Here is a 72089-nt window from a genome sequence, read left to right as displayed (position 1 = left end):
GAGATCTGTTTGTGTGTGTGTGTGTATTATGTGTGTGAAATGTGTGTGACATGTAAGAGGATGCCGATGGAGACGAGAGGGCACTTCTAAGGGTTGAGATGATCTTTGAAGGTGGATCAAGATGGACATCTATTATCATGTAGACAATTCTTCTGTATTCTGTCTATATTAGCCTGCTTATGGATTAGTTAACTACATTGTGTTCCAATGACTGGATCAATACCATTCAATCAATAGAACCCTTTCTGAATTCACTGTGCTTTTTCTGAATATATTTTATAATTACCAAAACTTAGACTTTAAACCATCCTTAAGTGGGTCCAAACATTGCTCTAATATTGTGTCCATCAACCTCTCCAACACAAGGCTTACTCACATTTTTCTTGGACAATTAAGGTACATGAGAATTCTATGCTTTAATAACCAAGTGCAGTATAAACCAGGTATTGATAATGTGACTCAATTTGCAAAAGGCCTCATAGAAACAATGCTAGTCTAAGTAGACTGTTGTTTCTCTAGATTATCAGATATTAGAGAAGATGGAACTCCATGTAATGGGCATTTTTGCAGAATCTCACACTGGAAGAAGAAAAATAATGGCTTACCAAAGAGGGAATTTATTTCCCCAAAGAGAAAATTATTTCAGAAAGTTCTTAAAACTGTATAAAACTCCTTACAGAATGAGGCTGAATCTGAAGAAATGATTTGTCAGTGCAGGAGACTAGCACACACTGATTTCCAATATTTACATGCATATCTTTGACACTCTAAGTTTTAATCTTACTTCAGGATGATGAATACTGTCATAAAGAGAGGTGGGTCAACTGGAATATTGTTCCTTTTCCCAATGTGACCACATTGAATAAATCTCCTTTTTCTGCTTTCCAATATCAATATGATTTGTTAATAGACTTACTGAAGATTTGTTAGCTAAATCTGATGTAGGGAACAGATTGTTACACTCAAGATAAAGAAAACAGCACATTGTAAAATGCCATCCAATGCAATTGCAGTTTTCAACTTTATTATGAAGCAGATTAGGCTATCTTTTCCTTTTAATTCCATAATCTTTTCTGCAGATATTTATGTATTCTTCTCAGCCTTCTCAAAGAATTTCAATATCTTTTGAATCCCTCTAAAAGATGCAAGTAAAGACTGTTAAACTTATTTTAAGGCTTTGGAAAACATCAAAATTTTAATTGTGTCAACATTCTATTTGGCTTAATTCTCATAACTGTTCTTTTAAAAATCCCTGATCTTTCTCTACACAAGCACTCATTGTTTAACTTATTTTAAGACTTTCGAAAATATCAGAGTTTTGCTTTTATTGTCAAAATTCTATATGGTTTAAGACATAACCATTCTTGTAAAAATCCCTGGCCTTTCTCTACACAATCATTCATTGTGAAAATATTTAGTGTAATAAAAAATTCTGAAAATGCATGGAGTTTTGGTTGCTAATAGGAAAAATTTATGTAAACCAGGTAATGTAAAGCATCTTGCATCCAGAGAAAAGAGGGAGGCAGAATGGTTTTCTCTTCAATTCTTAGAATTGCTCATAAATCATTCCTGTTTCCTGAAGCAAAAAAATTCTTGAGCTGCTTTTCCACACAGATGTAGCTGCTCTGCATTCAAAGCCCCTGCTGAGCATCTGATCATACCTGATATTGCTGACTATGACACAAAAACGATGGTCTCAGCTCCTGCACTTTCCACCCACAGTTACACCAGATGTCATCTGTACCCTTGAGGCTGATAAATTGATGCCTTCAATTAAAAATATCAAACTAAGTGAGTCATTCTTATCTAAAACTGAGCACTGACATAATTAATTGAACTGATGTAGACATTAACAGACAAGAACATGATATCAAGTCGTATTGGAAGCAATGCTACTTTCTTTCTAATTAATGTACACTCTACTTGGGTATCCTACCATTTTTCTACATATCTACATAGTACTTATTCTACCCATCCTAGATCTTTCTATCACTTCATTTTTTTTAGCATGAGTATCCATATCATGACAGATAACTTTTGGTCAGGACTTTGCCCCTCTTTGCACTTCAACTCTTGTCAATGGTAATTATTAGAAGGGTCTCCAAATTTGGTGCACTCATATCATGGTACTGCATTCAACTTGTGACAGTTAGATAAAGCAACAAATACAAAAATATTTAATTTAATTGTACTTCCTGCCCTGGAAAGTTAAGTCCAGGTTATATGATGATATATGATAGAAGGAAAAAAAGGACAGAGGACCAAAAATTTAAACAGAAGCAAGTAGAGAGAAAATGGTAACAACATTTTGACTCTAACAATGAAATCAAAGGTTTTCTTTAAGATTTATTTTTCTTTCAATTTGTGTGTGTGTGTGTGTGTGTGTGTGTGTGTGTGTGTGTGTGTGTTCATGTGTGCCAGTGAGCACAGTGTTCTGGAAAGACTGATGTCTTCCTTGCTGTAGAGTTGGAGCTGAAGGCAATTGTGAGCTGACATGGTTCTTAGAATAAATATCCACTTTTTCTGGAAATGTAATAAGATCTAATAATTTCTAGGCTCTGGAAGTATTTTACCCTCCTTTTCCTCTGGGTTTCTGAGCTGTAAGGTAAGGGATTTGTTGGAGACATTCCACTTAGGGATGTGTCTCTAATGTCTCTCACTCTTTGTATTATATTTAGTTGTTTGGTCGTTATATATGTTCAATGTTGTTACAGGAAGGAATTTCTGCAACGGTGGCTAAACAAGGAACTAATATATGAGTGAAACAGAATATCATTAAGCGTCATTCTACAACTGCATTCCTTTCTTTTCTTTTTTTTGTTTTAGGTCATTTGGTTTTACTCTAGGTCCCTGTGGTATGTATTGTCGGGTTCTTGGTCACCTAAGCAGTACTGGGAATGGGTCCCATCTCAAGGATTAGACCATAAGTCAAATTAGCTATTGGTTGGTTACTATCACAAGCTTTGTGCTAACACAGTACCAATCTAACTTGCAGGTAGTATACCACTGCCAGCACCATTTGTTGAAGATGCTTTCTTTATTCCATTGTATATTTTTTGCTTCTTTGTCAAAAATCAGATGTTCGTATGTGTGTGGGTTAATATCCGGGTTTTCAATTCGATTCCATTGGTCTACCTGTCTATTTTTGTGCCAATACCAAGCTGTTTTCAGGACTATAGCTCTATAATAGAGCTTGAGGTCAGGGATGGTGATGCCTCTGGACATTGCCTTGTTGAACAGGGTTGTTTTGGCTATCCTGGGTCTTTTCTTGTTTTTCATACAAAATTGATTATTGTTCTTTCAAGGTTGGTGAAGAATTGTGCTGGGATTTTAATGGGGATTGCATTGAATCCGTAGATTGCTTTTGACAGGATTGCCATTTTTACTACATTGATCCTGCCTATCCAAGAGCATGGGAGATCTTTCCATTTTCTGAGGGCTTCTTTAATTTATTTCTTTAAAGATTCAAAGTTCTTGCGATACAGGTCTTTCACTTGTTTGGTTAGCGTTACCCCAAGGTATTTTATGTTGTTTGTGGCAATTGTAAAGGGTGCTGTTTCTCTGATTTCTTTTTCAGCCCTTTTATCTACTGTATATAGTAGGGCTACTGATTTTCTTGAGTTGATCTTCTAGCCTGCCACTTTGCTGAAGGTGTTAATCAGCTGTAAGAGTTCCCTGGTAGAGTTCTTTGGTCATTGATGTAAACTATCATATCATCTGTAAACAGTGAACGTTTGACCTCTTCCTTCCCAATTTGTATCTCCTTGATCCCCCTTTGTTGTTGTATGGCAATAGCTAGAACTTCAAGTACCATGTTGAACAGGTATGGGGAGAGTGGACATCCTTGTTTTGTTCCTGATTTTAGAGGAATTGCGTTGAGTTTCTGTCCATTTAGTTTGATGTTGGCTTTTGGTTTACTGTATATAACTTTTATTATGTTTAAGTATGTCCCTGTTATCCCAGATCTCTCCAAGACCTTTATCATGAAGGGGTTTTGGATTGTTCCTGGATAAATATTCTACCTACACTAAGAGACCATGGATGCCAGCCCAGACTACTATACCCGACAAAGATCTAAATCACTATAGACGGAGAAAACAAGATATTCCATGACAAAACTAGATTCAAGCAATACGTATCCACTAACCCAGCACTACAGAAAAATTTAGAAGGAAAACTCCAACCCAAGGAAGCTAACTACAACCAGAAAAACATAGGCATTAGAGAATCCCTCTCTACCAACAGCCAAAAGAACAAAGGGGTGAAATTCCAACAACAACAACCACTGCAAATCGTAGAAGGATGAGCAATCAATTGTCATTAATATCCCTCAATATTAATTGCCTTAACTCACCCATTAAAAGACACAGACTAGCAGAATGGATTCAAAGACAGAACCCTTCCCTCTGCTCCATACAAGAAACACACCTCACCCTCAAAGACAGACATTACCTGAGAGTTAAAGGTTGGGAAAAATTTTTCAATCAAATGGACCCAAGAAACAAGCAGGGATAGCAATCCTAATATCTAACAAACTAGACTTTAAAATAAAAATCAATCAAAAGAGATGAAGGAGGTCATTATATACTCATCACAGGTGAAACCCACCAAGATGAAGTGTCTATCCTGAACATTTATGCCCCAAATACAAAGGCATCCACATTCATAAAAGAAACATTATTAGAACTTAAATCTCATCTAAAGACCCACAGAGTTATAGTGGGAGATTTCAACACACCACTCTCACCACTAGACAGGAATACCAGACAGAAACTCAACAAAGAAGCAAAGGGTCTAATAGAAGTACTGACCCAACTGGGATTAACAGATATCTATAGAACATTTCATCCACATAAAGAATATACCTTCTTCTCAGCACCACATGAAACCTTCTCAAAAATCGACCACATACTTGGCAACATGTCAAACTTCAGCAGCTACAAACAAATTGGAATAACTCCATGCATCTTATCAGACCACTATGCTTAGAATTAGAATTTAACAACAACACAAATTGCAGAAAACGTACAAACTCATGGAAACTGAATAATGCTCAACTGCACCATCCCTGGGTCAAAGAGGAAATAAAAAAGAAATTAAAGACTTCCTCAAATTCAATGAGAATGAAGACACAACATACCCAAAACTATGGGACACTTTGAAAGCAGTGCTACGGGGAAGTTCATAGCACTAAGTGCCCACATGAAGAAACTGGAGAATATTTATACTAGAGAATTAACAGCACAGCTGAAAGCTCTAGAACACAAAGAAGCATGCTCCTCCAGGAGGAGTAGATGCCAGGAAATAATCAAATTGAGGGCTGAAATCAATAAAGTAGAAACTAGGAAAACAATACAGAGAATCAATGCAACGAAGAGTTGGTTCTTTGAGAAAATCAACAAGATAGACAAACCTTTGTCCAAACTTACCAAACAGCAGAGAGTGAATATGCAAATTGACAAAATCAGAAATGAAAAGGGGGACATAACAACAGACTCTGAGGAAATCCAGAGAATCATTAGGTCATACTTTGAAAACCTGTACTCCACAAAATTTGAAAATTTAAAGGAAATAGACAATTTCCTGGATAGCTATCACTTGCCAAAACTAAATCAAGAACAGATAAGCAATTTAAATAGACCTATAACCCCTATGGAAATAGAAGCAGTCATCAAAGGTCTCCCAACCAAAAAATGTCCAGGTCCAGATGGCCTCAGTGCAGAATTCTACCAGAAATTCAAAGAACAGCTTATACCAATTCTTCTCAAAGTGTTCCACACAATAGAAGCAGAAGGGTCTTTGCCAAACTCTTTCTATGGGGCTTCAATAACATTGATACCTAGGCCACACAAAGATACAACCAAGAAAGAGAACTTCAGACCAATATCCCTCATGAATATTGATGCAAAAATACTCAATAAAATACTGGCAAATCGGATCCAAGAACACATCAAAACAATCATTCACCACGATCAAGTATGTTTCGTCCCAGGAATGCAGGGATGGTCCAACATGCGAAAATCCATCAACGTAATCCACCATATAAACAAGCTGAAAAACAAAAATCACATGATCATCTCACTAGATGCTGAAAAAGCCTTTGACAAAATCCAACACCCCTTCATGATAAAGCAACTATAGTCTTATCAACAGACTGTGTTGCTTGGGGATTCCCAAGGGAATCATTTGACCAACAACTCAATTCAAATAACCCCATCCCCTATTGGAAGTTTCCTATGATATCAAGAAATGGCCAGCTGTGACTTTTCCCCAATACTTTGGTGATTTTATTTACATTATCTTCATGTATGTATATATTTTAGGATTTCTACTGCATTGTTTATAGAGTGCTCCTTAAATTTCTCTTAGTTTTAGCTCTTTCTGACTTTCTTCCAGTCCTGTACAAAATTACTCTGTGGTGGTTTGGTTGGAATGGGAAGATAAAGGTTTTCTGTTTGTTTGTTTGTTTGTTTTTAACAACACCTAGATCCTCTACTATTAGCAACAAATACAACATGTTTACAAATTCATTTAAACTGTAAAGACTTTCATTTCAGACTTTAAATAATATCATTGGTCTTAAGTTTCCTTGCGGAAAAATCATGGTAACTAGTTGTAATATTTATTTCTACAAATAGACTCTAGTATACAAATCCAGAAAAATAACATTGTTCTACATAGGCACACGTTGATGTAAATCCATATCTGGGAAGCTACATGCCATGTATATTTCCATAGCTCTCCCATACAGTATAAATATTGATTTACACAGCCTAATAATTATAAACAATTTATTCGAATCTATACATAAACATCTGAACATTTATTATTCATTTTTATTTTGTCTGGCTTATATTTGTACCTTCATTCACACAATATAAAACTGTACAGTCTATTCCCCACATCCTGTGAAAAGTCTCTTTCTCCCATTAATACCTAATTTGTTTTGATCTCCTGTTTTCCCCCTGGTCTATTACTGTGTTTTCACACAATTTTTGAAACCATGAGTGAATGCAATTACCTTTGAGTTTTAGTAAATTAAGATTATTCTCTATCAAAATGATTAACATATACTTATTTCCTAAAATTTAAGAGTGGGTTATCTTAACAATGTAATGTGTAATACTTTCATTATGAGAGAAATAATTCTTTTTCATATAGTTTTGAATTCCAACATTTTTAGGTAAAAAAATACCTGAAGTGTTCACAAAACAGAGAAAATATTTTTGCAAATGAATAATAAGATACAGTTTTTTATAAATGACCTTCAAACAGAAGGAATATAAGAAACTATCTAATGCATTCATACCATCCTACATCCTCTAAGAAACAAGAATTCTCTGTGCCCTAGTTTCTATGCTATATCCAAGAGACACAAAGGTGAAAAAAACATAGTCCTTGTCCTTGAGATGCTCAAGTGTAGGAGGCTGGCAATGAACTGAAAGGAAACTTCAGCACAATGTATTTAGGGTTATAAAATGTGAACCGTTTTCTCTTTATGAGACACAGTGACTTTATGATAAATATTTGATTGTGTAAATATTTTAAAGGGTGAATTTTCTTCGATAATATGAATAAAAAGCCTTTAGAACATTCTTTGCTAAAATATATTTGATCAATAATATTTTTATTGAAAACTTACACTAATAGCTTAAAAACAAGATTTAATATATTTCTTGTGATTTACTTAAAATATGTCATATTTTCACTTAAGTATAATGAAAGTTTTTAAATCTTTATATTTAGTGAAATAAAAACTACTCATTTATGTATACATTTACATTGGATCCCTCTTCTCTTACTCCCTTAAGTCTTTCCATATAGTCTTCCTTGTTCTCTTTCAAAATGGAGAACTCCTGTTTCATTAAATGTTCATTCTTAATGTCAAAGATATAAACATAAGTGTACAAAGCTTTTAAAACTCCTCTGCTATATACATAGCAAATAGAATTAATGATTATATGATATATTATCAACACTTTGTAACTAAAATCTATTTCCTAAAGAATGTGTCCTTGTAACTGAGACTGACTTCAGATCCATGACAGTCAGGTTTATTAGTCCTGAGATTATACTTATGAACCACCAGTCTCTAATTTCTTTTAAATATCTTAGTGTAAATGTATATCTAGTACAAACATGTTACTAAACTACCAATTACATTTCTTAGTTATTGCATTAGAAAATAGCTGACATTCAAAAGAAATTGTAGGTTCATAGAATCACAAACCCTTCCTGATTAGGAGTTCAGTTATAACATGATCAGTAAAACATGGTAATACCTCTGCTTTCAAAGGTATATAACTAATAGTCAAACCAGGGACAATATCCTGTAGATATCTATGGCTAGAGGCTGTCTTTCTTTTGATAGACTCTGTATGGTCAATAACAAAAAATCTTGTCTTTAATATTCAATATCTAATAGCTGCTAGAACCTTTAATTGAAAACAAGACAGTTATTTTTTATTGATGATCAACAAAAACAAACCTAGATGGTTAAGGATATTACAGGTCTGTAAATCTTACCTTTATCTGCCAATTTGAAATTATGAGCCTAAACATGATGTTTGCCTGTTTTAATGTATATATATATATATATGCATATATATATGTGTGTGTGTATTATTTAGTAATGCTATTGGGTATTAAAATTCTAATATGCTAAAAAAGATGGAGCTTATGATATTAATGAGAGACAGTGTCTCCAAGCAAATTTCCTGATTATGAATATTTCTCAAAAAGGAAAAGACAGACATGTTAAAATAAACTAGAAAAGTCTGAAAGACCAAAAACCATACATAAAGAATGAAAATCAACAAAAGGATACTGAGAGGGGAAGAAATATTAGATTATTTTTAGTAACTAGTACAATTGGTTATCTAATATTAAATTGTCATCCCTGAAAACATACCTACATGCAATGTTATATGTGTCTATATGTGTGTGTGAATGTATAAGTATAGATATATATGTGTATATCACAATTATTAATGAGAAAGAAAGCAGCAAGGGGTATGTGGGTGTTCCTGAAGGGTGGAATAGGAAAAAGAAGATATAGCGAAAGTATAATCTCAAAAAATAAGAAATCTACATAATTTTAAAAAGAACAAAAATGTATACAATATGCAAAGTAATGTGATACAATAGGAAGAAACTGGATTGAACTGTAATAATATATTAATTTACAGAAGAACATTACTAAACAATTTTAGCCTTAAGATGACATCAACTTCATTTTTCTTTTGAGGAGTTTTTTGCTGTTGTTTTCCACCATAAAAACAGACAGTGTATCTGTCAAGATTATTTACTGTGAACGTATACTGAAACACATTCTGAACCTGAAGCTCAAACAGGATTTCTGGGGTAATAAACAATCAGCATAAAGTTCTCTGTGAGAGATAGATTGTCATTAAGACAAATATGAATTGCCTTTAAGTTCAGTTTTTGTGTTTAGAATTTTCAGATACTCTGGAATATAACAGAAGTTTATATTTTCCAATAAATAGATAAAATTCAGTGCTTTATGAGCATTTCTGTTTTTTAGCAGATAACAGTATCTAATTTAAAGTGACATTAGTACTATAAAAAATGAAATACTCAGTATTTCACAGGTATGTACTGTGATTATTTAGTTATTAACAGTAACCATAAAAGAAAATAACTGTTATAGTGAGAAAAATCAATAATTTGTCTAGAAATTCAATTACAATCTTAAAACAACAGGTTATCTGACATAAGAATGGTCCACATATTAGTGAATATTCAAATATATAAAGAATTTACTTGATAATGGTGGATGAGTTTTCTGATGTGTTCTTGGATCCTATTTGCCATTATTTTATTGAGCATTTTTGCATCAATTTTCATGAGGGATATTGGTCTGAAGTTCTCTTTCTTAGTTGTGTATTTGTGTGGCTTGGGGATCAAGGTTATTGAAGCATTGTAGATAGAGTTTGGCAAAGACCCTTTTGCTTCTATTGCGTGAAATACTTTGAGAAGAACTGGTATAAGCTGTTCTTTGAATTTCTGGCAGAATTCTGCACTGAGGCCATCTGGACCTGGACTTTTTTTGGTTGGGAGACTTTTGATGACTGCTTCTATTTCCTTAGGGGTTATAGACCAATTTAAATTGCTTATGTTCTTGATTTAATTTTGGCAAGAGATATCTACCCAGAAAATTTCCATTTCTTTTAGATTTTCAAATTTTTTTATCATATTTTATTTTAATTTTAAATAGCTTGTTTTACATGTCAATCCCAGTTCCCTCTCCCTCCCCTCCTCCCACACTCCCCTTCCCCCCAGCCTCCCACCCTATTGCCAATTCCTTCCACATAGGTGATATCTAGAGTCTGTCATTTCACTCTGGGTAGGGTCCAGGCACACCCCTAAGAGTCCAGGCTGAGAGAGCATCCCTCTTTGTGCTATAGGCACACGATGACTGTTTGTATTCCAGGGATAGACACTGATCCACAGCTCAGGGCCCCATAGGTTGCCCAGGCCTTCTAGCTGACACTCACATTTGGGGGGTCCAGATCAGTCCCATGCTGGCCTCCCCGCTGTCAGTCTCGGGTCCAAGAGCTCTCTCCCCTGTTCAGATCAGCTGTCTCTGCTGGTTTTGCCAGCCCATTCTTTGCCAATTTGCTCATCACTCCTCTCTCTGTCACTGGATTCCTTGGGTTCAGTTCAGTGCTTAATTGTGTATTTGCCTCTGCTTCCATTAATCACTGGATGAAGGCTCCCGGACGGTTATAGACATCAACGGCAACCCACAGATTGGGAAAAGATATTCACTAACCCCACATTTGACAGAGGGCTAATCTCCAAAATTTACAAAGAACTTAGGAAGCAAGTCTCGAAAACACAAATGGATACAATCAAAAAGTGGGGTACAGAACTAAATAGACAATTCTCAGTAGAGGAGTCTAAAATCGCTGAGAGATGCTTGAGAAAGTGCTCACCATCCTTAGCCATCCAGGAAATGCAAATCAAAACAACTGTGAGATACCTTCTTACTCCTGTCAGAATGACTAAAATCAAAAACTCCAATGACAGCTTATGCTAGAGAGGATGTAGAGAAAGGGGAACACTCCTACACTGCTGGTGGTTAGTATCATTTTGTAATCCACTTTGAAAATCAGTATGGAGATTCCTCAGGAAAATGGTAATCAGTCTACCACAAGACCAAGTAATTCCACTCTTAGGCATATACCCAAGAATTACACATTCTTACATCAAGGATGTCTGTTCCACTATGTTCATAGCAGCATTAGTTGTAACAGCCATAACCTGGAAGCAACCTAGATGCGCCTCAAATGAAGAGTGGATAGAAAATGTGGTACATTTACACAATGCAGTGCTATTCTGCAGAAAAAAAAAACAACAATGGAATCTTGAAATTTGCAGGAAAATGGATGGCACTAGAATAAACCATCCTGAGTTAGGTAACCCAGTCACAAAAAGAGAAACATGGTATGTACTCATTAATATATGGATTTTAGAATGAATCAGGGGAATGCCAGCATAAAATCCCCCTGCCAGAAATTCTGAGAAGCAGAACCTTCATCCAGCAACTGATGGAAGCAGAGGCAAACACCAACAGCTGAACACTGAACTGGATTCCTGGAATCTAGTGTCAGCAAGAGAATTGATGGGCAAAGTAGTTAAGACTGGATGGTTTAACCCAAAGAAACAGTTGACCTTAACAAGGGGGAGCTCTTGGATCCCAGATTGATGGCTGTGTGGAAAGCATTGGACTGACCTAGACACCCTGAATGTGGGTGTCAGTGAGGAGGCCTAGGTAATCTGTGGGGCTTTGGGTAGTATTTATCCCTGGCATACAAATAGACTTTGAGTGCCCATCCCACAAGGAGGGATGCTCTCTCAGCCTGGACTCTGGTTGAAGGGCCTGTGCCCTGCCCTGGATGTGATAGACTCTGGAGATCCAGTATGGAGGGCCTCAATCTCCCTGTAGATCAGAGTGGAGATTGGGTGGGGGCCTGGTGGGGAGGGCAGGGGAGGAGGGAAGGGAAAGGGAGCTTGGATTGACCTATGAAACAAGTTGGTTTCTAACTTAAATTTAAAAAAATGGAAGAGAAATAAAAGATTTCAGTGTCCAGGCAAAGACAGACATCAGGATTATATGAGCATGGAGTGGGAGATATGAGGAAAACTGTCGTAGGGGAATCAAAGGAGAGGAGGTGTAATGGTGGTTTGAATGTAAAATGAATAAAAACATTTAAGAAGGGTTTTGACTCCATTACTGTAAATGTGTGATGCTAAAATTAGGTTCTTGCAGAAAACTTCTGTATGTAAGTTTTATAATTTTCATCATAAAATAAATTATTCAAAGAAAAATTTGAAATGATATTGTAAATTTATCTAGATGAGTTACATGCATGAAATAGGAATTTAGTACCCCTATGATTATAGACAATTCTCACAATAGTAAATCTAATTCTCCTTGAAAATCCTATTGTTTTGATAATCCTTTGACATGATTTAGATAATTTGCATATATCACCACTACATTCTTATTCTCGGGAGACAATAATAATATCATAATATATTGTCAATGCAACTCCAGACATCTTGAAAAGGTTTGCAGTTTTCAGACAACTTGGTAAGAATGGCACAACCAATGTAAAGAAATGTTCTCCTATATATTTTCTATTTGTATGTATTCTACAGAGAGAGAAAATGCATTTCTATAGCTTTACTTGTCAACAATGATAAATTCCACTGAGGGAAATAACTTAAGGCTAAAGAATGTTTCCAAATATAGAAACATTGACTTAATTTTATTTCCTATTCCTTATTCAACAAATACTGAACATGTAAAAGTAAACTGAAATAGCTGTGTAAAACAGGGAAGTGTCTTAATAATCTACATCCTTGTGTGAATATATATACACAATATTTCTGCAAAGGTGCATGGGTGGCCTCTTTTCATGTTGTATTTTGAAAAATGAATTTATATAAATGATACACTCAATGATCATATGATTGATAAGTTTTACTTAGGAGACTAAGAAATTTAGAATCTTGTTTCAAAACCAAATATTTTTATGAAAAAGCCATGGCAGTGGTAGATCTCCTAAGGAAGAAAAACAAGCAATAAAAGAACATGTAAGGTCTTCTATGCTTAAATGTTGCTATCATAGAAGATTAATAATTATTTTTATGTTTATGCTTAGATCAATGAGGCTAAATAATGGCAATTTTAATGAATTCAAGTAGAAATCATAATGACATATACTGTGAGTGATCACAAAGCTTATTTTTAGCATTGTTTTCTGTGTTAAAGTAACTGATAATCTTATTTTTATTATTATTGTTTGAAAAACTTAAAGTTATTAATGTTTTTAGTGTAATGAAGGGGGCTATATTGATGTCCCATTTAACATTGATCACTCAGCAATTGGTTATCCTCAGTATTTTGACAATGTAAGTCTTCAAGCAATAACCTTAACCCACTTCCAAAAGAAGAATTTTTTAGAAAGCTTGAGAACAGCATTAATACAATATTATGAATGGGTATATTTGGAAGGCAGTTTGATTCAAAGCATCACAGTTTAACAATGCTAAAACAAATAAATAAACAGTGGTGTGTTCACTTACAGGACCTATGACATGCCCAGCTATGGGCATTTGACCTGTTAACAGTATAAAATGCAACTACTGTAGTACTCAGTTTACTGCAACTCACTCAGAACATGGTTGGTTACCTCCATATGAATTATAGCACAATTGCACATGTGAGAATATCTTACCTTAGAGGTTATGATGGTAGCACAAAATGTTCATACTTATTTAAACCTATGGCAAATTTCCTCCTGCAGCACCCTAAACAGTACCTTCTAATATTAGGGGAAAATCTACTACTGTTGTTTGGCTAAATCGCTATCATATTAAACTTATTTCTAATGGTTTATTATATAAATTGATCAGTATATCCCTTATCCATCATCAGAGGAGCTTCTTGTCTTTCATAACACTTAATATGAATGGCCATCAGTCAATATGCAGGAAATAAGAGACTATAATGTCCACAGGCCTAAGCAGGAAATCTATCCCCTTGTCAGTCATGAGCTAGATGGTAGAAACACATAGTTAATATAACAGAAGCTATATTCTGTTATGGTGAGTGTTAGCACATAAGGTTCACACTCTAGGACCGGGCGTTGGTGGCGCACACCATTAATCCCAACACTCGGGAGGCAGAGGCAGGCGGATCTCTGTGAGTTCGAGGCCAGCCTGATCTACAGAGCAAGTTCCAGGACAGTCTCCAAAACAATACAGAGAAAACCTGTCTCGAAAAAAAAAAAAGGTTCACACCTACCCTACCTACAGTCCTATATCTGTCTCGCTAACTCTTGTCAACTGTGCATTGTATCTTGGGTGAAATTCAGGTCCAGTATCTCACAGAAATCTCTGATCTGAGGGTCAGGAAACTAAGGTAGAGTCTCTAACAGTGAGGCAGATCAGGGTGGAGTTTTCCAGATGTACATAGAAGAGCATTTCTTGTGGTCTCTGCTTAAACACTGCTCAGTGGGCACCATGGTGTCTAGGGTTATACCTGGGGATGTTGGGTGAGTGATGTCACTACTTTATATTTTTAAGGTGAAGCTCTGGGAGTAGTGGGGAATCCCAACTAAGACATTTTTAAATGTCTAAAAGTCTTTTTACATTGTGATCATTGCATTATCCTTTTCCCAAGTTTCAAGAATGATTGAGAAAAAGAGACAATGGGACGATGGGAACCAAAGAATATGAATTTCTACAAGGAAACAGAATTTTTCAGAAAATGCAGGTCATATACTCATATTAATTTGGAGAGAATATGACAGAACACACTGAACCTGCATGAATTGCATAAGAAAAGAATCACAGCATAGACAGGAAAGGTGAACACAAATTCCTACCCCTTGATAAGGAGCTATTAGCAATTGATAGATCTTGAAAGGTATTTGTTTTCATTAAGGATGCGTGAGACACCTTGCAGGTTGGCCATGTTCTTCACAAAACATCCAAGGGTATCAGAGAAGTATTTTTTGTACACAATTAAATTAAAAATGGAAACACAGGTGGTTAGTGAAGGAGTTGGGGACTGGGTAAACATAATCAAAAAGTTTAATGAAATTCTCAAAGAACTATTGTGTAAATGTACCACATTTTCTCTATCCACGCTTCAGTTGAGGGGCATCTAGGTTGCTTCAAGGTTATGGCTATTACAAATAAAGCTGCTACGAACATAGTGGAATAGACATCCTTGTTGTATGAATGTGTATCTTTTGGGTATATGTCTAAGACTGGAATTACTGGGTCTTGTAGCAGACTGATTGCCATTTTCCTGAGGAATCTCCATACTAATTTCCAGCAGTGTAGGAGTGTTCCACTTTCTCCAATAAAATAATTTTATGAAGAAAGATGAGAACATGAATTGGAAAGGTAAACTTTTAGCCAAGGTCAGAAGGGTTTTGAAGGAAGAGACAGTCACGTGAAATCAATCAAATGCATTGAACACATGTGGGGAATTCTTAAAGAATGCATGATATACATAAAAAATCATGTTCATTTAGGAACCATCTTTAAAGTCCTTGTTTGGATGTGATGCACTAAGAAGGAAAGTTTAAATGTAGGGATAGAGGAATGTCAACTAGTTGATATAAATTCACAAGACATAATTTTGACTTCCATATTAATTTTGAATTAGAGAAGGAGCTAGACTTATCTATAGATGTTGATGACTATCTGCGATATCTAAGTTAGGCTTAATCTGTATGAATTCAATCAGGATAAAATTCCCAGAATGTAAGAGAACTGGGGTTTTCTTCACTCTGTATAGAGCATCCTCCAGATTAAAAAAAAATGGCTATTTCTTAGTTGTTTTTTAAATTACCGATCTTCTCAGTATGAAAAAAATGCCTTTCAGAGACAACTTAGGAGATAAGAGGTTTATTTTGTTTCATTTTCAAGGCAAGTTGCAGTTTATCGCAGAGGTAAAAAGGTAACAGGAACATGTGACAGTGGGTCTTTGTCCTATTATGGCCAGAATGAACTACAAGAGAATCAGGAGCCACTGTGTTTATGAATTCTCAAATGTAATACCATTTAAGATGCACCTGTCAGGTTCTGTGTCCTAAATGGAAATCACTTCTAAAATAAATTTCATCACCTAAGTATCAATTGTCTACCACAAGAATGTATGACAGGCATTTTCTATTCATTTTTATTCAGTGAAAGTAGATTCTTTTCTTGTACAATACATCCAACCATAGTTTCCTTTCCTTCTGCTCTTCCCAGATATCTGTTATCTGCCCTCTCCCTCAGGTTCATTCCCCCTCCATTTACTCTTTAGAAAACAGCAGGCTTACAAGAGACAACAGTCAAACAGTACAAAACAATTAAAGTGAGATGAGGCAAAAGTCCTCAGATTGAAGTTGGAGAAGACAAGCCAGTAGAAGGAAAAGAAGTCCCCACAGCAGTCAAAAAAGTCAGAGATACATCTGCATACACTTATATACGTCCCCAGAAAACATCAAGCTAAGGAAAGATAGACAGAAGGTTGTTGGGTAAAGCCTTCCCGCCAGCCTGGTCCCACAGCTGCATCAGTCCCAAATGAACACACAGGACGCTATATTAATTATGAAGCTGTTGGCCTTGCTTGTTTCTTACTGGCTAGCTCTGACTTTAGTATTTACTCCATAATTGTTAATCTAAGTATTTCTCTTACCGGAGAATAGGGTCTGGACTTCTTACCCCTATGGCAGCTACATGATGACTCCCTGTGTTTCTCCCTCCCAGAATCCTGCTCGACTCCTAGTCTCACCTACCTTACTTCCCTATTAACCAACAGTGCTTAATTCAACAACCTGATTTGCAGAATGGCATCTCCCATCAGAAGGTCTTTCCCCCTGTAAATAGTCATAGCACAGTTAGGAGAGTAAGAATGAGATGGTGGCATAGGAAGCAACAAAGTGTGGTCAGTTCTCAGAAACACATTTGGGGAAGGTCACCTACAGCTCTTAGAATATAATGCACTAGGAGATCAGTGATGCATATGCACATATGAAAATGATACAATGACCACAAGTAGTTTCAAAAATAACTACATATTAATAACTATCATTACAAAGTTAAAAAACATAATTTATTGAACATTAGACTTGCATAAACACTTTGTCCAATAATACATTGTGCCAATAATTATATTCCTCAATATAATAGTTATTTTTTTTAATGAGGAAAGACTCCAGAGCTTTCCATAAGCTAAACATCACTCTAAGGCAGATATACATCATTCAGTTCATGTGTTATCTAAAATATACTTTGGAGGTCAACAAATGTATAGACAAGATATATTTTCATTTATATTTACATGTTCGTGTGGTAAGTAAATTTAAGAACCCACAGTTCACTTTCACTATTGAAAAAAATATATATTTATGTGAAAATGTCCACTCTACAGTATGGCCTATTGAATACAAAACTTAAGATAAAATTATTATAAAAATTCAGAACAAATGAAAATTATGTCTTCACCTGTTTATTAACAAGAGTATGTGAAAAATGTTTAAGCATTTTCCAAACCTTTCTTTCTTCTCAGAACCTAAGGCAGAAGCATGGCTTGATGATAGTTGTTTGAAATTAACTTTAAAGGGAATATAGAATTATGAACAAACCTCATATTTAGAAAGATCAGAAGAGACAAGATCAGTAGGAGTTGTAGGTGAGATTGTTCACTTGAGATTCAAGCATCTCATCAGTGAGACTTCAGAAAGCTAAGTGTCTTGAAAACATGAAGAGTTTTCAGTACTACAAGCTTTGTCAAACACAACTCTTGGAACTAAAGGATTCCTGCTGTAAAGGATTCTGCTTTGTAGTTTACAAGATGCTTTTCCATTTTCCATTAAAGGATAATTATATGCTCCCACAAAACTTTTCTTTTAATAGAAAAATAAAAATAAAAATAAGACTGAAAAAAGATTAAAATAAACACATCACTTTAAGATTTTGTACATGTTTGATCTCTGATATGCTACTTTTAGTTAACATAATCTTAACATACAAATGTAAGCTATGATAAAATTATAAAATATCTTTGATTATTGTATTTGTTTCTATGATAATCTGAACAAAACCAGACAATATCACTCATGTTGCACACATAAAACTGGAATATATTATAACTATATGCAAATTGTTGATACCATTATCTTAAAGTTGCAAATTGAAAGCAAGTTATTATTATTGCTATAATTTTTCATCTTAAATGAAATGCATATATAGTTGCTTTAACATTTTAAAACTAGTTTCAAATATTGCTTAAAAAGTAGTCCTTAACTGCAGATTCCACAATAGGAAATAAAACCATTTGTGGACTAGATGGTGATAATAACACTGAAGATAATCAACAGTAGTAATAATAATTATACTTCATACTATTTTCTGTTGAAAACAATGTAAGAATATCTCACCTGCTAGAAAAGTATAGAGTTCATTCAAACAATACTTGTTTCCATGATTTTCATTTTTATCTGAGGAAATAAAAATTCCTGTACACACTCTCCTTGATTTTCCCATTTGTGAAACTCTTCATACTTGCATTAATAGTATAGAAATCTTATGAAGAGCTAAAAATACATAATTAAATGTCACTCACATATTCAACACAACACAAATATCTCTTAAAGCTTCATATATGGGTCAGTTGGTAAAATGTTTGCCATACAAATATGGTGTCCTTAGTTAGTGTCCCCAAGACCCATCTGAAATAAAGATGGGCATGACACCATGTAATTGAAGGTTCAGTATTCTCAAGCAGTTAACTTATTCCCCAATATAACAAATATATCTATATTGTATTTGTATGAGATATTAGCAAGTGTAAGAAAAATTCTGTGAAAGTGGTTTGGGATTGAGTAATTTATACTGCATTTCTTAGTAAATGTCTATAAAAATCATGAAGGGAAGGGTGTTTAAAAGAAGGTACATTTGGATTGTAAGTTTGGCTGGTATGTTCTGAAGTTCAGCAGAGTAACCAGATGGCAACATTAATTACACCTTTCAAAATTCGTAATAATTAAGATTTTGAATGCTTCAGGGAAATGGACTTTTTTGAAGGTTATGTCTATGCCAATCATCCTAGGGAGGTTGTTTCATCTTGTACATATATTTTGATATGACATTGCATTCTATAAAAGTGTATAAGCCACGTGTGTGATTAAACATAAACATATTAAAATCATATTTCCCAACTATAAATAACATAAATTGGTAAACAAAAATAGTTACCCATCATTTAGGTTTTAGATGATTTCTCAGACTTAGAATTTCCATTTGTTCAAATAAAAACTAGTTACTTCTCTTATCACATTCAGCACCTCATTTTCAGCTTTGGATCATCTATAACAGTTGCTTGAGCATCCAGATGAATTAGCAACAGGACCAACACAACCATATGTTCCTGGATTACAAGCGGTTGTATCATGTGGGACAGTATTAAAAGATATCCTGAAGCCAAGATCAATTGAACTTAGAGTTGATTAAGTTTCAAGATCATAATCCTGTCAATGTAAAAAAAAGACATTTGTTTTGACAATGATGTTTGCTCAAGTCAGGGTTCGTGAATTTCCATTTGATGATAAAGTACTGTGTTTTTGAACACTGTAATGTCACTATCTGTATTTTAAAAGTGTCAGTTTTCTAATTTAAAAGTAGTTTGTAGCTGGGCATCGGTGGCACACACCTTTAATCCCAGCACTCAGGAGGCAGAGGCAGGAGGATCTCTGTGAGTTCGAGGCCAGCATGGTCTACAGAGCAAATTCCAGGACAGGCTCCAAAACAATACAGAGAAATCCTGTCTGGAAAAACCAAAAAAATAAAAATAAAAATAAGAATAAATAAAAGTAGTGTGTGTGTGTGTGTGTGTGTGTGTGTGTGTGTGTGTGTGTGTGTGTGTGTGCATGTATTGATAAAAATTGGCAAAATGTTTTGGAGACTTGAATCGTGAGTTTTTTGCAAATTTTGTAGATCAGCCTTCTGTCAGATGTGGGGTTAGTGAATATTGTTTCCCATTCTGTGGGCTGCCTTTTTGTTTTCTTTACTGTGTCATTTGCCTTACAGAAGATTCTCCGTTTCAGGAGGTCCCATTAATTAATTGTTGATATCAGTGTCTGTGATACTGGTGTTATGTTCAGGAAGCTGTCTCCTGTACCATTTTCTCCCACTTTCTCTTCTAAGAGGTTCAGTGCAGCTGCAATTACATTGAAGTCTTTGATCCATTTGGACTTAAGTTTTTGGAATGGCGATAGACATATATCTTTCTGCAGTCTTTTACATTCCAGCATCTAGTAATGCCAGCTTCATTTGCTGAAGATGCTTTCTTTTTTCCATTGTATAATTAGCTTCTTTATCAAAAATCAAGTGTTCATTGGTGTGTGGGTTACTATAAGGGTTTTCATTTTGTTTCCATTGGTCCACCATGCTGTTTTAAGGATTACAGCTCTATAATAGAGCTTGAGTCAGGGATGGTGAAACCTTCATTGTACAGGGTTGTTTTGGCTATCCTGGGTCTTTTGTTTTTCCACATAACGTTGATTATTGTTCTTTCAAGGTCTGTGAAGAATTTTGCTGGTATTTTAATGGGGATTGCCTTGAATCTGTAGATTGCTATTGGAAAGATTGACATTTCTATTATATTGATCCTACCTATACAAGAGCATGGGAAACCTTTCAATTTTCTGGTGTCTTCTTTAATTTCTTTCTGTGAAGACTCAAAGTTCTTGCGATACAGATCTTTCACTTGTTTGGTTAGCATTATCCCAAGACATTTTACATTGTCTGTGGCTATTGTAAATGGTGATGTTTCTCTGATTTCTTTCTCAGTCCATTTATTGTCTGTATATAATAGGGCTACTGATTTTTGAGTTAACCTTGAAATCTGCCACTTTGCAGAAGGTATTTATCAGCTCTAGGAGTATCCATGTAGAATTTTTGGGTCACTTATCATCTGCAAACAGTGATGATTGAAGACTTCCTTCTCAATTTGTATCTCCTTGATTTCCTTTTGTTGTCTTATTGCTCTAGATAGATCTTCAAGTACAATATTGAAGAGGAATGGAGAGAGTGGACAGATTTGTCTTCTCCTCATTTTACTGGAATTGCTTTTTCAGCCTCAAGTGAGATAATCATGTGTTTTTTATTCTGCAGTTTTTATATGGTGGATTACACTAATAAATTTTTCTATATTGAACTATTCCTACATCCCTGGTATGTAGCCTACTTGATCTTGGTGAATGATTTTTTCTGATATGTTCTTGGATTCGATTTGCTAGTATTTTATTGATTATTTATTGGTCTGAAGTTCCCTTTCTTAGTTGTGTCTTTGTATGGCTTGGGTACCAAGGTAACTCTAACCTCTTAAAAAGAATGTGGCAATGAAGCTTCTGCTTCTAGGAAGTGCACATCAAACAATTCTGAGATACAATTTCACTCTTGTAAGAATGACTAAAATCAAAAACACCAAAACAGTTTATGCTGAAGAGGATGTGCAGAAAGGGGAACACTCCTCCACTGCTGGTAAGAGTGTCAACTTGTACAGTCACATTGGAAATCACTATAGAAATTCCTCGGGGAAATGTGAATCAGTTTACCACAAGATACAGCAATTCTACTCAGAGCCATATACCCAAAAGATGAACATTCATACAACCAGGATATCTGTTCCACTATGTTCTTAGCAGCCTTATTTGTAATTGCCAGAACCTGGAAGCAAACTAGATGACCTCAACTTAAGAGTGGATACAGAAAATATGTTACATTATACAATGGCATAATACTCAGTGGAAAAAAATGGAATCTTCAAATTTACAGGCAAATGGGTAGTACTAGAAGAAACCATCCTGAGTGAGGCAACCCATTCACGAAAAGACAAACATGGTATGTACTCATTCCTATATGGATATTAGAAATGAAACAGGGGAGAATCTGTGAAACATGGAGTACCCTAAGGGAGATATGCTTTGTACCCAAGATAAGGAGAATAGGACAGGATCTCCTGAGTGGACTGGGAGCAGAGGGTGAGAGGACAGGAGGCTGGGGTAAAGTGAGGGGGAGAAAATAAGGGGAGAATAGGACATGGGGGAGCAGGAACGTTGAGTTTGGGGAAGAATAGAGGAGAGCAGGAGGAGAGATACCATAATAGAGGGAGTCGTTATAGGTTTGAGGATAGAGTGACAACAACTGGCAGTCTAAGCAATAGTGGAGAGGATACCTTAAATTCCCTTCCCAGACAATGAGATTGACAACTACCTTGTATTCCAACCTAGAGTCTTCATCCAGTGGCTGATAGAAGCAGAGGCAGACACCTACAGCTAAACACTGAACTGAATTCCTGGTAACCAGTTGCAGAGAGGGAGGAGAAATGAGCAAAGGAGTCATGACCAGGTGGTGAAACCCACAGAAACAAGGGGGAGCTCATTTACCCCAGACTGATGGCTGAGAGGCCTGCATGGGACTGATCCAGATCCTCTGAACATGGGGTGCAGTGAGGAGGCCTCAGCAATTTGGGGGGTGTTGGGTACTGGATCAGCATTTATCCGTGGCTGTCAAATGGAATTTGGGAGCCCATTTCACATGGAGGGATGCTCTCTCAGCCTAGACTCATGGGGGAGGGCCTAGACTCTGCCCTGGATGATATGATAGAATATGAAGATTCCCCATGAGGGGCCTCAACCTCCCTGGCAAGTGGAGTGGGGATGGGGTGGTTATAGGGGGGCTTGTCAGGGTGGGCTATGGGAGGGAAAAGGAGCTGGCACTGAAATGTGATGCAAGATTCTTTGTAATTTAAATAAAAAGATTTATAAACAATTTTAAAAGAAGAAATCTGGAAAACAGAGAATGATAGCTATAACAGTTGATTCAGCCAATGGACACTTCAAAATTTGGAATTTCTTTGGCTTCTTTATTACCTAAAAGATGGTCATTTATAGTGATTGATTTAAAAGACTGCTTATTTTTAACTAAACCTTTAGAAGAACAAGAGAGAGAAAAGTTGCCCTTCATAATGATTATTTTCATAATTCCCAACCCACTAAAGGTTCCATTGGTAAATTCTTTCACAAGTAATGATAAACAGGCCCACGTTATGTCAGTATTATGTACAATATCTATTAGAATTAATTCATAATCCATTTCCTTGATCTACAATTTACTATCATGTGAATGACACCTCACTGGCTTATTCAGATCCAGATATCTTAGGAAAAACATGTTTGACATGGTAAAGAGTATGTTGCCTTTTGGGGATTACAAACTGCTCCTAGGAAATAACAAAGAACAGATTCTATTATTTAGGATATAATACAAGTTTACGGAAAATTCAACCACAAAAGTGAAAATAAGCAGATATTTATTAGATGCTTTTCAAAAATTGCTGGATCACATTAAGTGTCTATTGCCCAAAATTGGATTAACCATGCAAGAAATAATTAATTTGTTTTAAATCTTACTTGGAGATAATCACTTAAATAATCCAGGAAAATTATAAGCTAGTTCTGAGAGATAATTTTCTCTGATATAAAAGAATTTAAAGGATGCACATATGGATCCTCAGTTTGATTGTATCATAGTCACTCTTTGTCCTACTCCTTCTGTTACAGGAATTTATCACATAAGCAGAGAAAAAAGTTAAAGACCTATGTAGAAAAGATTACTGAATTCATTCTGGAAGGAAAGTTGAGACTTTGTCACGTAACAGCGAAAGACTATGAAGAAATTCTGGTACCTTCACTAATACAGAAATTGCATCATTATGGACAAGAGAGATGAGCAACAAATATCTCAAAATCTAGATCCTTCAATTTATAGAAAGTATTCCCCCTCATATAATAAATGAACAACAATTTCTAAAGCACCGGCATTCAATACTGATGTAAATAAATCATGAAAGGAATGTTATAAGTCAGGAAATATAAACACAGTGGCTCAAAGCCCTTTTTATTCAGTTCAAAAATCAGAATCATACCCTATTATTATGGTATTATTATATTTTCCCAAAACTCTTAATATAGTTACTTAGTCTCAATATGCAGAAAGAATTGGTTTGCATATTAAAACTGCTTAACTTATAACAGATGATTAATAATTAACTTGGTTATTTATTAGCGGCAAGTAGTAAGAAATAGATAGTATCCATTATATATAACACGTGTCAAATCCCATACAGATCTACAAAGCCCTCTGACACAAGGTACTGATGAAATCAATCAGTTGTTAATAAAAAATGTGCTAAAAGGCCCAGAGTTTTAAAATTAACACACCATGTTAATAGCAATGTTTAGATGAAAGAGTTTTCCAACTTAAGGCAACAAACCAAGGAAATGAAAACAAAATGTCCTACTTGTTCTTTGCATGTTCAACCTCCATCACTCCACTGGCAGATACACACAGCTGTGAACAGGATTGAACTCCTAGAACCCAGTTGCAAAGAGGAATGATGACCAAAGGAATCAAGATCAGGCTGGCAAAACCCACAGGAGCAGCTGACTTAAACAAGGGGGAGCTCATGGAGCACAGACTGATGACTGAGGGGCCAGCATGGGTCTTAATCAGACATCCCTCTCACCAACCCTGGGTGAGTGAGAGGAGGCCTTGGAAATCTGTGGGACCTTGGAGAGTATAATAGTTTTTATTTCTGGCATACAGATGGACTCTGGGAACCCATACCACATGGAGGGATGCTCTCTCAGCCTGGACACATGAGGAAGAACCTAGGACAACCTTCCCGGAATGATGTGGCAGACTCTGAAAATCCCTCATGGAAGCTCTTGCCCTTCCTAGGGAGCAGAGGGAGAATGGAGTGGAGGAGAGAGGTTGGGAGGACTGGGGGTGGGGGAGGAGAGGAGGGAGAGGAAACTGAGATTGACATGTGTAAAAAGTTAAATAAAAAATATGAAAAAACATAATCAAATAAATGAAATTTGGTAAACATGTTTTTCATTTTGCAAAGTTTGAAATATGTACACCATACCATAGACCAATACTCAGGATTTCAATTGCCAAATGCTTCAAATTCCGAATAGGCAAATTCTGTAATTACATATTTATTAGACATTATAGCTATTATGAAAATACCTTTACAAATTAAGACAGTCAATGCTTCAGCACGAATCTAGTAAAATGATAGGGTTTTGGTTTTTGCACATTACAATGAAAGGCATATTACATTTCTATAGAAGAAATTACAGAAAGATCTAACCATACATTAAAGGATATGCGAAATAATCAGAAAGAGTACTAAAAAACCCCAGAGATAAATTATAAAGTGTTTTATCAACCTTAAAATTTGTCAGAGCTCATGGGAAAGGAGCAACAGCTGCAGAGAGACATTGGATAGTAGAATACACTGCTGAATTAAATTAAATATTTTAACAATGTTTTGACCTTAGAATGGAAAACGGGTTATATTTGACATTTCATTCTGTTTCCGTAGGAGAAGAAAATTTATGGATACTACCAAAATTGGTAAGACTACATGTATTTCACAGGAGAGACCCCTTGATTAGGAGAGGTGCTAGTCCATCAAACAGCTTGGTCATTCAATTCAAACTAACTTATTTGATTTGCAAATGCCTTTCATTTGATCAGGTATGGAAGAACTTAAAAGATTATTTTTTTTCTGTTACCAAACATATTTTGCCTTTACAAAGATATAATGTGCCAAAAACATAACTCCCTAAAATTAGGCTTTGGCAGGGGTTTACTTTTTCTTTTCAGGAGAATAAAAGCATCCAATTAAAGGAATATGGAGATCACTGGAGACTTCTGAAGAAGCATGAATCAAGAGAAAAAATCCAAAGAAAAACTGTAAACTAACCTAATAAAATTCTTGGATGGTATAATTTCAGAAAGCTTATTAAAAGCTTCCTTTTTCTGCTTTCTATATACATAAAAGTAAAATGGCCTGTTTTTGGTCCCAACTGAATTAAAAATCAAAGATGGAGATGATGCTGAGGCATGGTTCTCTCCTTCTTTAAATCAAGCATGCTTGTTAAAGGAAAATCCAAAATCTCTGTCACACATCAGCTGTTACCTAGTACAGTTAAGAACAAACCCAAAATTAAGGGGCTATTCTATTGCCACTAATCTCATAATCCTTTGGTTTTATTTTATCTCTTTAAAACTTTTTATAAAGAAATGAATATTATCTCAATATCTATACAAACTTTCTGTTGGTATAATAGTAGCCACATAGAGTACTAACTATCTTTAGAAAGAAGTTTCCTTTAGTTTCCTGTACATAATTTTAGGTTTGAGTCTGTAGCCCGTAATTAGTAAGCTCAGTTTGTTTGCTCCAGATGTACTTAACAGGTTGTGGTCCTCTAACCTTTCAGATAACTGAGAATATGACATTTAAAATGTTTAACTTTTGTGCAGTAAACCATGACCATTAATAACAGTAACTTTGGAGGTGTCCAAAAAGATAATAGGATCCTGCAGCAACAAATTTACCTGGACTGTGGTAACTCCATTAAGCTAACAAACCTTACCCACAGATCAGTTTTGGATTACAAATTTCTTAGGCAATTTCAAAGTTTATACCTGAGATAGTCAGGTTTATACCTGAGTAGCTTCACAGACTACTCTAGGCAGGACTTCAGACAAATTTTCCTATTTCTCATCACATGGGGACTGGCCAACAAATTATACAGATAGCTGTCCCAAGACTTGACAAGTATCCCATTTTTCTCAGGGTCTCCTAAATTTTCCATTGTCCACAGACAACAAGAATTAATTATATTAACAGGACATCCATATTCCCAAAGGTGAGAAGGTATTTTGGGGAGGTCATTAGGTACGATTTGGAAGTATGTGATGGTTAAGGGGAGATAGTTGTTTTTGATCACTGTCAAGGAGAACGCTAAAATGAGATTAGATTATTGGATTTCTTTCTTTCCTCCTTTTTATTTCCTTTATCCTCCTTTCTCTTCTATGTAGTGTCAGAAATTTGAGCTGGGGGATGAAAAATAAAAGAGGGGTATGTAGGAATGATAGGATAAAATGGTAGACTATTGAATCTACTAAAAAGAAAATGTAATACATGTGATGCTATTAAGTGATTTAGGTGCAAAACTTTAGACTCAACCAAATACAATAGATAATACAATACATTGTTCAGATTTGCTAAAATCTTCCAGACCGGACATGTGAATATAATTATTTCCTGATAATTATTCTTATCCTGTATCACTATCTTTTGATTTGGATGCACTCTTCCTTGGTCTTTGGCCCAAAAGCAAGGTTAGCTCCTTTGCTCTTGGGTGCTCTCACATAGGAGGTTTTCACCTCAACATCTGACCCTCAGGTCTTTATTGGTAAAAGGACTGATACAGACTTAGTTAAAAACATTATTTTGTGTCAGCAGTAGACATAGTTCTGGCTAGACTGGAAGTTGAGCCATACAATGTCCTGTAACAGGATATCTGAAAGACCCAGAGACAGATAAAAGGGTACAAACTTCAAGTTGATGATAAGAAAATCAAAGTATCCAGTCTCAGGCCACTATCTCTTACTGCTACATCAAGCCTGAATGGGCTGATCCTGCTGCCTCTCCTCACTGTGGCTAGAGAATCCTGATACTGGATGTCTTCCTATCCTCAATATACCTGGAGAATGCATCTCCCCTATCCTCAATGTGACTGGAGAATGAATGCCTACTACTGAAACCTTGCTCTTGTCTTATATAACTCCATAATACAGGGATTAAAGGTGTATGACCCCTGTTGCTGACATCATCTTTGTGTGATCTGTTTCTCTTTACAACTGGGTCAGTCTTCTGTAGATCTGAGTTGCCTCACATCTGTCTACCTCTTAAGACTGAGTCCAGGGCTAAAGGTGTGTATGACCACCTCCTAGCTTCTGACTGCTGGTTTTAAAGGTGTGTGCCTGGCTTTTATGACTTGTGTTTGACATTACTTTCTGAATTCTCATTCACGATTTAACAAATCATAAATAGTATATCACCACATTGGCCTGAGTGGCAGGTTGTTAACTGGAATGTTCATTAAAATATAAACAGATTCAGGTGCTGCCACTAATATGACAGGAAAATAACTTCTTGGGATCCACAGGAGCTGTAGTTGGGAAGGGTTGTGAGCTGCACCTGGCTTTCTGTTGCAGAGTAAGGAATGATCCTGAGGATTGGGTCTGGGGCAGCAGACAGAGTGGAGAAGATCCTCTGACAGAATACTTGGTGTTATGGTGTGCTTGCCTATGGCTGAATTGGAGTTGGGGCAATCACAACGAGAATGTCAGGAGAACCCATGGTGATGGTCTATGGGTATCTCAGGATTTATATGGGAGGAAAGAGTGAATTGAGACAATATTTTGCTCAAAATCTGTCATTAGTAAGTGTGTAAGATGAAAAAGAATATATCTAGATATCTACCGTCAAAAATAATTTGTTTTCTATAATGGAGGCTTACTGGTTACACTAATCGCATTGATGTGTAGGACCCATGCCCAGCATAGGAGGGCCAAACTTTTCTTTGAAACTTGTTGGATTGTGTGTGTGTGTGTGTGTGTGTGTGTGTTACTTCTTTCTTTCTTTTCTGGGTGAATAGACATTTGTCTTTATCTCCCCTGGAAAAGTCACATAAGACAGTTAAAAGATCATAAATTAAACCATATTAGAGAAGAAGGCAGAAAAGAAAGGAAGTCTCTCCTTGATGCATGAAAGATGGGTTAAGAAGGGGGAAACTGAAAATGACAAATGGACTAACACTAAGCATACATAAAACCTCCACCATAGCTAGGAGTCAGATTTTCTATCATCATGAATAAACATGTATACGTATGTTTTAGTAAGTAGGAATCCTAGAAGTTAAAATTTACATAATAAGTCCTAGGTCTTTGACCATACATACAAATTACTTTTCCTCTTGTCTTATTCTATGGGAATATTGAGTACTTATAGGGAATTTAATAAAATCACTACTCTGACTGCATAACAATTCCCTATAACCCACAAATAATTTCCTCAGTGCTGTTACCTACTGCATTAATGCTTATAAGCAATCATCACAGTCATTTTTCTCATCTTTGCCTAATTCATATACTGGCAATTTTATCAGAGTATCTCAACTATCTCCACTGAAAAAGAGCTAACTAAAATTACTAGAGACAAAAGGGTATTACCTTTTAAAGGAAAAATTTATCCTCTCTTCTTTTGAAAATTGACTTAATTCTACTGAGGTTAAAATAGGTCTATTGGAGCCTCACTTATCTTCAATTTTTAAAGTTGGCTTAAACTATATAAGTGCTATTTTAAAGAACAAGAATTGAATGCCATAAAGCTTGGCAAGTTCAACATATTCTCATTAATTTTTTTCTCAACATTTAATTTTGAAGCAATTTTCAGATTATTATTTTTAAAGATTATTTAGAAGGGATGCTATTTACAGTTATCGCTTCCTATTGTTCCCTACTCCCTTTCCTTGTATTTGAGATTACATGTAGCCCAAAAACACAAAATAATCATCCTATGTCAAATGATGTTTCTATTCTGAACTATAACATATTACTCTTGGTGTGTTATAAAGTTCAAATAACATCTTTTCTTAATTCCTCATTTCTTTAGCCATCACACTTCTAGAAATGTAGCTGATAATTTGTTTCTAACTCTATTAATTTCAGCCTGTTTTCTTTCTTTTCTCCCATGAACATTATAATGTAAAATACATTATATTTTATTTAATTAGCTCCACTGTATTCTGTTTGGTATATTGTCACAGTATTTTATTGTTAAGACCATTTCAATTTAGAGAAGGAATGTGACAGTTTCCCAAGAAGAACTGTATCCCCACAGGAGCTTCTTTATATACTTGCTCTTGTAAACTATTTCTATTAAATGATTGCAACTGTTATTATATTTCTTGTATCTATATAGTCAATTTTGGGATAATAGTGTATAATCTTTGATGCTTGATTGATGAATAATTCAATAAGTTAAGGCAACTCATAAGTTGTCTGAATTGTTATCATTCAATAACTGTTAAATATTATTAATGCTGACATAGAATTTTAACATTTAAAAGTATTCTGTGACAGATTTTCTCTTTGCTATTCAAATACTGTACTAGAATTTCTGTATAATTTTATGAGATTTTATGAGCCTGCAAAGTATTTTCAAGTTCATAAAGTACAATAAAACTATTTGAAGATAGACGCTTCATATCTAATAATATAAGGAATTATGCATTCTTGAGTATTTATTGAGATATAAGTTTCAAGTGGATAGTATCACACACATGAGTTAGAGTAGTAGTCAAAGTAATTTGACATAGAATTGATATAGCCACAAGTATATGAAAAATTGTTCCCAGTACAAACAAAGGTAAACTGAAATATAATCTTATTGAATATCTCAAAAATTAAATGAAATAATTACGCAAATGATAAAAACTTATCATTGAAAATACCTAATGACAGTCCTTAATATAAAAATATACAGAATACAGACAGAAGATTTTACTTATGTGCTTAGCGACATTAATACAAACATACATGCACATATACATACATATGTGTGTGCTTTGTGTGTATATGTAACAACAATCAATGGAAAAATATGGAAAAACATGCAAAAGTTCAAGGAGTCGTAAATAGTTGTGGTTGGAGGACAGAATATGGAAGGGGTAATAGTATACCTATAATAACAAAAAGAAATGAGTTTAAAGCTGCTAGTTATGAAACTAATATATTTTATTTGTATTTTCAACCATGGTTTAGATTTCAGTAGATCTGAAGTTATATTCAAACGTGTCATTTACACATATAACATATGTTAATTTATGATAGAATGTCAATATCCTCTTTACTGTTATGTTACATGCACTAGAGTAACGAAAACTTCCATTTTTTCAAAGGCCATATTAAAAATATTACACCAATTTTCCTTTTAGATAATTTTTCTTATCATTAAAACCATAAATTTCCTTCTCAAAATGGTCTATTAGGTGATACTTTTCTCCATCTTTAGATTCTTTTTTGGACTCAATCATTGTTATTCTCACTATGAAGTTACTGTAGCAGTCATGAATTTGCACTCATCACCTTTAAATCTGGATAGAGATAATGCTAATTTTGAATAGAAGCCACTTCTCAAGACTGCATCAAAAAGGGTCTCTACATTTCTGAATTCTGTGCCTACTGTTTGACAGTGCTTGCTTCTTTTGTCTTTCACAGAGGTTAGGTGTGGCAGAGATACAGACATGGGAAAACATTAAAAATTATTCAGCTGCTTCCCCTGTATTTCAGCTTGGTAGAGAGTAATAAGGAAAATCTTACCACATGAGGTATTTTTTAATGGTCCCCTCATGTCACTGGACATATTTGCAAAGGAGCTTAAAAAAAGAGTATTGTCACCACAAAAATCCACAATAGTCTAGCTTCTTTCATTTTGATTAGTTACATCTGGTTTTATGAAATTTTCTTTTTCTTTTTTTCTTTTATTTTTATAAATTATGAGTATATGCAATCAGATAGGTGAAATATGGAGTACATGGAATTACAAAATCCTTGCAGAAAATGTCACTTGTGGAGGAATTTTAAATTGCAATACATCTTTCTGAATTTTGTACCTTTTCTATGATGATGACAAACTTGACTAAACTAACCTTAACTAGGTAACATATTTCTACTTTCTGTCATTTTCATTTCTATTACCAATCAAGGTCTGTACCAGGCAAAACAATGAAATCTATCATCTTCACACACTATCATATCTACAATTTGATAGGAATAAATATATGGGAGAGGAGTGTCTTTATCTCTGATGGGGAAGAATGAGGATATACAGAAGGATATGGGAGAATGGAGATATGAAAAACAAAAAGGATGACCAAAGACCAATAGGAAAATGCATTGTTCTTTATTTAACATAAATGCAAATTTAAATACTATGTCAAGTATAGTTATAGAATTTCCTTTAAATCCATAGACTATTTATAAAATTTCAATTTATAAAATTTCAATGTCAGACATGGAAAAACTCCATTTGAGTTGTTGGACAGGGGAATAAAGAGACACATACCATTACAAACAACATGGGCCTTTTGTCACTGCCTTCAGTTACTTCCTAGAACTTGAAGGTAGAAACTTATTACTGAAGACATCACATATTGTGTATACAGGAATCAAGCTGTCATTGACATTGAAAATTATCCTTGAGGACTATCTCTTATAGTTTCCAAACTGCTAAACAAATTATTAAGGGAGAAAATCAGCTAATAATACTATGTATCTATAAAGTCTGACAGTAATAACAATTACCAGCAAAGAAACACAAATGGATTCAGTAATGGTAGTTGTGTCTTGCAAGAAGTACTAGAAGCCTTCTGATTGCTCTGAAGACTTAGGAGGGAGTTCAGGTCTGGTACTGTAAATCCAGTTAATTCCCTGTATCCACTGAGGTATTGCACCCAATTAACAGAACTTGCTACTGCCGATTCACTTAAACCTGTACAATCCCAAATAAATGTTAAAGAATTACCCTATATCCTCAGAAAAGTATAGTTCTTGCTCTCACCAAAGGTGTTTCTTTTGGCAGCAGCTGTAATCACAGAAATCCACGAGATTTTAACGTTGCACAGTATGGTAGAAAATTTTCAAAAAGAGTAACAGGATGACTGCCTGGAGACAGTCTCTTCTAACTATGTCAGGATAAGAACCTAGGGAATATCAACAATATGATCACTTTAACAAAATCTGTATGATGAAAACCGCAGACTTTCCTTTTCTGGGGGAAAACTGACAAAGATGTATATTAAGAGATACAAATTACTTATGATTTACATTTATGATGACCATTTTATTCCCTAGGCAAGCCACCAAGTTATTCAATCCCAAGTGCTCAATTTTAAATAGTTATACATGGAAAGAGTAATTAATGAACATAGCAGTGTATGTCTATGTATAACAGAGATATAAATAATAATGTTTGAACAAAAATTATTTGAGTTTTTGTATGGGGTGCCATTCTGAAGGGCATAGAAGCAATGGTGAAAAATCATGTAAATACAGTATTCAGGTGTAGTCTTCTCAAAAATATTATAATAGAACATGGTAATCAAAGTATTACACTAACAATGAGGCATTTATACTCATTCTATGTAATATTTTATAAATATAATATATTGCAAAGAAGCTAGTGTTATTCAAAAGAAAAAATGTTATAGAGATACTATAAAAGTATATATGTATAATAAAAATAAATATAACTATTAACATGAATGAACTATCATCATATATTCAGGAAAGTTATTAACCATATTATATTATAATTTTGGGAGTTTGGCTGAATCTAGAAATTCCATTCATTGCTTTTAGATTTTCTAAATTAATACAGTAAAGGTTTTTTAATTATTCCATAATAATATTTCTAGTTTCTTCTGTTGTAATCTTTCCCTGTTCATTTCTGATTTAGTTAATTTTGTCCTCTCTTTCTTTTTTTGGTTAGATGGGCCTCGGGTATGTCAATCTTGTTTGCATTTGTTGTTTGTTTATTTCTTTTCATTTAGTATTATTTTTTTCAAGAAAGAACTTTTCTTTGTACTCTTTGGTGTCCTGGAAGGTACACTGTTTACCAGAATTCCCTGTCTGCCTCATGACTGTGATTAAAGGCATGTGTAATTATTGCTCAGCTCCTGTTTATCTTTTAAAGAAACAGGTTTCTGATATTTTATTATTATTGTGTGTGTGATTTAGTGTTTGTGTGTGTGTGTGTTCATTTCACTAAATTCTGCTCTGCTTTTATTGTTTCATGTTATCGTCTTGGCTTGGATTTGGATTGTGTTTGTTTTTCCATACTGTTGAGTTGCATCATTAAGTTTGATATTTGTGTCATACCTGATCTTTTAATATAGAAACAATTTTTGCTTTACTTCTTAGATTTTAGATACACAATCCTCCCTGCTATTTCCACATTCTAAACACTCTCATATATCTCTCTTGTCCCCTTTCAAATACAGGGCTCATTTTTTAATTAGTTGTGAATAGTTATAATCTCAAAAATAAAGTAAATTTATTTTTTCTTAGAAAACATCATACATATATACAAACACTTTTGCTAATATTCATTCCTACTGCGCTCTTGCTTTCATGTCGTACTATTTTTTCTCTCTAGTTACTTGTCTATTGCTATGTTAAAATAGCATGACCAAGGCAAACTCATACGGAAAGAGTTTATTGTGACTTACTCTTTCAGAGGGCTAGAGTACTTGACCTATAGAGTGGAGAACATGGTAAAAGGAAGACATGTCTGGCACTGGAAAAATAGGTGAGAACTTTGACCCCTTTTGCAAGTAGGAGAAACAAGGAAGAGCAAGAGCTTTTGGAAACTCAAAGTGGACCCCTAGTAACACAATTGCTCCACAAAGCCTATACATTTAATCTTTTAAAAATAATTTCACCAACTGGGGATTAACAATTAATACGTGAGCCTATTGTGTTCTTTCTCACTTCAACTACTGCATCCATAGAGTATAACTAGTGCTACCTCTGTATGCATGAGTGGAGGCTATCCATGAAGGCTTGGTCAACCTATCCAGACATGCCACCCTAAACATAATTGATGATTCCTCAACAGCTCTACAAGATATACAGCTGTTAATAGTTTTTCAACCCTCCATATTTCCTGGAGGGTTAACAGGCTTAACCCCAAGTCCTTTTACAGCAATCAAAACTGCTATGCATGCCTTGTTGAAATGAACCTGTTATTTACAGAGGACAAACTTCAATGTTGTCCTCCCCAAATGATAGCTCATACTTTCCTTTTCTATTATGTTCCCTCACCTTTGGAAAGAAGGCTGTAATAAAGTTCTACCAAATTTGGTTGAAGATTCTATAGTTTCTGTACCAACTATAGTCCACTGAATATTTTTCTTTTAATAAGAGCATTTATTCCATAACTTGTGTATGGCAATGTACTGTCTGGTTTTGTGTACCAATTTGATACAAGATAGAGTCATATGAAAGGAGGGATCTTCAGTTGTAGAAATGCCCCTATGAAAGCGATAAGGCATTCCCTTAATTGGTCATCAGATGGAGAGTACCCAGTTGACAGTGGGTAGTGTCATCCCTAAGTAGTGGCCCTGAGTTCTATAAGAAGACATGTTGAGCAAGCCAGTAAACAGCACCCCTCCATGGTCTCTGAATCATCTGCAGCCTCCAGGATTCTTCCCTATTTGAGTTTCTGCCCTGATTTCTTTAGTGATGAATCACAAGGTTGAAGTCCCTTCCCCTCCCAAATTTTTTTCATGGTGTTTCACAACAGCAATAGAAACCCTAAGTAAAACAAACTAGAACTAGCATAGCAGGGTTTTGTTTTGACTGACCTGGCCATGTTTGGAGGGAAGATTTTAGAAGAACTTTGATCTTTCAGCTAGAAAAGACTGTAAGCAGTAAGATTTCTCTGGGTGTCAACACTGTGGAAACCTGGAAATTAATACTGTGTAGTTTCAAGGAAATTTTAAAGGCTCTATCAGAGAATGTGTGATATGTTAAATTAAGGTTCTGTTGTTCTGGTTAGTTGGGGCTGAAAAATTGGCTGTGATTTACAAGATTCCAGAACTACTAAAGGAAAACTTTTCCTTAATGGGATATGTAATTCTGATCAACTGGAACTAAGATATTAGTGATGATAAAGAAGATATCAGAATCACTGAGGTGAAATCTTCTGGGAACTTGAGAGCAGAGAGAATCTGTGTTCCAGGGGTGACCAAAGTTGAACCTTGTGATGGTGTCCAGACATGGTAATATGTAAGAGTCACTGAGATGCTCCTGATTTTGAAGACATAAAGGTGTCATGGAGAGCAGCTGAAGTTTGGCATTTTTAAAGCCCACTGGTGAGGTGCAGCCATACTGCTAGTTAAAGGGGAATGACTGAAAGGGTCCGGTAAAGAAATTGATACTTGGAACCATGAAGAGAACTTATTAGTGGTTATTGGTGAAAGTGTCACCCAGTTGCCACAGAAGAACCAGTACCATGTGTTGACCAACAAAAACAGCAGCAACAGTGGCATGGAGTCAGCTGAAGTCTAGAAGACACGCTGCATTTAGTTCAATCAGTGGAGTCACAAAATTGTCTGTAACCCATTGCAGGAGTCCAGAAGATCACCTGTGAATCCCAAATAATTGGACATTCAGTCACTTATATTTTTGGAGTTTAGCTTCACTTGTTTCAGATTGTGACAGAGCACTGGCTCTTCACTATCTAAGAAGGCAAATGGCACTTAAAATTTAAGGTGTTTGAATTTGTAAAGACTGTGGGAATTTAAAAATATTATTTTATGTGGTATCTTGGGAAGGAATAGGAAATGAAGGACTGGGAGTTAATAGTTATGTGATTGTGCCTGAAGTTGACAAGTGATCATTTGTCCTGGCTGGTCTTTGTGTCAATTTGACAAAAGTATATAACCAGAGAGAAGGGAGCCTCAGCTTAGGAAATATCTTTATGAGATCCAGATATATGGCACTTTCTCAGTTGATGATCAGTGGGAAAGGTCCTACACCATGTTGGGTGGTTCCCTCTGTGAGTTAGTGGTACTGCTATCTATAAGGGGGCAGGCTAAGATATCAGGGCAAAGAGCTAGTAAACAGCATCCTTCCATGGCCACTTCATCAGTTCCTGACTCCAGGATCCTAGGCTGTCTGAGTTCCTGTGCTGACTTCCCTCAGTGATGAACATCAATTTTGAAGAGTAAGTTTCTTCCTCAACTTGACTTTGGTCATTTTGCCACACTTTTGCTTTTACACCACCACCCAGCCCCGAAATCATTACATGGTGACTTCTTATTAGGTATTTAGCTTCCTTTCTGGCTACTTCTTTTAACTTAAATTAATTTATTTCTTTTTTACCTACCTTTTGCCTCAGGAAATTTTACAATTTTCTTCTTTCTGTATATCTTATTTTCACTGTTTCTCAAGTCAAGTCTGGCTGGCTGGTAACTTCCTGGCTTCTTGCTTTGGCCGTCTTCTTCACTTTCTCCTCTACTCTTCTTTATTCCTCTTTTCTCTAGAGTCTAGATTTTTCGTCCTATTTATTCTATCTGCCCAACAGCTCCTCTTATGCTTTTCCTGCCTAGCTTTTGCCAGTTTGGGTTTTATTAAATCAATCAGGTGCCTTAGGAATGCAAGGTAAAATAAAGGCAACACATTTTTTCATAATTAAACAAATAGAGTACCAACAAGTGTAACACATCTTTACATTGTTAAACAAACACAGCATAAACAAATGTAAAACATATTTACACAGTTAAGTAGTATTCCACACCATAAGCAAATGTAACACTCTTTTACATAGTTTAAATAATATTCAACAACAGGTCATGGTGTTTCATCTCAGAAATCAAATCATAATACAAGCCCCAAGTATGTTGAGATACTTAGATGCTATGTCCTTCTAAAACTGACAACAACAAAAGTAGTAGTATATTCTCCTGGGCCTTCAAACTCTCCAGCTTTGTGTTCATGTTCATGTAGGAGTAAACTCATGAAACTCATTAATATATGTATGCATGCTCTGAGTTTTCATTGTTATATTTAATTCTTTTTTATTTACTTATTTTATTATTTTATGTGCATGAATGCTTGATTAATGAGTATTGTTGGTATCAAATGCCCTGGGACTATTGTTACAAACAGTTGTGAACCATCATTTGTGTTCTGCAAAGCAAACCTTGGTTATTTCTGGTGAAACAAGAGTTCTTAATAACTATGCTAATTCTTCAGCCCTATGAATGCAATTTAAATCAATAATTTGTATTAATAAATATTCATGTAATGTACAGTTTTTCTTAAGGTAATGTACTTTCAAACTACAAGCCACTATAGTGAATACTTCCATGAATTAAACAAATAATACTTTTATGAGATTAGTAAAAGCTACTTATAATTACTAATTCTCCTATAACTAATTCATTGAAATCTATTACATGATAGGTGTATAAATATTAAACTTAACAAGAATATTCCATTTTACTTTCTTAGTAGTTTAAACTTTATTATAAAAGGTTGTGTATAATAAATTATCACACACTGAATTTGAGCAAGCCTAATGACTCTAAGGTTCATTGAACTATAATGTCAGATTGGCCATTCAGGAAGGAAACTTTGGAGCTTCATATTAGATTATTGTTGGATTTTTGCTCTTTTTATCTGAAGAAACATACTGTCACTGAATAGTGTAGTCTGAAATCAACCTGAATAGAACACATAGAGTTTAGTGAGCCCAAAGACATTCAAATTCAAGTAGTAGTAGTGACTGGTAATCAGCCTCTTCCATTCCATTGGCAAGAAATATTCAAATTTGTAGTAAAATAAAAGACAAAATAGGGATACCTAAAAGTAGATGGCAGTCTATTTTTATTTCCTGAGTAGAATAAACAATCATGGAAAATGCACAACAAAATCTAATCTTTCCAGATTTGTATTCACTGGCTCACTGGCAGGAAAAAAAAAAAGCACATTTTCACAGGAGGAAAATAATTCACTCAATTAGACTGACTGTATTGTAAGTGTTCTGTGTAAAGTAGCCAGGATATGTTCCAACTTCTGTGGGTAATTTCTTTCCACACCCAGTCCAGAAGCCAGTGTACCTATTTATTTCAATATGCCAGCAATTACCAACCAGAGAATACCTCTAATGAGACCATTAGTAACAACGGCAACAACAAAAAAGGCTACGGTCTATTTTCCCTACCTCTGCTGCACTTACTGCAAGAGAACATTTGAAATACCAGGTCCAAGAACAGCTTTGAGCCAACGAAATTGAAAGGCTTTCAGCAGGTGGGATTAGCACCTGTTCCAATCTTATTCCAGAAAAAAAACCATTGCTTCTTCAGAGTTCCCAGCTGTGGGACATTCTAGTAACTTTGGATATCAGCGAATGGAACAGCTATCTTTGACAGATGGATCTAGCTAAAGAACAAGATCACTCATGTGATACAGGCACATGGAAGGGTTAAAAAGTACAGCTTTTTGTAGCAGGCAAAAACTAAGGTCTCAGCAGGTGTGACTCTTAATGGTTGTTAATTAGGTAGAAGTTCAACAGGAAAAGAAAACACAGCAGGTGTGAGGTATATGTTTTTGCTGATGAAAGAACAGGGTAAATATTCAACTCTGCAACAGAAAAGACAAGTTCATTCCTGTTTTCTCTGTAATGTAGACTTGATTTTCAATTAGTGCCAGATGATTACACTGTTTTGTGATTCAACAAAGGTATAGAACTCTCCCTCTCTTAAGTATTATGCACTGGAAAGTGTCATGGGGCACATCTGTGTGCTTAAAATTGAGCTAGAGGAAAGGGTAAACTCATTTGATTAACAAAAACTCATCTTGAACCATAAATATCCGAGCTTGTCCTGCACATTGTCTTTTAAAGAAAAATTAAAATTCTGAATGTTTTTAATCTAATCTAAGCCACAAAACTGCTGGAGTATCTAAAAAAGATAAAGATGACTGATGACAGATATTTTTTCCTACTTCAAAGAAACATCTCCTGACATTTTCCTGCAGTCTTCTATTTCTCATATTAGTACAGGGTTTTAAATTACATTTCGCCATTATTATGGAGAAAAATAATTCAGTATTACTGAAATTTAATCATCAAACTCTGTACATTTCTGGTTTTTGCCTTTGGTTATATAGAGGCATAATTCTGCTAATAATTTGAATGGCCTTTCCATTTGTGAAGTGTCACTGTACTAAGGAAAATTGAGGAAGCATTTCGTCTACTTAAACATGTTTGCCTGTGTATGTACATATTTACTGGTTTTCCTGTTTATACTGTGTATTTCATTCATAAGCAATATTACACATATATGTCTTTTCCTAATTTTATGTATTTAATTAAACTTTTGACATGGGACTACATATATATTATTTTCCTCAAATGGAGAAGAGATGAGTATTACTTTTACTGCTTTCTAGGAATGAAAGCAAGAACCGAGCCATAGGGACTAAGTAGATCCATAAAATCTCGGCTTTTCAAGTAAATCCTGAAATTCTGTTAGTCGTCTTCAGGATATTGGTGAGTTGGAATCTGAAGATCTAGAGACAAATTACCTTGAAATATCATTAAATCTTTTTAATGCTTCATTGACGACCTCTATATCTACCACAGCATCCTTGTGACTATCATAAGATATTTGTGAATGCATTGAGAGAACCTTCATGGTGTGAAAGATGCAGGTCAAAAATTAAGTGTGCTCCTTGCTGTTCCATAGTTTTTAAATATGAAATATGATTCTGAGGTTTTGTTAAAATTTTGAAATCATCTAAATAATTTTATCAATCATCCATATTTAATTTTAATACTTTGTAAACAACAGCTCAAAAAAGAGTCACAGCTATCACAGAAGCATTATTTGAAATATGACCATGTCTCAAGTCAACAAACACTGAGATGTATTTTCATTTTACCCACATTTATTTATGATCTAACATCTGCCAAATCTCTTTCTATCTAATAAATCCAAATATTAATACAAAGATTGTTTTACAAGCTTTTGCTGTTTATTAAGGAGTAACTTAATATTTAACATTCTTTAGAATTCCGTGGTGTTATAGACACATTGAATGCGATCTTTTGTAAACATATTACTGCCTTTACTGTCAATTGTTAATTCCAACACCAAAAACATTAACCTACAAAAGCTAGTGTTTTTAAGCTAGCAAAATTCTATAGGAATTATTATTCTTATAAACATGTTATTATCTCTAGGAAGTTTGTGCTCTATACATGGGTAAAATATTACCAGACCGAGCAAAATTATGTTCCTCTCACTGATTCACTATAGCACTAATATCACAGAAAGTAAAAATCTTATTAAAAAAATAACATGAACATAAACTTTTCAACTTTTATATTTTGGAATTGTCAATTTGGTAAACTGAATTTCTACTTTAAGTTTTAGCTGGGAAAGATGTTGGGCACAATTTTTGTTTATCAAATGGCCAATTTTCCTACATATTTGCTTTAAAATAAAATATGATGAGTTTCCAGAAATAGACAATGTCTTTGCTGCTCTATTACATTTCCTTTGATAGTGTGCTCTTCAATGCTAAGGTATTTTTAGAAGGATTTAGAAGTGTTAGTTTAAATTCTAAATTACCATGTAAATCTTACAGAATTGTATTGTTCTTTTGCAAACAAGGACATTAATCTCTTTTGAAATGAATATTGGCAAGACTTTTTCAGCCATAAATGAGCCTTATAATTTATATTGAAATATTTTCATTTTCCCCTTTCCTTTATTTTTGACAAGACTGTAGAATGTACTTATCTCTCACTTAAGTCATTTAAGAAAATGACTTTTGAATGAATTATCCATAAAATGCATCCATTCCTCCATTGGAAAGGCTGCTAACTTATGGCACTGTCCAAAATGTAAACATGAATGTTTTTACTTTCTGATTAAATTTTTAGTAATGTGATCTTGATATTAAAATTATGACTCTTAGTATGTCTATTAATTAGTTTATATTCACAATGTTCCACTAGAAATAATAATGTCAATGATCATGGAATTTAAGATTCTAATTTACTTAGAACAGATAAAACCAGTATATTAAAAAGGTTGCTTACCGCTGGGCTGTGGTAGTGCACGCCTTTAATCCCAGCACTCAGGAGACAGAGGCAGACAGATCTCTGTGAGTTCGAGGCTGGGCTGGACTGACAGAGAAACCCTGTCTCATAAAACCAAAAATAAATAAATAAATAAATAAAAGGTTGCTTACCGATACTAAATAAAAAATAAGAATAAAATTAGAATGATTTAAGTGTGTTAATAAAATATACAGTGCATAGATATTAACTTTACTTTTACAAAAATATTTTTGTTTCTCATTACATCTTTATTACTATGAATTTCCAAAATAGCTCTATTGATTGGAATTTGTATATTTTTTTGTGTTTAAGAAAAATTTCAGTTACAATGATATCCCTGGCATACAAACAGAATTTCGTGTGTCCATAATACAAAGAGGGATGCTCTCTCAGCCTGGACTCTTAGGGGAGGTCCTGGACCCTGCTCTGAGTGAAATGACAGACTTTGGATATCTCCTATGTGGAAGGAAGTGGGGATAGGGTGTGAGGCTGGGGGGTGAGAGATGGCAGGAGGAGTGCAGAAGGAGGGGAGGGAGAAGGAACTGGGATTAACATGTGAAGCAAGCTATTTAAAATTAAAGTAATAAAAAATAGATGCTTATTGCTATTTATTCTAGGAACAGTATTTCAAATTTAAAGGAGCAGAGGTATAGAATATTCCTATTCTAAAACAGGCTTCTTAGTTTTAGTTAGACTTACAAAGAATTTTTAAATATTATGTTTAAAACATACAAAAGAAGTGTTTATTACAAGCACTTGTTTCAGCCTGTAAATAAAATGGGCTCTAAGCACAACCTTTCAACCAATGAATAATATAGAACACGATTCCTCATTTTAATGAGAATTAGTTGAAAAGTATGCAGTAAAGAGTCAATAGAAACTGAGCTCATGTAATTGTAACCACAGTAATTTGCAGAATACAATACAATTTAGGATGCTGATGTGAATAAAGATCTAAAGTTGCTTTCTAAATTTTGCTACAGTTTGCTGCCCGGTCGACAAGGAAGAATGTTTGGATTAGCCTTCTCAGATCTGATGAGATGTGACCACAAATTTGCTAACAGTGTGTCCTATACTAACTATTGTTCAGAAACTGTTTTTTTCCTGAAATTACTGATTATTTTTATGTGCTGGTTTGACATAGGTATTCTGAAATACAATTAATATATTTATTTTAAGTGACAAGATTTCTTTTACATTACACATTCTATGTACTTTATATACCATGGATGAAGATATAATTTGCTGAAATTCTGGAGACCTTACCATATTGTTTGGTTATATTTCCATCATTTCTTGCTGTAAAACAAAAATTCAAACCTAGAGACAGATATTTGGGTTCAAGCTTCAAGCTGAAGTTCAGAAAGTAAAACAACCAGCCACTAGCTCTCACATATAACTTAGTGTGAAAGGGCTGTCCTCTCCACAGCATGGTTGGAGAATGAATCTCTCCACCAAACCTCGGAATGCAATCCTCTCTCCACCAAGTCTCAGACTGCTAATTTTCCTCAGTGTTTCTGAACACTAATCTCAGAATGCAGCCTGAGATACTGGGTTCTTATCTTTTGCATACCTACTTCTTTAGGGCTTGGATTAAAGATGGGATCTCTCATTCTCTTTTAGACTTATTCACTCCTGTAGAGGCCAGGTTGGCATTGAACCCAGAGAGATTCATATGCCTGTGTCTCATGTACCACCATTGCCTGACCTCTTTACCACAAAAAAAATCCCTTCACCACATAATAATCAAGACCCCAAACATACAGAATAAAGAAAGAATATTAAGAGCAGCTAAGGAAAAAGGTCAAGTAACATATAAAGGCAAACCTATCAGAATTACACCTGATTTCTCCATGGAAACTCTGAAAGCCAGAAGGTCCTGGATAGATATTCTACCTACACTAAGAGACCATGGATGCCAGCCCAGACTACTATACCCATCAAAGCTCTCAATCACTATAGACTGAGAAAAAAATATTCCATGACAAAACTAGATTCAAGCAATATGTGTCCACTAACCCAGCCCTACAGAAAATTTTGGAAGGAAAATTCCAACCCAAGGAAGCTAACTACAACCAGAAAAACATAGGCATTAGAGAATCCCTCTCTACCAACAGCCAAAAGAACAAAGGGGTGAAATTCCACACATAATTCCACCAAAAACAACCACTGAAAATCGAAGAAGGATGAGCAATCAATGGTCATTAATATCCCTCAATATTAATGGCCTTAACTCACCCATAAAAAGACACAGACTAGCAGAATGGATTCGAAGACAGAACCATTCCTTCTGCTGCATACAAGAAACACACCTCACCCTCAAAGACAGACGTTACCTGAGAGTTAAGGGTTGGGAAAATATTTTTCAATCAAATGGACCCAAGAAACAAGCAGGGGTAGCAATCCTAATATCTAACAAACTAGACTTTAAAATAAAATCAATCAAAATAGATGAAGGAGGTCATTACATACTCATCACAGGTGAAACCCACCAAGATGAAGTGTCTATCCTGAACATCTATGCCCCAAATACAAAGGCATCCACATTTGTTAAAGAAACATTATTAGAACTTAAATCTCATCTAAAGCCCCACTCAGTTATAGTGGGAGATTTCAACACACTACTCTCACCACTAGACAGGAATACCAGACACAAAATCAACAAAGAAGCAAAGGGTCTAATAGAAGTAATGACCCAACTGGGATTAACAGATATCTATAGAACATTTCATCTACATTAAAAAGAATATACCTTCTTCTCACCACCACATGGAACCTTCTCAAAAATCGACCACATACTTGGCAACATATCAAACCTCAGCAGCTACAAAAACATTGGAATAACTCCATGCATCTTATCAGACCACCATGCTTAAAAATTAGAATTCAACAACAACACAAATTGCAGAAAACCTACAAACTCATGGAAATTGAATAATGCTCAACTGCACCATCCCTGGGTCAAAGAGGAAATAAAAAAAGAAATTAAAGACTTCCTCGAATTCAATGAGAATGAAGACACAACATACCCAAACCTATGGGACACTTTGAAAGCAGTGCTACAGGGGAAGTTCATAGCACTAAGTGCTCACATGAAGAGACAGGAGAATAGTTATACCAGAGAATTAACATCACAGCTGAAAGCTCTAGAACACAAAGAAGCAAACTCCCCCAGGAGGAGTAGATGCCAGGAAATAATCAAATTGAGGGCTGAAATCAATAAAGTAGAAACCAGGAAAACAATACAAAGAATCAATGCAACAAAAAGTTGGTTCTTTGAGAAAATCAACAAGATAGACAAAACTTTGTCCAAACTTACCAAACAGCAGAGAGTGAACACGCAAATTAACAAAATCAGAAATGAAAAGGGGGACATAACAACAGACTCTGAGGAAATCCAGAGAATCATTAGGTCATACTTTGAAAACCTGTACTCCACAAAATTCGAAAATTTAAAGGAAATGGATGACTTCCTGGACAGCTATCATTTGCCAAAACTAAATCAAGAACAGATAAGCAATTTAAATAGACCTATAACCCCTATGGAAATAGAAGCTGTCATCAAAAGTCTCCCAACCAAAAAAGTCCAGGTCCAGATGGCCTCAGTGCAGAATTCTACCAGAAATTCAAAGAACAGCTTATACCAATTCTTCTCAAAGTGTTCCACACAATAGAAGCAGAAGGGTCTTTGCCAAACTCTTTCTATGAGGCTTCAATAACCTTGATCCCCAAGCCACACAAAGATACAACTAAGAAAGAGAACTTCAGACCAATATCCCTCATGAACATTGATGCAAAAATACTCAATAAAATACTGGCAAATCGGATCCAAGAACACATCAAAACAATCATTCACCACGATCAAGTAGGTTTCATCCCAGGGATGCAGGGATGGTTCAACATACGAAAATCCATCAAAGTAATCCACCATATAAACAAGCTGAAAAACAAAAAACACATGATCATCTCACTAGATGCTGAAAAAGCCTTTGACAAAATCCAACACCCCTTCATGATAAAGGTCTTGGAGAGATCTGGGATAACAGGGACATACTTAAACATATTAAAAGCTATATACAGTAAACCAACAGCCAACATCAAACTAAATGGACAGAAACTCAACACAATTCCTCTAAAATCAGGAACAAAATAATGCTGTCCACTCTCTCCATACCTTTTCAACATGGTACTTGAAGTTCTAGCTATTGACATATGACAACAAAAGGGGATTAAGGGGATACAAATTGGGAAGGAAGAGGTCAAACATTCACTGTTTGCAGACAATATGATAGTTTACATCAATGACCCAAAGAACTCTACCAGGGAACACTTACAGCTGATTAACACCTTCAGCAAAGTGGCAGGCTACAAGATCAACTCAAGAAAATCAGTAGCCCTACTATATGCAGATGATAAAAGGGCTGAAAGAGAAATCAGAGAAACATCACCCTTTACAATTGCCACAAACAGCATAAAATACCTTGGGGTAATGCTAAAGACCTGTATCGTAAGAACTTTGAATCTTTAAAGAAAGAAATTAAAGAAGCCCTCAGAAAATGGAAAGATCTACCATGCTCTTGGATAGGTAGGATCAATGTAGTAAAAATGGCAATCCTGCCAAAAGCAATCTACAGATTCAATGCAATCCCCGTTAAAATCCCAGCACAATTCTTCACAGACCTTGAAAGAACAATAATCAATTTTGTATGGAAAAACAAAAGACCCAGGATAGACAAAACAACCCTGTTCAACAAGGAAATGTCCGGAGGCATCACCATCCCTGACCTCAAGCTCTATTATAGAGCTATAGTCCTGAAAACAGCTTGGTATTGGTACAAAAATAGACAGGTAGACCAATGGAATCGAATTGAAAACCCGGGTATTAACCCACACATATATGAACATCTGATCTTTGACAAAGAAGCTAAAAATATACAATGGAAGAAAGAAAGCATCTTCAACAAATGGTGCTGGCATAACTGGAGACTGGCATGTAGAAGAATGCGGATCGATCCATGTTTATCGCCATGCACAAAACTTAAGTCCAAATGGATCAAAGACCTCAACATAAATCCAGCCACACTGAGCCTCTTAGAAGAGAAAGTGGGTGGTACCCTTGAACGATTTGGTACAGGAGACAGCTTCCTGAACATAACACCAGTAGCACAGACAGTGAGATCAACAATTAATAAATGGGACCTATTGAAACTGAGAAGCTTCTGTAAGGCAAAGGACACAGTCAGCAAGACAAAAAGTCAGCCCACAGAATGGGAAAAAATATTCACTAATCCCACATCTGACAGAGGGAGGACTGATGATCAAAGGGATTAAGACTGGGCTGGTTTAACCCCCAGAAACAGCTGACCAGACAAAGGTTAACTCTTGAATCCCAGGCATCAGCCTGGGAATCCAGCATGGGACTGATCAAGACCCCCTGAATCTGTGTGTCAGTGAGGAGGCCTAGGTAATCTATTGAGCCTTGGGCAGCAGATCAGTACCCATCCCAATTATACACACGGGCTTTGGACTCCCATAGAACAATGTGAGGTGCACTCTCACCGTGAACTCTTGGGGAAGGGTCTAAGCCCTGCCCTATATGAAATGACAGACCTTGGACACCCCCATGGAGGGCCTCACCCTCCCTGGGGGAATGAGGGGATAATGGGGGGAGGCTGGGGAGGGAGGAGGGGAGGGAAATGGGGAGGGACCTGGAACTGACTTGTGAAGCAACCTTGTTTCTTATCTAAATTTAAACTGGAAAATAAAATAAAAATGAAAAAACAATAAAAACATTCTGAAAAATCAAAATAAAAGGATAGGGGATATGCTATCTGAGATTAAAAGAATTGTCACATATGTAAAAAAAACATATACAAAAAAAACTGAACGTCATATGGTACATTGAGATTCTTGTGTTTATTTTTTCACCCAAGAAGTAATCATTATTCATAAAATCTATTTCATATTACATTTTTTTCTTATTAAGATGATGATCAACAGTGACCCAAAAGTACAATTAAGGAAAATTTTTAGATTGCTATTCTCTTTCTCAGATCTGTGGTATATCTACATATATATCACAGATATATATTGTGTGTGTAACTACAAGAGAAAAATATTCCAATTTATTTCACACTGATAGTTTGTATCATCTACAATGTTTTATACTATCTAATGTTGAAATGCATACCACATGCTAAGCCATCAAAATTTGTGTCAAACTGTAGATATCCTCAGTATCAGTATCTTCCCCTCATACTTATTTCCAGATACCAGCTCCTATGTCTTCAAATAGAGCTAGTGAATAATTAGATAAAATAAAATTCAAAATTCTGAGTCCACTGAGGTAGAATTTCACACCTGACATAACTTCTGACAAAGGCATTAAAATCTGTGTCTAACCAACATGAATTTTTCTGATAGAGAGAACTTATTTTCTGACTGAGTACCAGCTGCTTCAAAATTTAGAAAGGAAGAATCAAAGGAACAACTAAATCATAAAATTTACAGGTTTAACTCAACAGACTCATTGCTTACTTCTTCAGTGTATTTTAAAAGTGTTTTATAAATTTTTCAAAAAATTTATACTTTTTATTTTGTTTGTAATAATCTTGCTCCCCCGCTCCTAACATATTGCCCAAATTAGCTATCCACTCATCTCCATGTCATAATTATTTTGTAACACTCTCAAGACCAGTTTGCACCCATACACTCTTGTGTGTGTGTGTGATTTCCATCATAATAATGATAATGCTGAACAAAGGAATGAGCATACTAAAATAGATTAATAAAGTTCCATAACCAGACTACAAATGGGTGAACATTTCTCACTCTTTGACAGCACTCATAGGATATCAAGTGTTGGACAGTTTCTGTGCACCAAATCAAAACTTGTGAACACTCCAAAACTCAGAGAAAACAATCTGTGGCTCACAGCTGTGGTTAGAAGGCTATAGCTCACAAAGGACCATTAACAGAAGAACAAGGCATCTGGCACAAAGGGTGTATAGAGCAAATGACACTGAACTGCTCTTTTCATTTTCATCTTAACACTTGGCTGCAAAAAAAATTGTAAAGGAACAAAGCAAGTTATGTGAAATATTACATTTCAATTATTATATCACAGTTCATCCAATTTGTTTTAGTATTTCCTTTCAGCTCCCTAAAACTACCAATACTTGTGCTGTAACATTTGTAAGCAGCATTATCAACTACCTAAGACAGGAATTGTAATGTAGAACTATGACAAAAAAACACCACCTTAGTTAATTCATGGAAGTTAATTGAATAAACAAAATACAATTATATTTCTTAATTTGATCTGGCCAGAATGCGCACTGTTGGAGATTTCATTTATTTTTTAGGTACTTTGTGGCTCATAAACTTCTAGGACAAACAGCATCAAACCTACAAGAAACAAAAAACATTAAAAATACTATTATAACACATAAAAATAAGTAAAGTCATTTCCTGGGTGTTAGCTTAGCTGTAGAATTCTTGCACGATGTGACAATGACTGAACTCCCATTCCCAGTCTATTTAATCGCCAAAGAAGAATTTCTCCTGAAAGAATTATGCAACTCAACTTTAAATTAAATTACTTTTATTTTTGCAATTGCTGAGAATTGATCTGAGTCTCAACTGTGCTACATAATCTCTTTATTAACAAATTAGAGCCCAAACAATTTAATTACTTTTAAAATTATTACCTTTTGGAGACTAAAATATAATTACACTCTTTCCCCTTTTCTTTCCTTCTAATCTCCCCCAATCAACTATTATTACACGCATTTGTGTATGTTTGTATGTACATATATTTATATAATATGCTATAAATAGACTGAATTACATAAATATAACTGCCGGTCTATATAAATTCACTATGATATATATACTTGCATAATGTCTGAGAAAAAAAAACAATATTCACAATAAATCTGAAGAAATTCGAGTTCATCAAAAATGTTTTTAGGTCAAATATATGGTAAAAAATTAACCTAAAATTACTTATGATACTAAGTCAGTTAATTATACTTTTGTTAACCAAAGAAATCACAATATCTTATTCATCTTAATGCATTAGAGGGAAGGCGTTATACAAAGGGAACATTTTATCTGTCAAAAATAATTCATGGATGAAAATAACATAAAGAAAAAAATAAGTCTTTTTTGATTTTGAAGAATGGGTTTTATTGTATGAAAGAATATGAGGTAGACAATGCATGTATGTAGGGGGAGAATAAGGATGGAGTTTATTTGTACTTGTCTGTGTAAATGTTTGAAACTGGCTGGTTTAACTTTTTAAATAGCATATTTTAAAATATGTTCCTTCTTCATGTATCCATGTTTCAAGTTGTTTCCTTTGTTTTGTTTCACCAATATGCCTGTTAATTCAAATTTTTTGTCAGTTCAAATATTGTTCATTGCAACATTCTTCTGCATTATTCTAAGTCTTCCTTGGGAAGGGCTGATTACAGATAGATATGTCTATGGTATTAACAGATAAGTATTAATGTATTCAAATAAATTATATAAACTATTTGGAAAAGTCAAAATTCCCCAATTGAATTCTTACTGGCAACTTTTGAACTTCTGACAGGACTAGGGGACCTACAACCAGATCACATAACCAAGATAATTTTTACAGGCATCCTTGATGCATGCGATTAATACCTAACATAGCTGACACTTCAAGGGAAATGTTGACTACAGTCTATACCACACAACAGCAAATTCACAGATGAACATGATATCTCAATCCTACTATAACTTATTTTCCTCCTTAAGGTTACAAATGACTCCACTGAATGAAGGGGAGACTTGAACCAAAAATAAGGACACACTCAACTAGATACCTAATATCAGATACTCATTTGTTAACATGGAAAAAATGATGTTTAAAACAATAACAAGATTTCCTTTCCTAAACAAAGTAGTATCAAATTAATAATCTCTAGTTAAAACTATTTGGAGGAACTTCCAGACACAAATTGAAGGAATGACTATTGAGAGAAGCCTTCCTGCCAGCCTGGTTCCAGAGCCGAATCAGTCCCAAATAACACACAAGAGTCTATATTAATTTTGAAGCTGTTGGCCAAGCTTGTTTCTTACTGGCTAGCTCTGACTTAAGTATTTATCCCATAAATGTTAATCTAAGTATTTCTTTTACTGGAGAAGTTTCTGGGGTTCTTATCCCTATGGCAGTTGCATCTTGACTCCCTGTGTTTCTCCTACCCAGAGTCCTCCTGGACTCCTAGTCCCACCTATCTTGCTTCCCTATTGGCCCACAGTGTGTTATTGACATATACACATGAATTCTCCAACATCTCCTCTTTTCTGTTTAAACAAAAAGAATGGTTTTAATTTAACATAGTCAAATTATATATAAAAGAAAAGTTATCAAGTAAGAACACAGTTATAATATATTGTCTATCAACATTTAGCAAGATATAAAGAAAATATAATCTATCCCATTCTTGTGAGTCCAAAGTCCTATATTTAGCTTATTTTTATCATAACTAAGGAAAACTATAACTATAGCTATCTGCCTTCAACTCTGTCAAAGACCACAGAAGGATAATATATAAACACTAGGATTCACAGAGACATCTTGCTGCCTGGGCAGTCACCTGAAGTTTCTCTGTAATGTTGGGGCATCCATCTTCAGCCCATAGGCCACAGTGTGTCTGGAAGACTTCTCAGCAAAGCAGGAAATATCAAACTGTCCATCTGCATTGGCAGTATGTCAGTCAATTTTGTGTCATACAGAAAGTCTCGTAGACTCTTCCATGAATCAGGAACCATGAAGGATGATTTGAGTTCAGCAGTTACTTTCCTGTGGGTCCTGCATGTCCAGTTTATACAGCAACAATCAAGCAGTCCAGGCAAGAGCAGTTTCTTGCCCAAATGGCCAATCTTGCTGTATTGAAAGAAAACTCCATAACAAGTATCTTCGATGCCTATCTTCCTCTCAGACATAATTGGTGCTGCCAGGAGTACACATTTCTCATTGTCAAGAAAAACCCTAAACCATTGTAAATGCCATTTTCTGAAGGTCTTTGAAAGGTTTTAAGACTATCAATTATATTTCTGTATATCTATAAAACCTAACTTACCTAAGTATAAGTTCTGACTATTATAAGTAACTATCTATAATCTGTATTTAATTATGTTTTAAAAGATTCATATAAACACAATACTTAATCAAGAGGAGAAATATACACATCACATAATTGACCTTGAATTTGTATCAATAAATGAAAAACCATACCAATACAAAATATTCATTTCCATACCATATTCCCATTTTTCCTTTAAAAAGACATTGGTTGTGATCATTAACCGATTATAAACAATCCCATTTAAATGAAAACAAAGATTTATAATCAAGATGGGAATTAGGATGTTGCTTATTCCAAACTGCTTCATGCTGGAAGGGGGCATTGTTCATTTCATGGGGATCATGACAAAACTCAGAAACCTGTATAAGTCCTTATTTTCATGGTCTGTAAAGCTGTATCATCTTACCTGCTGTAGATGTTGAATCACTTGGGCCATTGCTTCTGGAGGTCTTGGTTCATCAAACCACAGAAGCTTGGAAGGAATCCTCAGCTTTAAATTTTCTGTGGAAACATAAACAAAAACTCTTTTCCAAAGTAATATATCCTTAAATTTTGAAGTCAAGGCATTTTCAAAAGATATAAGTTGAATTAATTTAGCAGCATTTATAATCAAGTGTACTTTAGTAGTTGTTCCGTTCTTAACAATCAAAACTGAAAAACACAATAGTATACAGTATTCAGACTTTCTGCGTATTTTCCTTCTTTACGTGGCTTATTTATTTGTCTATTATTATTACTCTATTTTTTTACTTTTACTTCTTTATTTATTTCTCTGAGACAGGGTTTCTCTTGAAATCCACCTGCCTCTTCCTCTGGAGCAATTCCTACCAGTGTGCACCACCACAGCCGGCTTCTCTATTTATTTACCACTATGTTATTTTATTTTTCCTCTCTCAATTCTACATATATTTTTAAACACACTGTAAACCTTTAGAGGTTTTTCTTCATCCATGTCTGACTTTCCTGTAATTCTTTATATTTTTCTGGCCACGTGTCTTTCTGTTAAAACTGCAGCTGTTTAAACTGTAGTTTTTCCAAGATGGCAGGTGTAAACTGACTCCAGCTCACTGTCTCAGTCTGAGATCCAGCAAAAGCTGCCAGCTTAGAGATGTGGTCACTGCCACTTCCAGCTGTACATATACACCCTTCAATTGTTAGCAGAGCCTCTTAAAAGAACCTTGTTTTTTTTTGTTTTTGTTTTTGTTTTTCTTTTTTTTTTTTTTGCTTATGCTGAGTCAGGAAGATGCCCTTAAGTGAATCGTATGAGTCTCTGCTTGTCACTAGCAAAATAGAGCCCACCTGAGAGAAAATTCGCCTACTAAAATCCAATGCTTTACTCCGTTCTTTTGTTTCTAAAATTCCTTTAAATCATTTGTCGTTCTACTTGGAAATTCAATCTCACTTCTGACACCATTATGTTGAGAGAAGCCTTCCTGCCAGCTTGGTTCCAGAGCTGAATCAGTCTCAAATAACACACAAGAGTCTATATTAATTGTGAAGTTGTTGGCCAAGCTTGTTTCTTACTGGCTAGCTCTGACTTAAGTATTTATCCCATAATTGTTAATCTAAGTATTTCTCTTACCGGAGAATAGTTCTGGGCTTCTTATCCCTATGGCAGTTACATCTTGACTCTTGAGTTTCTCCTGTGTTTCTCCTACCCAGAGTCCTCCTGGACTCCTAGTCCCACCTATCTTGCTTCCTTATTGGCCAACAGTGCTTTATTGACATATACACAGGACTTCCCCAACAAATGATTCTAACTAAATTTTAACATATCAAAGACAAATATTTATCTGTATAAAAGCAACAAAAAATTAGTATGTGATGAATGAAATGAAGAATTCAACCCAAAATATGTTAATAAAATTTAACAGTGAAAATGAATTGCTGAACAAATGCTAAATAGAAAAGACATAAATGAATATCTCAATAAGACTTTTGCCTTGTAATTGAGAAGAAAAGAACAGCATGAAACTATTTTTCAAGTATCTAGATAACATAAAAATCACACATGTAATTACTTAGATAGTTAATTAATCTCAATGAGAATGTCAAGAGAGAGATTGATATACTTTGATAAACACCAATAGTTCAGGTCATATCATTGCTAGTTTAATTTTTATCTCATGACTTTACCAGATTTTTATTTGTTTGTTTTTTTTTGCTTTTCAGAATCACCTATATGATGTAAGTAAAATTTTAGAAAATTTATCAAATCAACACTGACACTATTTTATAAATATAGTTATTGAAACACTGACAAAATTTCCATTTAAAAGTTATCTTTGGCTTCTGAATTACTTGAGGAGAAGACACAATATTTACCCCTGTAGGGTAAAGCAGAATTAATTATTTTGGGCATTTTACTGAAAAATTATTATTACCCGTGGAAGGTCATCGATTCACACTAACAGTGCTGAGACAAAGTATTAGGATATTCATTCAGATAGAGAGAAGTAATTTGCATGGGAAGCTCTGAAATGTAGCCAGCATCCAAGGAAAGAGCAATTCTCTATATATCCACTCTCCCTCATGTACTGTAACCATGCCCTTTGGGGCATGGCTAAAACTGCAGGTATATCTCCCCCTACAATTACCAGAGGAAAATATTAAATATAATGTAAAGCAACTAAATTTTAATTGCTAAATAATTCTTTCAATCTACCACTTTGTGTTTTCTAATTTTGAATACGGTGATAAGAATTCAGTTATTGCCCCTGTGACATGACTGCTTTCCTGCTACCTGACTTTAATATTGATGGCCCAGGACTCTAATATTGAGACCTGAGTTGAATGTTGCTTTTGAAAAGTCGCATTGGTCATGGTGTTTTGTGACATAAATTAAAAAATAACTACGGCAGAAGTTGGATACTTACCAGGGGATGTGCCATGACTGTGATAATTATGAGGATGTTGTTTTGGGAGGGATGTGAAGATTTGAGAACAATGAACTTGGAGTATGATTGAGCACAGTGAGCAAGATTTTTTGAGTCATCCATGAAGGGGGTTGAAAGAGAGTGTAATATGGAGATGAAGTATCAGAAGTTTCAGAGTGGAACAATATTAACAAATGGGCTAGAGAAAATTTGTGTGATATTTTGTCATAGAATATGACCACTTTTGACTTGTCCTAAGCATCTAAATGAGGAAAATTGCAAAGATTAGGAATAATTATCCTGGAAAAGGCAAGGATTTCAAGACAGCCTTATAGTGACTGTCACATGGTTATTACTAAACACACTCCTACAGGGCTACAATGAAAACATAGCAAGCAGGATAAATAATTACAAATTTTTCATATTAAGGAGAAGAATACCAAGAAATGATTTTTTTAGTTAAGGCTTGTGCTATAAAAGTTAAGGAGAGGTCTGATGTTAGATCTGATTTCTAAATTTGTAACATTTGTATTACTTATGAAAACGTAAAACTAAATGCCTGCAGAGATCTTGACTTTATTTTGCGTTCTTTATCTGTGTATCATTTCTTGATTTCAACAGACAATTACTTGTTAGTAGGTTTTCAATCTAAGTTTTCAAAATATTGTTATGGAACATTTTATAACCCACATTAAAGTAAGCCCCATGTGATTTAAAGGTCACTACTAATTGGTTTTACTGGCTTGATGTGATTAATTTCACTATTCTTATATAACACAGGAAAATAATGAATATTGTTACTTTGATAGTGTAGGTAATTCTGTTACAAATATTAATTCTTAAACTCCTGAAGACAAAACAATTCTGATGACAGGTAGCTGATCATGTATTTTCTAAGTTATAGATACAACTATTCTTAAATATAATAAATTGATAATATAAATGTAAAACCAGATTTATTAACTCATTGTTGATGTATAAAAATGGTAATATTACTGTGTTTTATAATACGAATGTTATTTCACATAAAGTTAACCAGAGTAATAAAAATGAAAGATATTCTCTGACAAAATTATAGTAGTTATTGATAATACAAATTATATTACTTATTATAGATTACAAAGTCAATTATAAATTAAAATGATTTAGTAGGAACTTAGTAATTATATATTTCTGATATGAATAGAGAAATTCACATTGATTTTATTTCCTGAAAATTTTAACTACTTAGTAAAGAAGTAAGCAAATTAAAAGATGCCATTTTTCTCATTTTTAAGATACTGTTGCTGGGTGTTGGTGTTGCAGGCCTTTAATCCCAGCACTCGGGAGGCAGAGGCAGGAAGTTCTCTGTGAGTTCGAGACCAGCCTGTTCTACAGAGCAAGTTCCAGGACAGGCTCCAAAACAATACTGAGAAACCCTGTCTTGATAAACCAAAAAAAGAAAGAAAAGATATTGTGTAGGGTAGAAGACAAATAACAAATAAAATATACTACATATTATTTGATGTTACATTGACAGGCAAAAAGTGATATAACTGAAAAATTGGAAGAGGTAGGTGATTACACAAAGAATAGTCATAGAGGGTTTTAGTTAGACGAAAATATTTAAGTGACAACCCCTATATATGGAATGATCAGCTCTGCCTGATATCTGCATTTACATTGAACTTTAATATTATATAGTGCAAATGGAAAAATGAATGTTTATGTGGACTTGAAATGACATATAGAATCACTGTGGCCAGGACTTGTGCAGGAAGAGAAAATTTTACAGGCAATGCATTGAGAGATGAAGGACTATTCTCACAAAAGTCTTGCAGATAATTTTTCTTGCTCTATGAGTCAAAGAAGAATATATTACATGGTTGTCACCTGAACATCAAGGTATTAGTGTAGTTACTGTGGCTGTAGGAAGTAATATAGATCATATGAAGAATATGGATGACAACACTCCATCAAATAACCTCAGAGTCCAAACATATCTTCATCAAAATAAAAAGAGAAAAGGAACATAAAAGCTAGTAACATTATATATGACTAACAAAAATATTAAGGAAACAACCCAGACACAGTAAATACAAAACAAATAAGAAGCATGGAAAATGTCTACTAAGAAGAATGGAAAACTTCTATGATAAAAATATTAGACACCACAAGGGAAACTGAGGCAGGTACAAGGTGACAGAAAGATCTCCCACAGTCAAGGCCTGGAAGGACATATATTGTGGACATGGTCACACTACCCAAAGAAATGTACAGATCCAATGCAATCCTAATGAATATGTGGTGATATTTTGTTTATGAGCTAACAAATAAAAATTGCCTGATGCCCAGAATGCAATGCTAGACACATTAGTTAGACATAAAGACCAGGCAGTGGTGGTATACACCTGTAGTTTCAGCACTCAGGAGACAGAGGCTGACTGATCTCTGATAGTTCAAGGCCACCCTAGGCTACACCCAATTTATCCAGTCTAAAGCAACAGAGTTCACACAAAGGTGATTCCAGCACTGAGGAGGTGGAGAGAGAAAGGGCTATGGCTTTCCTGAGAAAGCAGCATAAAAGGGGAAGAGACAGAAGCTCATGGAAGTATGAGGAAGCAGTCTGAATGGACATTCTAAGGCAGGCAACCTGAGACAATCTGAGGAGACACTCTGAGGAGCTGCCAGTCTGAGAATGCAGTCTAAAGACAGGATCGGCCCTTTGTTCTGAGTAGTGATAGAGATAAGAACTCTTTAGTGGCTGCTTTACTTCTCTGACCCTTCAGATTTTAACCCCTGACAGCTGACTATAAGACTTTATTAATAATGCCAATCAGAATTAATTCTACATGAATATTCCAGGGTTTGTCTTCACAAATAGAAAAAAAATAAATTTATAAAGAAACACAAATGGTCAATCTTAGACAAAACAATCCTAAACAAGAACTATACAGTGGAAGTATTATCCTAACTTATTGAAAGATATACAACTGAGTCATAGTCATAATTGGCACAAAACAGACATATAGACTAGTTAAATGGAACCCACATTGTAGTTAACATGACAAATGTCTCCAAGAGTTGGTATCAGAAGTTGGGCTGTTATTATAAAAGGCATTTATTTATTCCAAATAAAAAGGTTTTGGAAGGTTTCTGAATGTTTGAATAAAAAAAGTGTTGAATTAGTAAGCAGACTTTACTAGGGGAATCCTAGTACGATGCAGGAAGACAGAAATACAGAGAATGAAAGGAGCTGTAGAGTCTTGTAGTAAGATTATTCAGAGGAAAGCAACACTTAAAAAATGTGTGGGCCTTTATTTTGCCTGTGTGTACCATATAGACAAGCTATGTAGAAGCTGGAAAGGAGTGTCAGAAACATTAGAACTAATCATAGCCAATTGAATTTTACCTTGTGGAAATTAAGAATGGATTGCAAGTACTCTGCAATATCATCAACTGTTTGTAAATGTTGAGTCATCACTCTGGCACCAAGATTAACATAGAGTATGCTAATTTTGCTTTTGCCAAATATTCTTAATATTATTAAATTGCTCATTTTTTGTGCTTTTTAGGGAAATCCTAATTAATAAAATAGCTTTATAACATTGCTTATAGGAAAATCTGTAGTGGATTTTCTTAACAAATAATTAATACATGTGGGACCAGCTCTCTGTAGAAGTGTCATTCCTGGATAAGTGATTCCCCCTCATGGAAGGCCTTACCCTCCCTGGGGTGCAGAGGGGAGATGGAGAAGGGTGATGGGTTGGGAAGAAAGGGGGACGAGGGGAGGAAGGAGGAAGAGGGAACTGAGTATAATATGTGTAAAAAGTTAAATAAAAACTATTATAAATAAACAAGAAAGCATATGTATGAAAGAAATCATATAAGAAGGCAAGTTGAACCAGCCATTGAAAATTCTTCTGTAAGAGAATTTACAATTCTGCACCACTATAACCTCTGATTCTGTTCTCGAAACCAGATTTTGGCTTGATTACCTGCCTTGATGGCCCTCACTAAGGAAATGTTACATACCAATTCCAAACTCAATTAAATCTGTCCCTACTCAAGTTGATTTTGGTCATGGTGTTGATTTATCAAAGCAAAGCAATTGAAATACTAACTGAGATTCAAATTCTAGGGATATTACTATGCTATAACTGGTATCATCATCAGGAGCATTGTGGAAGGAAATTGGTACCTTGGGCTAGAGAAACCATTGAATGTTCAAAGCTTAATGAGTTATTTTAGAGCCTAGAAGAAAATGCTAAAAAAAAGTGCAGGTAATTGAGACTGGCTGGTAAAGTTACAAAGGGAAGCAAAGGAATTCGTGCAATATTATAGATTAAGAACCACTAAAGTGAAACATTTGCTTTACTGACAGAGTTGATACTGGTTAGCTGGGGATGAAACAGTAGTGATTAAGAAGAGATACTGGCATCAACAATGAGAAGGCTTCTGGGAAGTTTATTCTCAGAGACATGGTCCTGAATGAGCCAAGGCATTGCTTTATGCAGATAGCCAAAAAGGGAAACGTGAAAGTATCTCCATGAAGATCATACTTGAAGTCATAAGTGGTAATGGAAGACAGCTTGGGATTTGCACCAGCATGAGAAGCAAGGAAATTCACTATTGACAATGCAAAATCTGTTGTAGAAGAAGCCCCAGGATCCAATGAGTCATGAAGAGAATTGAGAATTTTGTCACCATATGGAAATGTTGGAATACATGTAGAGAACCTTGGAGAGACTCCTCTTAGAAGTATAATGTAGTTACAATGGAGATCCCAGCTTTTTGGAGAGACCATTACTCTAGGACAGTCATCAATTATATCAGGAGATCTGTAGTGTAGCTGTCTTGTCCTGTGAGATTCTATATGTACTGTGAGTGACATACCCAGAGAGATGAAGTTGTTCAGTCTGTTTGAACCCAGAGCATCATGTATAGGTTCTAGTCTCAATCATTGAATGTTTACATTGCTTGGTTTTTCCTTTGAACTGACTGTAGATACGCCATGCTCCTTCCCTTTTGTAATAAGAAGAAAGGGATATGTTTTCCAGGAGTCTTCAGTCAACATACTAGAACTTTAGAGAAGTTTTGAAATTTTAGAGAGATGTTATATATTTTTAAGGCAGCTTTGAACTTTAAAACACAATGAACATTTTAAAAATAATGAAATTTTAAAGTGTGAATTCTAAACAGTGTGTGACTTTTAAAAGCAGTAATGTTTTATGCTGTGATTCTGACATTAACCTAGGATCTTGGAGACAAACAAGAATGCAGTGGAAATACGATGTGTTTGCATGTCAAGTCAAGAAGGCATCAATTGTGCTGTTTCTTTTTTCCTTTTGTTCTTTTATTCCTTTCTTTTTTTGACAACTTGACACAAGCCTAGACGTATGTGAGAAAAGGGAATCTTAACTTAGAAAATGTCATTTTTATATTTGGCTATAGAGAAGATAGAGAAGTGTTTGAGCTGTTGTCTTTATTCATGAATGATAGGGGAGGGCCAAATGCAAAGTGGATGCTGCCAATAATAGTCAAGAGCATTGAAGGTGTACAATAAATCAGGGTGAACTTTGTTCGGGACCCCGGAGATCCTGATTGTTTAGCTAGGATAAGACTAGTAAGTAGTTTCTATATTGCTTGTGTTTTAGTTCCTGCTTCAGATTTCTGTTCTGAATTGGCTCCTGGTATGACTTCTCTGTGATGTACTCTTTCATAAGATGTAGACAAAAACAAACACTTTCCCCTCATGTTGTTGAGGTCCTTTGCAATGTTTGTAACTCTTCCATAGCCTGTGTTTTGTGTTTTATAACAGCAAAGAACCTGTAACTAAGACATAGTTTTTGTTTTGGCAGTTTTTATGCTGAAGCAGAAACACAAGGCCTTTTAACTGTTATGTAGACATTCTAAACATGAACCATACAATTAGAAAATAACATATGCTTATTTCTTTTTCGTCATTGTTATGTGTTTGCTTGATAGTTTTGCTTTTTACTCCTACTGAAAGTATATTTTTTAATCACATATACCTTTATTATGGTTTCCCCTTATTCTATTCCTCTCAAGTATGTTCTAGCTCCTTTCCCATCTGAATCGATTCCTTTTCTCTCCCTAATTAAACTGCAAACAGACTTCCAAAGGTTAATATTAAAATAAAATATATTAAGATAGAACAAAAAATTAACACATCAGAGTTGGTCAAAACAAACAAACATATGGAAAAGTGCCCAAGAGAAGGCACAAGAATCATAGAATGATTCAGTTATTCACTCAGAAATACCATTTAAACACTAACTTGGAAATCAGATCTAGTGCATATCTGTGCAGGTCTGGTGTAGGCCACCTCTTTGAGTTCTTTTGGGTTTTGATAATTTTGTTCTAGAAGACATTATTTTCTTATTCTCTTCTATCTCCTCTGTCTCTATCAATATCTCAGCCTCATTCTCTGAGCCCCAAAAAGAAAGATTATATATATGTAATAGCCCATTTTTGGCTGACTGTCCCAAAGTTTCTCACTCTTTGCATAATATCTGGCCGTGAATCTCTGCATTTGTCCCCATCAACAGCAGCAGGAACCTTCTCTGATAACTGCTGGGCAAGGTACTAATATGAGTATAAAAGAATGTTATTCGGAATCTTTTTATTGCTACTTTTTTGTTTTTAGCAATAGCATTTTTTTTTACCCTTGATCTCTTGGCAATCCTGTCTCAAGTACTTTGTCACCCAAGCAGTATTTAGTATGGGGTATAGCTAGTGGGGTGGTACATAAGACAAATCAATTATATTTTTGAGTACCCTCATAAGCTTTGGGCCACCTTTACCTTAGATATCACCTAGACTTCTTGCCACAGATGGATTGACATTTCATTATACACATGTCAGAAAATTTAATCCATCATACAAATAAACTGAAAGACAGGTTAAAATATAATCATCTCATTAGATGAAGAAAAGACTTTGGCATAATCCAATATGCCTTCATCAAAAAAGTCATAGAGAAATTAGGAGTACAAGGAACATATCTTAATCTAATAAAGAATGTTTACTGTATGTAAATCCACTGGCAAAATCAAAATAAATGGAGAGAAACTCAAAAGTAATTCCACCAGAAACAGGAAGATATATGGAAGTGGGGTAAGGTAGAAGAAGCTGGTGGTCTGCTGCAGAGCTGAGAATGAGACTGAAAAATTGGATTTGGATGACCATTGGGCAAGTTGACAACATGAATTTAATCCACTTTCATCATGGTCAGAGTGTCCTGATGCTTTCCAAAGAATACCTGCTAGAGTTGAGGGCTGTGATGAAGTAGATGGAGTAATGAGTGGGGCATGGGGAAGATGTTAGGATGAGAGGCTCTGTGTGATCCACTGGCAATGGGGAGAAATGTTGAAGGGAGACTGCAACAGAGGTGTGCTGCAGAGTTGCGATAAGACTGAGGGATTGGCTTTGGAGGACCAAAGAGAAGGGTGAACACCTACAATCAGCCTACCTTCTTCCCTGGCTGGAGTCACATGTGCTTGTTTCAACAGACCTTCTCAGATTAGAAGAGGACTGATCTTAAATCAAGGGTGTAAACACCCCTGCTTGAACCCAAACAAGCCCTCATGTCAGTAGTAATGTTTTTCTTCAGGACAACAAAAAATGTTCTGCAAAAGGAATGTCCTTTCTAAATAATGTATGATATAAGTCATCTAATAAAGAACTCATGGTGAATCATATAACTGGAAGATTCTAAAACCCTGGTCATATGTCATGCACAAAGTTTGAGTTAAATTTATTGCATTTAGCTCTCTCTTCTTATGTACATAAAAAGCAGATAATTAATGAAAATGTGATGGTGAAAATGGTGCTGTTACTTTGCTTCAATCTATAAACTTTTCAAACAGCTAATTATGTTATAATGAATAATTTTAAAATTAGGCAAGCAATAATTTAGCAACAAAATTAATAATATTGAATGGCATAGTTGATTTGAGTAGCTAATTATGTCTCAAATTTAATAATTGTGAGCGTGGGTTACTATACTTTAAATACTGAGATAGTATCTAATTTAACAGGTGTCACCAATTAAAATGGATTCAATAGTTCTCTTATATTTTATATAGCCCTCCATCAATTTACTGATAAAGCCATGGTTAGAAATATATATCAGCTGCACTTTCCATTTATCAAGTATTACAGTATTAATATTTAATATGCACTTTCATTAATTTAATGGTGGTGATATAACTGCTGTGACCTACCCATCATTATGACAATTCCATTTCCACATAAGTTTTAGAAGGACAAACACTGAAAACATTGTGATGCTTTTCTTCTTAATAGTCACTAGGAATATGAACAAAATAAAGACTTATCTTCTCTTTAAACACAATGTAAAACCTAGTTGCTTTAGTGTTATCCATACATTATAAACTATACAATTTAAAGAAGAGTATATTTATGATATATCTCATAGCAGTCTTTTTAAGATATTGTCCAGTAAATTTCATATACTTTTTATGATGTGTCTCACAATACAGCCACGGATAACTTAGAATTTTAAAGGTGTACCAAGATGAGTTCAAAAGTACAGAAATACCCATATCTCTGTCTCTAAATGAATACTCTTGACAGGAAATTGTATTTTCACAAAATTTCACAAAAAATTGAAATTTTCTTAAATTGTATTCCCTAAAACTACGGGCTATTTTTAATGAATTTGTATATTGTAGCATCCTGATGCCATTGGAAAACTATTTTACATCAGTTTTAATGAACAAAATACTAAAAATATAAGAATATTATCTTATAAATGCACATAGCCAGATATATTTTAACTTATTATTTAGTATTTAAATATACTTTATGGAAAATTAAAACACAAAAACCATTCAACCGAAAATTCACCAAATGAAAAGTCAAAAGAAAGCAAAATCTTCCAGAAACCAAGGTACGTATATCAAAATGATTCCAAATTTATATTGACTCTTCTATGCTTCAATAAATCCATCTTATTCCTACTTCACTTTCTTCAAAATTAGTGATGGATAATGCCTTTAATCTCATGAGCAATGTTTCTGAAAGTGTTAAATATGCAGCACATGTTAATGCTGCATCTTTCCTTCAAGGCTTAGATTGCTTTGCCTAATCCCAAATCACTCCCATTCCATCATTTTTATGTTTAGAGTTTAATACAATTAGTATTCAATAAGATTGAATTCAATCTCATTATAAACACAGTAGTGTGTAAAATCATGTCCACCCTGTAAGGATGTGTTTATTTTACAGCTAGCAAAGAAATCTCTGTGGCCTTTCAGTGATCCAGTGCCTTCTCACAGTTTGGAAAGCCACTTCCCCAAAGAAGCATTTTATACTAGCTAGGGATTTTTTTAATTACTTACTGAAATTAAATGCTTTTGTTGCCGTATTTGATTTGCCTTCTTTTTTTCTGCTGTTGATGCTGTTTCTTTAAGATAGGAAGATACAAAACTGTTGGGGTTTAACCAGCTTGTGTGGATATCTACAGTTTATATCTAATTATTAATTTTACTTATTTGAAGGGGTGAATCTTTACTTTGAAGAGGTTTTCACTTTTAATATGGTTCTTTCATGTTAGAGGAAATAGGCACTGTGGGCACCAGACAGAAATGTAACATTCAGGATGTGTTCTTTGGTCAGTTGGAAAAGGTATTTTCACTCTGATTTCCATTACAAATCATCACTTTTTAACTGAGACATTGGACTGGAGGCTTTAATCTCAATATAGCCCATTTTGTATCACAGAGCAAAGTTAAATTTTGTAACTTAAAATAGAGAAAAAAGAAAAACAGAAAGAAATAAAAAAAAGCAGTTCGCATTTTGATATCGTTTCCAGTATTTTCCATCCACCTAGTTCAATTTTTCTACTCATCTGCTTTCTTCTGGTATCTAAAGTTGCATACTATGGTGACATTTATTATTTAAAAAGGCAACTGGAGGTCAATATGCTAAGCTGTCCATAAGTTGTAGAAGCCAGGCTGTGGTGGCACAAACCTTTAATCCCAGAACCCAGGAGATAGACAGACAGATCTCTGTTAGATCAAGGCCACCCTGGGCTACACAAAATATATCCAGTTTAAAAGAGAAACAGCTGGCACAAAGGTGACACTTGGGATAACACACCTTTAATCCCCGATTAGGGAGGTGGAGACAGTAGTGACATGCCTGGGTGGAGAGAAGAACATAAGATGAGAGGAGACAGGAGTTCAGTGGATTCTACTCTGAGGCTTGGTGGAGAACAGTGCAGTCTGCATTGTACTCTGAGGGTTCCTGAAGACAGGATAACCCATTTTGGTCTGAGGTAGAGGTAAGCACTAGCGGATTGACTGCTTTGATTCTCCAATCTTTCAGCTTGAACCCCATTATCTGTCACTGGATTTATTTATTTTTTTATTTTATTATTTTAATTTTAAATAGTTTGCTTCAGATGTCAATCCCAGTTCCTTCTCCCTCCCCTCTTCCTGCTCCCTCTCACCATTACCCCCAGCCTCATACCCTATTGCCACTTACTTCCACATAAGGGATATCTAGAGTCGGTCATTTCACTCAGGGCAGGATCCAGGCACTCCCTTAAGAGTCCATGCTGAAGGAGCATCCCTCTTTGTGTTATGGACACACAAAGGCCATTTGTAAGCCATGGATAAACACTGATCCACTGCCCAGGGCCCCATAGGTTGCCCAGGCCTCCTCACTGACTCAAATTGAATGTAACGGAACAGACATCCTTGTTGGACGAATGTACATCTTTTGGGCATATGCCTATGAGTGGAATTGCTGGATCTTGTGGTAGATTGATTCCCATTTTCCTGGGGAATCTCCATACTGATTTCCAAAGTGGGTGTATGAGTTGGCACTCCCACCAGCAGTGGAAGAGTGTTCCCCCCTCCACATCCTCTCCAGCATAAATTGTCTTCAGTGTTTTTTATTTTAGCCATTCTGACAGGGGTAAGATTGTATCTCAAAGTTGTTTTGATTTGCATTTCCCTTATGGCTAAGGATGTTGAGCACTTTCTTAAGTGTCTCTTGGCCATTTTAGCCTCCTCTATTGAGAATTCTCTAGTTCTGTACCCCACCTTTTAATTGGGTCCTTTGGTGTTTTAGAGACTTGCTTCTTGGGTTCTTTGTAAATTTTGTTGATCAGCCCTCTGTCAGATGTGGGCTTAGTGAATACATTTTCCCATTCTGTGGACTGCCTTTTTGTCTTGTTGACTGTGTCCTTTGCCTTACAGAAGCTTTTTAGTTTCAAACCTCCCATTTGTTAATTGTCGATCTCAGTGTCTGTGCTACTGGTGTTATGTTTAGGAAGCAGTCTCCTGTACCAACTCGTTGAAGAGTATCTCCCACTTTCTCTTCTAAGAGTTTCAGTGTTGTTGGATTTATGTTGACGTCTTTGATCCATCTGGACTTAAGTTTTGTGCAAGTCGAAATTCATGGATCTATTTGCTGTCTTCTGCATGCCAATACCCAGTTATGCCAGCACCATTTGTTGAAGATGCTTTCTTTTTTTCATTTTATAGTTTTAGCTTCTTTGTCAAAAATCAAGTGTTCGTAGGTGTGTGGGTTAAAATCAGGGTTTTCAATTCAGTTCCTTTGGTCTACCTGTCTATTTTTGTGCCAATACCAAGTTGTTTTCAGGGCTATAGCTCTATAATAGAGCTTCAAGTCAGGTATGGTGATGCCTCCTGAAGTTCCTTTATTGAATAGGGTTGTTTTGGCTATCATAAGCCTTTTGTTTTTCCATATAAAGTTGATTATTGTTCTTTCAATGTCTGTAAAGAATTGTGCCAGAATTTTGATAGGGATTGCATTGAATCTGTAGACTGCTTTTGGCAAGATTGCCATTTTTATTATGTTGATCCTACTAATCCAAGAGCATGGGAGATATTTCCATTTCTGGTATCCTCTTTGATTTCTTTCTTTAAAGACTCAAAGCCACACAAAAACACAACTAAGAAAGAGAACTACAGACCAGTTTCCCTCAGGAACATTGATGCAAAAATACCAAATAAATTACTAGTAAAACGGATTCAAGAACGCATCAGAAAAATCATCATGATCAAGTAGGCTTCAATCCCAGGAATGCAAGGATGGTTCAACATTAAAAAATCAATCAATGTAATCCACCATATAAACAAACTGCGAAAGAAAAAACACATGATCATCTCACTAGATGCCGAAAAAGCCTTTGACACATCCAGCACCCCTTCATAATAAAGTTTCTAGAGAGATCAGGGATAACAGGAACACACCTGAACATAATAAAATCAATATACAGTAAACCAACAGCTAACATCAAACTAAATGGACAGAAACTCAATGCAATTCCTCTAAAATCAGGAACAAGACAAGGCTGTCCACTCTCTCAGTATCTCTTCAATATTGTACTTGAAGTTCTAGCTACAACAATAAGATAACAAAAGGAAATCAAGGGGATACAAATAGCAAAAGAAGAAGTCAAGCTTTCACTATTAACAGATGATATGACAGTTTACATAAGTGACCCGAAAAATTCTTCAAGGGAAGTCCTAAAGCTGATAAACACCTTCAGCAAAGTGGCAGGATACAAGGTTAACTCAAAAAATCAGTGGCCCTATTATATACAGATGGTGAAGTGGCTGAGAAAGAAATCAGAGAAACATCTCTCTTTACAATAGCCATAAACAGCATCAAATATCTGGGGATAATGTTAACCAAAGAAGTAAAGACCTGTCTCTGGATATTTATTACTTGTGTTGCAGCATACATTTGATGCCATCATTTAGTGATGCTCCATTTGTCCTCTTAGTTCCAAAACTCAAAGTTTTCAGCAATGATGAATAAATTGTATCCAGTCCAGGCCTGCCCAGTTTACCTTTGCAATATTTTTTTCATGTTTCCCCTTTGAAGATGAACAACTTTTCAGGAGATCATACTTTCTAAACATATCACATTCTTATTTTCATTTTAAAGATGATTTAAATGTTTCAAAGGAAAACCATTTTTTCTCCATGGGTGATTTCACAGTTATGTTAATGTTAATATTGTGCAATTTATTTTTATTCATGAAAATGAGATAATTGGATTATCATAGAAATAATATTGAGTCAAAGCTGGTTTTAAAAATTAGTGTATGAAGTCTCTCTTTTTTTTCTGCTTCCTGAGAACACAAAAGTGTGGTGACAGATACAGCACATGTTAATTCAAATAAGTGAATTCAGTACAACTAACTTTGCTGAACACTAAGATGAGTAATCAGTAAATTTGAGCTCTCTGTCACTCATGAGATTCTCATAAATCCCAGCATCATATATTGATCTTGTCACATTAATAAGATGTTCTGGATACACAAAAAAGTTAATGGTTCTCATATTTAACTACTCTGAGAAGAGAATGATGTATGCCACTACAAACTCTTGAAAAACCCTAATGTTTTAGTCATGTAACCCAGAATCTTTTGTGGTGCAACTGCACCGCAGATATGACCCTACAGTCAATACTAGCAAAATTATTGTGAAAGTCTTGCTTCCTGGATGTCAGGTTTCAAATAATGACAGGGTATTTATTCAGGTGCTATGCTTTCTCTATATGTTCTTGTTTATTTTTATTTTAAAAATCTAAGCTTCAGTATTTATTTCTTGTATTGTTATTATTTTATTTAGGTTAGAAAAAATCTTGTTTCACATGTTAATCCCAGCTTCCTCCCTCCCCTTATTCCCTGCCCTCCCCACCAGTCTGTCACCAATCTCCACTCTGATCACCAAGGAGGGTGATGCCTTCCAAGGTAGATCTCCAGTAACTGTCATTTAATTCAGGGCAGGGCCTAGGCCCTGCCCCAAGAGTCCCAGATGAGAGAGCCTCCCATATTGTGGTATGGGCACTCAAGTCTATTTGTATGCCAGAGACAAATACTACCCAAGGTCACATAGATTACATAGGCCTCCTCAATGACACCCACATTCAGGGGGTCTTAGTCAGTCCCATGCTTTCCACAGAGCGATCCGGAGTCCAAGATCTCCCCCTTGTTCAGGTCAACTGTTCCTGTGGGTTAATCCAGTCTAGTCTTAACCCCTTTGCCCATCTGTCTTTCTGTCACTGGATTCTAGGAGTTGAGTTCAGTGTTTGCCTGTGGGTATCTGCCTCTGTTTTCATCAGCCGCTGGATGAAGGTTCTGTTTCCTAGACTCTCTGGCAGTGAGATTGTATGCTGGCACTCCCCTGATTCATGTCTAAAGCCCATAAATGAGTGAGTACATACCATGTCTCTCTATTTGTGACTGGGTTACCTCACTCAGTGTGGTTTCTTCTAGTGGCATTCATTTTCCTGCAAATGTTAAGATTCAATTATTTTTTTTCCACTGATTAGTACTCTATTGTGTAAATGTACCAAATTTTCTCTATCCACGCTTCATTTGAGGGACATCTAGGTTGCTTCCAGGTTCTGGCTATTACAAGTAATGCTGCTAGGAATATAGTGGAACAGACATCCTTGTTGTATGAATGTGCATTTTTGGATATATGCCTAAGAGTGGAATTCCAGGGTCTTGTGGTAGACTAATCCCCATTTTCCTGAGGAATCTCTATATTGATTTCCAAAGTGGCTGTACTAGTTGGCATTCCCATCAGCAGTGTAGGAGTGTTCCCCTTTCTCCACATTCTCTCCAGCATAAATTGTTGTTGAAGTTTTTGATTTTAGCCATTTTGACAGGAGTGAGATGGTATCTCAGAGTTGTTTTGAATTGCATTTCTCAAGTATCTCTCAGCCATTTTAGTCTCCTCTATTGAGAATTCTCTATTTAGTTCTGTACCTGAATTTTTTTATTGTATCCTTTGGTGTTTGGAGACTTGCTTCTTGAATTATTCACAAATTTTAGAGATCAGCCCTCTGTCAGATGTGGGATTAGTAAATATCTTCTTCCAATCTTTGGGGTGCCTTTTTATCTTGCTGACTGTGTCCTTTGCCTTACAGAAGCTTCTCAGTTTCAGGAGGTCCCATTTATTAATTGTCGATATTAGAGTTTTTGCTACTGGAGTTATGTTCAGGAAGCCGTCTCCTGTACCAATTCATTCAAAGGTGCCCCCACTTTCTCTTCTAAGAGGTTCACTGTGGCTGGATTTATGTTGTGGTCTTTGATCCATTTGGACTTAAGTTTTGTGCTTGGTGACAGACATGGATCTATCTGCATTCTTCTACATGCCAGCATCCAGTAATGCCAGCACCATTCATTGAAGATGTTTTCTTTTTTCTGTTGTATATTTTTAGCTTCTTTGTTGAAAATCAGATGTTCATACATGTGTGGGTTAACATCTAGGTTTTCAATTCTATTCCATTGGTCTACCTGTCTATTGTTCAGAGAAATATTTGTAAAAGCATAAGAAAATATTCATCTCAGTATATTTTCCTATTAATAACAATAACCACATGTTTGATTAGCATAATCCTGGAACAAATGAAAGCAGCTGGCTTCTCTATGTCTAGAGTGACACATGAAGATCCTTCTCCTTCATTTTAGGCTTTTCATTGTCTGTATTTTTTAAAAACATGCTTAGTGAAACTACAATGTCTTCCATTAAAGTCTTCTCTTGTTGGCTGCCACAATTCACCAAAATATTGTAGTAGTTCCTGAGTCCCAGTCATTTTGTTCCTTAGTGCACATTCACCTTTACCATGCAATGATGTACTTTTAATGCACACATTCACTTTACTTTTACTACTCTCATCCCATAACTTAGATTATATTATCTATCTCTTAATTACTCCAAAATATTAGATTCTCTCTTATGAATTCATTTGATAATGTCATAGGACTCATAAATTTAGGTCTTTTCATACAAAAATTTGTTTGATAGAGGGGTACAATGTGTTTTCACTATTTTTAATTTTTTGAATTTTTATGGAAGTATATGTATGAATATGTCATGTGAATGCAGGTGTCTTCTGAGGCATGAGGAGACTAGAATTTCCTGAAAATGGAGTTAGAAGATATTGTGTATCTGCAAGACAGAGTTGCTGCACAATGAACTGCAGACTTTGGTCAGAACAGCAGGTGCTCTTTACTAATGAGCCATATCATATAATCAAATCATTTCATTTTATGCAGTGATAGTATGGTGTACCTTTCAGATACCTCTTTAGGAAAGACATGCTGTTTCCACCAGATGCCAGAACACTGAAAGCTTATCTCAGTGAACACTGTATCCCCCATCCTCTTGGCATGGTCTCACTTCTTTAACCTTGAACACTTGTGTGGCCATGGTAATGGCTCAATTCAATATTGCTTGCACTAGGAATGTTTTTTTATCAATGAGAAGCAGCTCTTATAATTTCTGTATCACTTCTTGGTTCCTGGAAATAAAAAGAGAGTCTTAGGTTAGAAGAAGGAAAACCAAAAGAAGCTAGGAGGAATTAGAAGTGGGATGTGACAATGAGCATAGAGACAATAAAGAGACATTACTGAAAATACACAGGTGTGAGCTCACTCCTTTGCCTGGTAGAAAATTTTCTAAGTCATTACACTATGCTGACCTGAATCTTAGTAGGGAGTCTGTAGGCAAGACGTTTCTGGCACCCTCTAGGCATGAAAGTACAATAACCAAAATCCTAAGTTATCAGATGTCCCTTGCTGACCATTAAATTCATCAGTGAAAGACAATGGAGAACTGAGCATTCATAATTTCTCAAACTTACTATAGTAAGTTAAAAACTTGGCAGCACAAATATGACAGAAACTTCCTAGAGAATGGCATAACATTGACAATCAAATTGATGATTTATGGAAAGAAACAGTCAAAAATCTCTCAAGAAATGTGGATTCTCCAATATGGCTTAGATGAAGTTAAGCGGTATCCAGAAAGACAAAGGACACATGTTCTGGCTCATGTGTGTGTGCTACCTTTTATTCTTTATATGTGTGTTTATTTTTATTCATTTGTGTTTATTGTTGTTCTGGAAGAAAAGTTCTTATCCACTCTAACTAGGGTTGTAAGCATCCATGTATATTTTAGGATTTGATATCAGCACATTTTAAAAATTTACACGTGTTCTTAATTGCTAAACCCATATGCACATATATAAAATAGATTATTAGTAGCTGTTTTCCTTTAAGAACACAATAAGCAGGAAGTCAGAAAGAAAGAGATTATCTACAAGGATATGGGCTTTATGAAATGTAAAACATAGAAATGGTATAGAAACCATGTCTTTATTTAGACAGTGTGAGATAGCTCTTGTTGAAGAGCAGTTTTATTGATAATAATATAACCATTTGGATATCAGTTTCCCCACTCACTATGGCATATGATAATTGAAAGAGATGGCTCAGTGGTTAAGAGCCCTGGAAGCTCTTCCACAGGTCCTGACTTTAATTCCCAGCAACCACGTGGTGACTCACAATCATGTGTAATGTGATGTTGTGCCCTCCTTTGGCCTGCAGGCATACATGCAGGC

This window comes from Mesocricetus auratus, unplaced genomic scaffold (genome assembly GCF_017639785.1).
Source record: "Mesocricetus auratus isolate SY011 unplaced genomic scaffold, BCM_Maur_2.0 Super-Scaffold_2245, whole genome shotgun sequence".
Classification (NCBI taxonomy): Eukaryota; Metazoa; Chordata; class Mammalia; order Rodentia; family Cricetidae; genus Mesocricetus; species Mesocricetus auratus.
The sequence above is the reverse complement of the archived record's forward strand: the minus strand, read 5'-3'. Positions refer to the sequence as shown.